Source organism: Calonectris borealis, chromosome 2, assembly GCF_964195595.1.
Source record: "Calonectris borealis chromosome 2, bCalBor7.hap1.2, whole genome shotgun sequence".
Taxonomy (NCBI): Eukaryota; Metazoa; Chordata; class Aves; order Procellariiformes; family Procellariidae; genus Calonectris; species Calonectris borealis.
Genome location: NC_134313.1, coordinates 63,596,327 through 63,668,415, shown reverse-complemented (window position 1 = coordinate 63,668,415; position 72,089 = coordinate 63,596,327). Strand labels below are relative to the sequence as shown.

Sequence of the window (72,089 nt, the reverse complement as noted above, 5' to 3'; positions counted from 1 at the left end):
TTATATCAATATAGATATCGATACGGCTATATAGATGTGTGTGCATACACATATTATAAAATAAAGAGAAGAATTAAATATTTCACCAGTATATTCTGCACCTTGCAGAAACTGAAACTGCAAAACATCTTCATGTAGGAACGCCACACGCTGATAAGACACAGCTTGAGAGAGGGGGTTCAGCTAGGACAAGAACCTGACACGCATAAGCGCTCCTCACAGCAACTGGTTGCATTCATGCTGCTGCTACCAGAGCAAGCTGGTCAGCTGTATGTAACAGAAACTAGGAAGATTTTTTTTAAATTAAATTCTACAAAAGAATGAAAAATGGCAGCTGCAGAATCTTTTCTAGTAACTCAGCTGAGATGCTCTGCCTTTTCCTGTGCATTTTCTGCTAGTGTGCAGAAAATAGAGGGTAAAATTTTCTCACTTGGAGAGATCTTTTTACTATTTTGAGAATTAGAAATTGCCAGGCCATTTTAAAACACTAGTCTGTTTATTCTGGTTTCTTTTAGTTTTCATTTCTTCTTCTTTCGCAGCAGCTAGTCCTAAGGGATTTGGAGGAATATGCACATCCTTCTAAAGGATAATTATGCTGCCGTGAGGTGACTATGTGAATGTTTTATATCCCGCAGTATAGACAGTCTTATTCTATGTACATTTTTAGCTTAGTTTTCACAACGAGGATGTTAGGTTTGCTATTTACTGCTACAAACTATGGAGATTTTTGACCCAGTGGTAGTTTGGAGCACTTAAAGTGCTTGCCGAGAACAAAGGGAGGATCACAGAGGGAGCAAGAATTACAGTCCATAAATGCTGTAAATGTGCTGAGCAAAGTTTACTGATGGTTAGACAGGATTTCCCGCTTGTAAGTAGCACTATGGTTACTGGACGACCTAATAGCCACTAGGAACAAAATAATATTCCTCATCACTACCCACCGCTCTTACGAGCACAAAGTAAACTTGAAATGAAGGTCAAATCATTAATAGTCTTGCCAAGTCAAATTTGTGCAACGGCTGCAAAGCAGCTTGAGCCAAGGCATTTTAGAAATGTCTGAAGATCACTATTGGAGCAAGCAGAATATTCATTTTTCACTCTTCCTTTATAATCCCAAGGATCACAGCAAAAGTCCTCAGAAAGACCTTCATTAGTTGCACTCCTGACAGGCAGGATAAGCTTGGACTTTAAGAGCCTAAAAAATCCTGCACAGAAGAATCAAAGTTCTTTATTTTAATCTTTTCTGACATTTTACCTAATAAATGATTGTTAAAAAAATGGATTTTTTAAGGTCAGTCACTGTTGCTTCTTATCTTTCTTCTAAAGCTTCCAATAATATACTAGCATTTTTTTATTTATCCCACTTACTCAAGCATGCTACCAAATTTATCCATTCAAGAGATAGCTGGGGTTTTTTCTATATGTTTTAAGAAACATATATTGTGGACCAATGCTGATACTTAACTATAAAACCTGTATACAGAAAGCCGTGCAGTAGAAGGATGGAGTGAAAGAGGGGTGTAGTGTCCAAATGGTTAAGACATTGGGTTTTTAAGGTGACAGCTGAAAAATACACACACAGAAAACTGTAGTTTACTGTTATCAAAAGGGTGAAGGACTGACTCAGCCATGGAAGAATTTGAGATCTTGCATCAGGGAGCCTCGTGTCTTTGTAACCACAAGATCAGACCACTGTGCCGCTCCTTTGAACAGAAAAGAGACAAAATAGTGAAGCAACCCTTTCAACCACCAGCACAACATCTTTGCCTAGAAAAGGAAAACATATCAACCCACTGAGTAAAATTTCTCTGAACAAAAATGAAAAAATATTTTAAAAGAAAAAAAGACAATCATAGACTCTTTCATTAATTTGGGGTGGAAGGGTCCTCCTGAGGTTTCCTGGTCCTTCTCTCAGCTGAAACAGGGCCAAACTTAGAGTTAAACTGAGATGCTCAGGGTCTTGGTAATAAACTGCCTTGCTTGATTGTAACAAATTGCAGTAGGTGCAAACAAGATTGTTGTGAAAGATCATATGCTCCTGTGCAATGTAACTGAATGAATCTCTCGCACTGAAAGCATTTTTGATTGAGATCAATTTGGCAGTACATTGGCTACATAGCAGAACTATAGAAAATAGGCAACAGGATTTCTATAATTCGTATTGCTGTAGCACCTGTTGATCTTTTTCATGGAACATCCCAAGCACAGACATAACATAAAAACTTAATTCTTGACCCACAAGAGCCTAGTATCTGCATATAAGACAAGACAGCAGATCGATATGGACAGATTAGGGAACAACAGTGAGACAGTACTGGCCGGCATGACAGGCAAGAATCACAGCACACTGGGAGCTTGATCTGTTGTCAATTTTTTTGTAGGCATCAGTGCATCTTAAGCTTGTTACAAGAGATTTGAGGGAGAACAATGTTTTGCACAGGTTTACAAAGTGTCCCTCTCACAGGCATCCCAGCAAGATTTTTCTTTCAAGGACTCCAGAAATATTTGAAGAATATAATCTCTTTTTCTCTCAACATAATTCCCAATTATTAAAAAAAAAAAAAAAAAAAAGACCAGTAGTGATGTAGTACTTATTCCAGAATCTGACTTCTTTACCTAAGAGTATACTCAGAGCCTCTTACATTTTCTCTACTGTCCAAAACACCTTATGAAAACTACCTCTTTGATAGATCTTTCTTATTTCAATGCATATTTGCCCAAACTGTCACAAAAAGGGCCTCCCTCTATCGGCTGGTCTGTACTCAGGACTTGTTCAGGAGGGGAGTAGGTAAGTGTTGATGGGGTAGTCACAGATTCAGAAGTTTTGACACTGTTTGTCTTTTTATAATTCATAAGTCAGGTGTGAACACCTCAGTTTGATGAAAATCAAATTGGCACTAACTGCAAAGGAGAAAAATTAAAACAGTTCTTAATTTTGCTCTAGCAATGACTGGTAGTCATAGCTTTGAGATTTTAGGAGTTTTCAATAGGAGTTATGCTCAGTAACACTGCAGCTTTTGAAAGGACCACTCTAGGAGACCTGTGGTTAATGATCCATGTTTGACCCATCTTGCGTCTTGATTTTTAGAGTGCTGAGACAGTGAAATCAGAAGGATCTGTCCTTCTGAAAGGAGTGTGCTCTTCTGAAAATTAAACTTCCTGGCTAAGAGTCCTATAAGAACAAGGAATTTGTTGCGGAACCTACGTTGCCACAGCTAAGGGACTCTCTCAGCATTCCCGGTTGCTGTATGTTGCCTGGCTCCAATGTAGCGTAAAAGCTACATATACAAATCAGATGATAAATGTAGCAAGCTACAGCAGAGGCCATATCTAGAAAAACAAGGGGATAAGATCCCAGAGTAATGAGTGATTTTCTCAAGCAGTAAATCCAAATATAACCAATAGCATGTTCTTAGGGGGAAAAAAACAAAAACAAAAACAAACAAAAAAAAAACCAAAAAAACCTTCACAAGACACAGGAAGTAAAATTTCAGCTCTATTCATAAACAACAAAACCTCTCCCGAGGTACTGTGTTCAGTTAAAGGACAATACTACAGTAAAAATATAAACCAATTGAAAGGAGTCTAACAGCAATGTCTAGAAAGCATTTTTTATAAGAAAAAAAAAAGAATAAATTGAAATTGTTTAAGTTTGTAGAAGGAAATACAAAACAAGTTTATGACAACAGTCTTCAATTCTTAATAAAGTAACTGCAAAGAAAGGGGATGAACTACTCTCCGTATCAGGGAAGGACAGAACAAGTACATGTACAATTCTGTTGCAAGTAAAGAAAGAAAAGAATGTCATAGCTTTTTAAAGTTAAGAATAATAATACTTGGAAAGCATTTTGCGATGGCAAACTGAATTTTTTGTCACTGAAGTTCCAAGAACAGTTTAGACATATCAGAAATGAGTTAGCTGTAGTTTGCTAAGAGTAGTCAGATGGATTAGAAGCTTTTTAAGGTCACCTCAAGCCTTAGAATCCTGTGATTTTGATCGTTATTTTGAGTTAGTTTCAGGCATAAATTTTTGGTTACCAGAAGTTACTTTCCTACATCTGACCTAACTTCCAATTAAAATTGATCTTTGAGTAGTCCAAAGATATATTCCACTGTCAATCATACAACTCAGCACGACCACAATTTTACCTTTAAGAAACATGATATCATGCTGAATTCTACATTTAGTTCCTGTCCTACTTTCAAAGTTGGTACAATGCTTGTTCTTTACAGTTTTCTATTTCTGCCGGTTAAGGTTACATTGATTTAAATTCAAAATTTGAGGTTGGAGCTCTTTCACTACAGAACTAAAACCCATTGGTTTACCAGCTTGATTTCCTATGTTTCCAGTTAGAGAATTCTCAATTTGTATTTTCCTGCAGTAACAGCATTATTTTAAAATATTCAATGAGGATTTTAACAAACTGCAATCATTACTTGCTAAAAGGCACTTTGTACATGACTCTGTGCATCTCATTACTAGAGGAGCTCTTCTGTAGAAAGAAATACTACTACTGATACAAACATTGCTCTTGATCACTTTTCTACGTTCTGCGAAAAATGGGTTTAGAATGTCTTATGGAGTTGAGAACATGAAGAAACTGAGAGTTTGCTTAGACTAAAAGTGACTGTATAGTTCCCTTGCAATATCAGGGAATCACGTGGCTGCTCCATAAAGCCCTATTTACCACAAGCCACAACCTCCCTGGTACCTTCTGTCAAGAGTGAGGGCCTTTGAAACTACATCACATCACACGAAGAGAGAAGAGTGTTGAGTCTTTAAAGTTCCCTGGAGTAGCAAGTTACAACTAGAAGTTGCAAGTTCTACAGTTTTTGTCACTAAGTCAATTAGGGTTCCATTTAAGGTCGGTGAAACTCATCTTTCTGGCTGAAAGATACAGTCTCTGGATCATTCTTTACACAGGGGAACCGCAGCTGAAATCTCATCTCTACTAGAAAGAGTTAAAACTACATTAGAGGGAAATGCAGAGGTGTCCATGTTATGAAGCACTCTGAAATAAAACGTTCTCAGTTCCTGCTGTTGACCTTCTTTCACTGTATTCACACAAATGGGTTTTTTAACTTTGCAGGAAATTAGACCCTTGAGAGGTCCACTTAATTAGAAGGCATAAAAGTGACTGAATTATGCTATCATTTCTTTGTTAGGAGAAAGCTTTAGTTAATTGAGAAACGGGGAAGAAATGTAATAACAAGTTTGACACTAATGTATAGAGCTAGAACTAGTTTAAAATCAGATATTTTTAATAAGCCACCTGGTTCAGTTGCAATAAAAGGGTAACCAATTACTGTTAATGTAGAACTGGCATAATTTTAAATAATTTATAAAGCAAACAAACTTGATATGCTAATATGGTAAACATTTTAGAATTAATTTGAGAAATTCTTCGGATATTAATATGTAAGTAAAATAAGAGACAAAGGTAGGTATTGGTGCTTCTTTAGAACTTTTTTCCCAGGGACAAGCTTTAAACCTTTCTCTGCCATTTGCCAGCCGTGTAAGCAAGGATTTTAATGCTCTGTATTCTTACAGCTTTGTATTGTATCTGAGATTATGCTGAAGTAAACCAATGCCTAGGATATGAAGGCAGCAAAATGAAATTCTTAGATTTGTATGGAATATTTTGCATGAAATAAGTAAAAGGGTCATTTCAGCAAGATAAAGTAATTGTAAATCCAATTCAAAACAATCTAAACCAAACCAATGTTTGTGCTTTGTTTTGCTTTATTTCCTGTTTGGCAGCCAGATGGAGAAATGTGTTATTTGCATAGGCCAATCTGGTGACAGTAACTCTCTGCAGCCACATAGAAACAAAATCCAAATTAAAATTCCAGTTCTCTTCTAGCATGTCCACAATTCTTCTTTGCACCATAGTGCGTGAAGTAGCCCAGCTAAGGAGTACAGCATGGGAATATGAAGGTATTCGTGACAAGGAGTAATGCAGATCTTTTTTTCTTTTACACAGCTTCCTGTGAATGATCAGCTAAAGTCTAGCTGCTGCTTGGCTATGGCAGATTGAAACACCAGATAATGCCTAGATGTGAGATGTACTCCTTCACCATACCACTAGCTGAATTTCTAACAACTTCAATTTTCCTAAATTCAGATGATTTGGAAAAAGAATCCAGAAACAACTTTTTTTTTCCACTTCAGGCTCACATTTTATCTCTTCTGCCCTATCTTTGATAGGTTTTTTATTTTTCTTCTGTCTGAGTATCTGATGTTTAATTCTGATATAAACAGCATTTAGTAGGAAAGAGCTATTTTCAATTTAGTTTTTTTTTAATCATCTACACTGTTCCTACTTTTTTTTTAATCTACACTGCTAGACAAAATTTAGAGTCTTGTAGATAATTTATATTCAAAAGAGAAATTGGTGTTCGATATTGAATGCAACAGCATTTGGATTTCCCCACCCCCCTGCACCTCAGAAAATTACAATAGCCTGCCTCCTTAAACACAGCAGACATCAGTCTAGAAGAGATTGTTTTCTTGCTCACAGCTATGAGCTTCTTTTAGCCACCATCAATCAAAAGTAATCAAGAGTGATAACTGACATATTTTGGGATGGCCTTCTGTCTTAGTGTTTTCATGTGCTGCTTTTCCCAACTTGGCCCACTCTTTCCTAGCAACACCTGTCAAAGCCACATTGTCAAGAGTTCTCTATTCCTGAGCAACTTGATATTTCGCTTTCGTTTTCGGGAAGGTGAGAAGGAAGTATTTGATGGACTATTACAGCTATATTAAATGAAGACCAGCACTTAAACACCCAAGCTCTGCACCATTAAGATGTAAACTAGCTGTGGGAAACTGACTCTTTGCAATAACAGTTCCCATATTTATTGCACAGTTTGGGTGCATCGGCCCAGCACATCTGATCCCATCTCCCAAAAGAAAGAGATCCTTACCACCTATGGAGGGCTCCAAGCAGCACCTGAAATAGGAGGAACAGTTCAACCGCTTACGCTGGTGCGCTGATTGCCCATACCACCCTGGGTATCCAGGGAAGGGTGCCACCCAGCCATTGCACCACCACCCCTACATGGAGCAAGTGGACTGCACTGATTGCCCAGTGAATTCTCCTGGGAAGCAAAGTATGCCCAGCACTGGTAGAATAAGCTATTAATTTTTTCAAGGAAGAAGAACTATGAACCAAACCCCTGGCCAAAACACAGCCACAAAGCACCACCTTACAGTGGACTCATATAGTGACCAAAAGTACACCCTCTTCACTGATGGTTCCTGCAGACTCCAAAGGAGGCAGAGGCTGTGGAAAGCAGCGTTGCAGAGTCCCCTTGCTGCATAGCTAAATTTAGTGGAAGAGAAGTGCCCAGTCAGTCTGCAGAAGCCAGAGCTATGCAGATAGTGTTAGAAGGGAATGAAGAGGAAAAGTGGCCTACAGGGCATAGCTATGCCTATTCCTGAATGGTAACCACAAGGCTATGTAGTAATGAATAAAACAATGGAAAATAGCGTTAAGATAATCACATCAGGGCAGCTGAGGTATGACACCAGGTAGCTCATCAGATACAATGAAGACCCATGCAAGTTCATCATGTGAATGCACCCATCCCAAACAACAGAGCCACAGAACAGCAGAACACAGGGCCGGTCAGTCCGCCAAGGGGAACAGTGCAGTCCTGGCTGCTCTCTCTCTAACTAGAGACTTAGACTGGGAGCAGAGAACTTGGTTTAGTTCATCTATGTATGATTTGTAGTGCCAACATGTGCTGACCACCAGCAAATTGCCGGAAAATGACTGTGGGAAGAATTTGCATTGTGGTGGAAATATAATGATACATGTATAACATGTATAACAAGCTATGGGCAAGCACTAAATGGCTAGCAGTGACTTCTGCTGAAGCCCAAATGTTGACCCTAGTATGCTGTACTTGACCCTAGCACCTCCAGCACTGAAAATGGTACGGGTGTTACAGGTAAATGGCAAATGTAAGGAACTTATCTGTATGAACAGCGACAGGACTGTGTATAGATGAAGGGGCCGCTGGCCTGCCTGGGCCTGGCTGGCAGCAGTGCTAGGATGTGAACCCCAGTTAGCCCCGCTGTAGAGGGGAGCAGCCCCATTACCAGAACTGCAAAGCACCTCACGTGCAATCAGCCACCACCGTGCCCCAAGCCATGGGTGTTGGGTACTGCCTGCGGATCCAGTAACCGATGGGGTCGGCGTCACTCATGGTACATGGCGCAGAGATCCCAGCGGTATGTGGGGAGACATCCCAGTGTTATATGAGGGGAGAGTCTATTTGGGTATGGGGGGAGGATCCTGAGAGGGAACCAGAGAGATACCCAGGGCCCTCTCCTGGACTCTGCATCGCGCAGCTGGGACTGCTGCACTGACCTGCCTGACTCTTCTTCTGGACTGCACCATCTCTCCCAAAACTCAGGAAAGTCATGTAATTCATAAAATTGCATTTATCTGTGATTAAGGCATTTTGGTATCCAAAGCCATTTAACCTCCATACTGTCATTTGTTCTTAAACATCAACAGGCATGTAAATAAACAGTCGTTGGGGAAAGCCAGTATGGATTTTATCAGGGAAACTCTGACTTGTTGGCCTTCTGAAGTTATTTGAGCATATCAATAGGCATGTGGATAAAAAAAAAATCCAGCAGACATACTTCATACGGATTTTTTAAAAGCCTTTTATTATTAAAGAAAACAGTTGCCACAGGACTGGAGCGAAAAAAAAATTCTTTCACAGCTTAAACAATATGAATCAAAACACAAGGATTAATGAACACTTTTAGGATCCAGAGGAGTCAGCAGTCATGTCCCCCAGGGACTGATGCTGGTTACAGCTTCATTCAGCTTCTTTATCAATGATCTGAAGAAACTACTGTACTGTGAAAACAGCAAGCCTGCAGCCCACTCCACTCTTCCAGGTGGTCAAAAGCCATGTCATTGGCCAGGACTGCCAAAAAGTCTTGACAAACATGCTAAGTGGGTAAAAAGGTGGCTGAACTCACAAAAATTAAGTTATAATTAAGAAGGATTTTAGAGTCATCACTTGCAGTTCTCTGAGATCATTGTGCAGCAGTAGCCCAAAAAAGCCAATAAAATGTTGGACATCGAGAGAAAGGTGTTGAGAGCAGGATAGAAGCCATCACTTTTTGCCATTTTAAGAAACTTTGGCAGGCCCACATTGGGACTGCTATGCCCAGTTCTGGTCTCTGCATCTGAGGAAGGAGATAGAACTAGTGAAGGTGCAGAGAAGGGCAACTAGATGATGAAGGGGCTAGAGAGATGCCTTATGAGGAGAGATGAGAAAGGTTGGAACTCTTCAGTATGGGGCTGAAGAGACCTTACAGAATCATGAAGGCCATGGAAAAGCTGAGCACAGAACTGTTGTTCACCAAACCCTGCAATTAGAGAACTAGGTAGCACTTGTTGAAACACTAGTAGGAAGCTGATTGAAAACAAAAAAAATACTTCTTCATCAGTGGGTATTAAACTCATGGAAGACAGGAGATAGAGGAAGAAGATAGTATCATCACACACAAAACCAGGTAGACATGGAGCACAAGGCTATACTAAAAAGAGAGGTCAGGGATGTACCTTCTAACATTCCTTATACAATGATCAGGGGTGCTGGGACAGTAAAGGGGGAATGAATGCTAAAAGTGAAAAAGAAACTGAGTCTCCCTTGTGCTGTGCAAAGTAAAAGAAATATGAAATATGGCCAATCTTTTAGGGTCTTAAAGGTAGATTGCACAATATTAATCAACCAACAGATAAGACACTTGTCAAAAGTTGTAATACAAATTCCTCCTTCCCATCCCATTCCTTTTCTTCATCAACTGTCTAGTGGCATCTGTCTCCATTTTGACACTGGTTATATGTACCCTGAAACCTTGACTGCTTTAGGACTGGTAGTTTTTAGTCTACTACTAATAAAAAGGGAAATAAAAAACTCTTTAAAAGATATTCAAATAAATGACAACAGCAGACAATAAGGTTGTCAATCCATTTTAACTCAGAAGAGTCAAATAGATGTCAGTAGAATGGGTTGGCATTTGCCCAACTCCAAATTGTCAGGAGGTGTTTAAGTGTGCCGCACCATACTGAAAGAAAAAATCTGAAGATTTCATCCCCAGAGGAGATGTCAGCAAAGGGGAAAGAAACGGGAGCTGTTCAGAGTCCCAAACACAGAGTCAGAAACACAGCCTTTGCAAATTCAGTCTCTTCTACACTAGTGTAGGAATTCCTATATACTCAAGCTCCATTTCAACTCATCAGCTTAGTAATGTTTAAAATAGTTCCCTTAGAGTAGAGGAGTAAAGCACATGGAATGAGGTGAGAAATGCAGACCCTAGGGTACACCCTTGCTGACATTGGACTGCTGTTTCGAGCTTTACCATATGGCAGGCACAGAGACTTCACAGGACATCCGAATGCGTAGTCCTTCCCGTGCAGGCCTCTAGTTCTCTGTGGGAAGTCTACAAAACAGTCACATACGTGAAAATCGGATGTGTCAGTGAACACACAAGGCCCACAGCTACTCTGGTACCCATTAAAGCTGGTACACATAGCCACAGGTCTTCTGGTGGAGATGAGAAGAGAGACGGTTGGTTGCATAGACCCTGCCAAACTGTAACATGGCATACACAGTAGCAATAGAAACCAACTACTGTAAATTCATTTTCTTTTCCCCCAGTTAATAGAATAATTTTCTTTTTTTTTGACATCTTCCTTTGGTCAGATGAAAGAAACAGAGATTCATACTAACTATTTTTGATTTTGGACTTTCTAAGTTATGTTGCAGGTTTAAGCATGTACTGTCTGTTTTCAACACACGAATCCATTTTGATTAAAAATTATCTAAGTTCAGCAAAGAAACCTGAATATCAGTAAAAAACAGTGGAATTCAGCCTCCTGAGTCAAGTCTTTTTTTAAGTGCTTTTATGTGTTAATAAATTAAGGTTAAATTATCAATTGTTTTAGACATCACTGTCTAAAATGTTTAATTATGCTAAAATTTAAATGAAGGAAAATGTAAATGCACAGCAGCACAATCTCAACATACCTTTGAAAAAGTTTGTTTGACACAGATTTTCAATTTAACTCATTTTTGTATTTAACTTTCTGCTGCAACGTCATGAAAACAAATAATAGTAAGGGGTTCATGTCTGAGAACCAAGAAAGAGGCTGTTTTGAAATTCCTATCTTTATATTTTAATTTTCATACCAACATTCATTAAGCAAACCACATACATGATTCAAGAAATGGGTGTTTTGTCCATTTCCTCATTTTTTTCATGTCTAAAATAATTTTGAAAATTTAACAGGCAAGACCTGTAAATATTTTTTTTTCCCACAGACTGTATCTTTTTTAAGGCATCACCAGTTTCTTGATCTTCTAATCCATGTAAACAAGTCTATCAAATGACTTCTTCTGTACAAGTCTGATAAGAAAATAAATATCACCGCTAGGGGATGCTGATAGTAAACCAACAGAACTTTTTTACCTTCCTCTTACTATTTTCTGTGTTAAAACTTCAGTTTCAGATTAGAACTTTATCCCAAAAGACAACAGGCCATAGGTATTTGGTCAAATTTGGTCCGTGAAGTCCTGAAGAAGAACTATTAAAATATTCTATACATTTACATTTAGGAGAACAAAGATGAGAAACAGAAGTTATATATGCTGGTATAATGCAGTGCATTTAGCACTGTTTCTCATAAATTCAGATTTACATTTATGTAAGTATCTGAAAAAAAAGGTCTTCTATTAGTTCTAGCATCTTGGTGAGTGGGATGTACAGAGGAGGAAGAAAAATGCAGAAATGGTTTCGGGAAAAAATGAAAAAGTGAGCTTTATTTCTCCTGGCAATTTTAGTTTTGGAAGATCTTTAATACTAAAATTCGGTCAAAACATAAATAATTGGTGTAACTGAAAGAGATAAAGTTAAGATATTGTCTTACTGTTAACACGAAAACTCATCCACAAGAATCAAGATGTAAAATTAATATAAAAAAACTAAATAATTTCTGTTTAATCACCAGTGTGGTTTTATAGCTTGTACATTTGTGTTGACTTCAGGAAAGGACAAATATTTCAAAAGGCTATTCCTTGGTGAAAGAGACTGAGAGCTTTTTTCTGGTTTTATCATTAAGATATTGTTCTTGGTGTTCAAAAATAAAATCACCTATATCCCATTTATTTTAAAGTATTCGAGTCATTTATCTTTGCTGCTACAATGCTGTTTTCACTTGGAGTTTATAGTCTTTGGAACCAGGTCCTAAGAATTGCTGAGTTGATGCTGGAACTAGCAAGTCCTCACGATTTGGCCAATTTACATTTTTCCATGGCCTCTTGAAAAAAGGAGAGAAAATAACTTCAAACTTCTAACTGTAGATTAATGCTTTCACCTAGCAAACATGAAAACTGGCCATTGAAATTGAATGAGCATCGTATGGTACAGTGAAAGCAGATCTCACAGCTGACCTGCACATTAACTCTCCTGCCTAGTACTGGTGTGCGGAAGGCAGCAACGGTGTGGTGAGACACAGACAAAAATAAGATTATTAACAAGACAAAAGCACTTCAAAATTATGCAAGACACAGCAGCTAGCCAAAGTTCAGATTATATACAAGCCCTTCCAGAAACAGGTAAAGACAGCACTGTCGTGGTTTAGGATTTACAGCTTTGTACCACACTGGGTATGTCATCTACCCTGTTTCACTTGGTACAACACCTGCTGAAATGGGAGTAATACCTTCTTGGGGAAAGGAGAGGGAGGTGGGTAGGATTTATTAATAACTGGCATGAGGGCTATATAAATATATGTGATCTGAATTATTTGGGTGTGTGGAAACAGACTAGTTTGGCCGCTCTGGCCATTTTTATTATGATTTGATAGCAGTGGATGGAAATGACTAAGAAATATGTTTAAAATATTAAAGTCATTTCTCTTCCCTGCTGCAATACAGTTTGGATGCGACGTTTATAGTCTATAGGTCAGATCCTGAGGGATACAATCGTACACTTTCAAGTATCTCATATCTGGCCACTTTACTGTGTGTAGAAAGAGTTCCGTAAGTCCTGTGAAGCTAAAGTCCCTGTTGGGAGTTCCTTGGCAGTTGCTTTTAAGGATGCAAGGCATGCAAGTTAGATTGGGCTAGTCTTTCTCTTGTATGTTTATAACTTCCCATAGAAAGAGAACTTAAGGCTCTAGACCTGTATCTAAATATTGCACATTTCTAAAGCTACCATTCCATATTGATGTTTGTATCATATTCTTATATATGTGTCATATTCACATAGATTTGCATCAGACTGGTTCTCTTGACTAAAATCAATTGAATTGATTGAATTAACAGCCCAGAGACATCAGCAGTGATTGAGAAGTTGCTATTCACAACTTAGTCATCATTTCAGGCTGCTCAAAACAAAGCTACAAAATTTTGATGTCATATAGCAGGATGGGAAATAGTAATGAATCTGATATTCTTATATGCAGAAGGATACAGAATGTACATATACACATACTCATACTCTTATTTATATGTGTGCATTGAAACTAAACATATAGCCTGTAACTAAGATGATGTTTTGATGGGCAACAACACCTGAATTTCTCATATATTGATAACAGAACAGTATAATGATACCTTATGTAGCTTTTCACAGCTGATGTGTGTGGAAACAAAGGTCTCTCACTTTCCTTCCTCTCCTCTTCCAACCTGTCCTTTCCAGTCTGCCCCCATTAGGGACGTATTACAAGGGCTACAAACTGTCTCCATTATCACTTTAGGTTTGGGGACCTCTTACTCCGGCACAGTCCCTTCCATTTCCCAGTCCCATACTGGGATTTGCAGGCTCCCAATAGCCCCGCGTGTGCTGTAGTTCTGCTCCACCCTGCTCCAGGGTTTTCTTGGGCAGGCGTAGGAGTGCGTTGGCCAAAGAGGAGGCAAAGGGGGATACAGCCCCATAACTCCCTCCTCCACACTGCTGCTCCAGCAGCAATCGGGGATGAGAAAGAGGGAAGAAGGGGATGCTGGACAGAAGCAAAAGCATACAGAGTTTTGCAACGCAAAATCAGAGTAGCACTGATAATGTCAACATTAATAATGCTGGCATCTCTTCAGTATAATCTGCACTGGGAACAGTGAAACTACATACTGAGCATCAACAGAATAATGTTTTATATATCCACACATGAGGAAATCCAGAAATTTAAATCACCCTTTTTTTCTCATTCCAATACATTTCCATGTATAAAATTTATGCTGTGTACACTTCTGTACCACTATTGAGAAGGTATAGGGGACAACTGCAAGATGAAAAAAGAAAACATACTCTCCATGTGTAATAGGCCTGACCATAACCATCATTTCTTTTGCTTCAGCCCATAAATAAATGGAATTCCAAACAGATCCCTTTAGCATAATTCTGTTTGTCAATACATACATACGCCTCCTAAGGAAGGACGTATTTCACCATCTCTTTAGGCTGTTTCCCTTAGCCTATCAGTGTTTCCCACTTACATCTCAGTTCAGTCTCAGATAGGCAAGTCTCAATTTAGTCAATATTCTGTTAGTTCTTTGATTTTTTTTTTTTAATTTGTAGGGTGAAATAGAAGCATAAGCGATATTGTTTGTGTAATTCAACCAAAAGCAAAATAAAACAGAATATTCTTATTCTAGATACATAACCATTTATTGTACAGTTGTATTAAATTAAATAGTAAATAACATCATTTAGTTTCCAGGATGCATATCTATGGGAATTTTTCCAATTCTTTCTTCTAGGGCTGGATATATCCATGACAGTGATACGGGAGTAACACAGCAACAAGAATAATTCTCCTTACCTGGTGAGTAACATGTACAGTTCAGGCCATGCTAAGCAAAAAAATCACATTGACTTCAGCCTGTTTCCGTCTCCAAAGCAGGGTCAATGCAATTTTCAGGAGAAAGACTTATTAATTTCCTTCTTCTTTGTAAACTAAAATATGTCCAGAAATGAGCTCCTTGATTTCCACCAATAAACTACCACAGGTATAGCCAGATCACTGAAAATACTTCCAAACCACAGTTTGATCCAGCCAACCTGAATTATTCATAACTGCCTTAGAGGGACATGTCAGAAAGACATCTTGAGAAAAGCAAGTCAGAAAACCTGAAAGAGAAAAATTTATTAAAAAAAACAAAAAAGAAATGCCAACCAACCAACCAAACCCAAAAACCCAAAACCAGCCCAAGAGAGAATCTTGACTGGGGCCTCAGTTGTGAACAATGTGGTATAGGTGGCCACGTTTAGGTTCATACACATAGGCTAGTTCCCCAGTCATGCCTGCACACCACAGACTCCTCCAGATTCTGAAATTGAATTCCTTCTTATGAAAACAAGGAGTCAAGACGCCTGCATAGCCCCAGTCTCAGAAGGGCTTTTAGATCCTTCTGATTAGGACCAGGTTTTGTAGTTAGTCTTAATGAGTGGGGAGCATAATCCTTGACTGTGCCAGAACAAGAAAATTAAGATGTATCGTGAGAAGTTTTCACTTGAAATTATTAATGTGAGCCTAATTAAAAAATTAAGGATCATTTTAGGGATAGAGCTTTAAAATGAAGGGTGAAAAAGAATTAAAGATGGAAAGGTCACATGTGTGAAACCTAAAGATCCTGACAGAAATGAAGGAAAAATGAAACAGTGGGAAAACTTGTACCAGTAATCGCTGCCAGACCTTGCAACATGGAATTTCACAACAAAATCACTACATCTTACCTAGAAGGTAGTCTCTTTCACTTGAACTACTCTTCATACATGATGGTCTTGTAAGAAGAACTCTTTGATTTTTGAATCAAAGAACTCTTACCTTGACTGTCTGACAGCTTCAGGATACTACACCTAAATTATACCTATTCCAATGCAACTTTCATCCTTCTCCAACTTGCTAAATTTACCCCAAATTCAGGTATCTTATTAAACCATCACATCTGGAGATTTAAGTGAATAAAAACCACTTGCAGTATGTGAATAGTTTTATTCCTTGTGGCTCTACCTTGCCAGAGGCAGCAAGGCACAGTTATGTAAAGAGAGTTCTCAAGTGTGAAATAATGTCCTCAGCCAGGACATTAGTCCTGGACCCAGTTCAGGCTGCATCTAAGCAGCAGTCTCCCAGAGTTATAGTACCATGGCTAAACTGGTGAAAACAGACTAGATATTCATCCACGCAGAAACTTTTTGAAACTGAAAATGAAGAAAAAAATGCAACTGCAAATAAAAAAGGCATAAATTGCTTTCTGATGAAATGCTTTTGAAGTTAATGGAGAATTTTTTCCCAGAAGCCAAGGACTGGAAAGATTGTCCTAAATCTTTTTTTTTTTTCTTGGTCCTTGTTCTTGCTAGCTTTTTACAGAGACGACAAGAAAATATAGAGGTATTTCCAATAATGAATTTAACTTCCTTTTGTTAATACAGTTTCTATAAACAGTTAATATCCTTGAACATATTCATTTAATTAAATGTATTTATTATTTTAATTTACTCAACAGAAGCTGGCAAGAATTATTTCATTTAATCTCTAGGCTGCACACCCACACAAACTTTGCTACAAGAATTTTAGATTTAATGTTTGAAATCTGAGATCTTTTTAATTGCAGAGGGTCATGAATATTGTTTCTCCCCTTTAACTCATCAAAGAAGTGTCGAGGGAAGCAGCTGGGACTGGGAATCTCTCAGGAAAAGAAAAGTAGTACTAGAGAATTATAGTAAATTTACATCTCTGTGTGGTTTGGGGGTAATAAAGACCTTCCTAGGAAGCTGAATCCACTTTAAGTTTTCATGCATACATAGTTGCATCCGGAATTTGATTTTTGAAATTGATTTTTTCATGTCGCAGTCATGAAAAATTTTGACTTCTACTGTTTAAAGACTCTGGCACAGGGACTGTTTCGCTATTCTGATCATTTCTTGCACAGATACTGTAAAGTCTGTCATTCACTGAAACATGAATTTTCTTTGTGTTCCTGAATATCATCTTTAGTCACTTAAAAAGTGAACCAATCAACACTGTTCCACTTTGCAGTTTGCGTATATATTTTGAGATTTTTTTAACATTGTTTATTAGCACTTTCTACAATGCGAGTGTTTATGATCATTAATTAATTAGTTTGACTCTGCCCATGCCATGGCATTTTAACAGCCTGTTTTGCAAAGCTGTGATGTTGCATTATTGCCTGATATTTCTAGCCGTTGTAGAAAACTTGCATGAATCTTCAGATAATTTTTAAATACACGTGATAAAATCCTTCATTTATTTGTAATTTAGAGGACTGATTTGCAGCTGACAATAAGAAAGGGCAGGTACCTGCAAATGCCTAATAAATATCCTTATGGCTCCCAGGGGAAGATCCTTTATCAACGAACCTTCAGAAGGAATATTCAAAGGGCACTGACAGTGACCTAGGATGGACCTCACCAGGCTGCACTCTGGTTAGTGCATGAGCAGAGCTGCTCCTGGGAGGCTGTGGAGTAACCTTGACAGAGAAGTAAAAATAGAAGCATCAATTTTTCTTCTCCCATGGGGACTCATAATGGCCTATCAGATCAAAGTGCCTCAACAGAGTCCATAGGACTGCTGCTTCTCATGTGAGGAACGAAGGTAATGAAGGGGTTACCACATCATATTTTTCCCAATTGCTATAAATGTGGCTGGCTAAGGATTCAGGAAATATTTGCTATAGTTCTATGCCAGCACCTGATTGTGAAAGTCTGATTAGATTGAATTACTGAATGTATTGTCTGGTTTGCATAATAGAACAAAGAAAGGACACACCCTTCTCCTAATCCTATACACGGTTCTGGTACAGTGCTGCAATTCCACACTGAACAGATTTTTAGTTTTTCTACTTTCATTTTCTACCCTTACTGGGTGTAAATATAGATTGTACTTAAAAAGTGTGTCACCACATTTTAAGCATGACTCTTGCTTTAGTGCTGTCTTCTTCTAGCCAATCCTAGGGTTATCTACCCCCAAGCTAGCATGTTTTTACACATCAATGCACAATTTTCCACTACATGGTATTTGTTAACTTGTATTAACAGACAGTGTAGAACGTCATTCTCCCAGCCTAGACAAGCCCACAGCAATAGTCCAAGAACACCTAACTAAACCTCAGCCTGGATTTATTTTACTGTGACAATATTAAATGTAGCTCAATAAGGGATTTGAACTTTACCAAGTATGGGGAAGTCAGAAATAAACAGTGAAACATTCAAAAGACTTTACTTCCCCACTGGTTGCTTTGAGTCTTTCATTCTCTCTTGTGTGAGCACAGTTGGAACATGTTTTCACAGATGGGTTTTCTATTTGGATTCAGATACCTGTGAATATACTGCACCAGTTATTACAGACACATCTCTCGTGCCCTGGGGAGTTGGGCTACGGATTAAAAATACTGCTCTTTGGGACATAAACCTATCGGCTATTTCATGAATATACTGAGCCTGTTAGTCCATCTTGTTGCAGTTGCTGCTGCAAAGTGCAATACTACCTCAGAGCTGCTACTTTTGTCATTTTCATTTGTTTAATGTTTCTTGCTTCCTGTCTCATAAAGACAGAGCTGTGTCTGCTCTGATAACACAGATCAAACAGTTTTGAAACAATGAAGAAACCTAACTGTGTAATGATTTATTTTCAATATATGTGATTCATAATCAGAACATTAGGAAGTGGCAGGTACAAGTGTTAAACTGTAAGATTTGAAGTGTGCTCTGCTTTATGTATGTTGAATGCAAATGACAAATGAAACTGGGAAGCTCCAGCATCCTGGAGTAAGTACCACAGAGCTAGTCATTTATAGAAGACAGCAGCAAAAAGCATGAGTAGGTGGAGACAGGAAGAAAATCCACTCATGTGAACAGATGAATGATGTGCTTTGAGGCACTGAGGTCATTTTATCAGTTCAACAGGACAGAATCAAACCAGCTTGAAAAACCTTGCAGGAAAGTTGTCATAACTGTAAAAATAGGAGCTCCTATAATGAAGACTGATATAGTCCAAAGGGAGGAAAGCAAATGGGATTGGTGTCATCTGCCATCAGTCAGCTGTACAATAGAATCAATAATTTGTTTTTTCAATTTCCTTTTTTTATGGACTGCGATTTAAAACGACCGCAGAGGGGGTGGCACCCTTAGAGATAATATAGATGTACTCTATGGTCATAATTGCTCAGTTACCATATAACACTATTTTTTTAAAGTCCAAACCAATAACTTTCAGGATAAGCAGCTTCTAACATCTTGTTGCAAAGCTTATAAGGCTACAGTAGTATTCATGAGATCAGATTAAACAAACCTGGGAGGAATCACAGAATCATTCAGGTTGGAAGGGACCTCTGAAAGTCATCTAGTTCAACTCCCTGCTCAAAATAGGTCCACTTAAAGCAGTTTGCTCATGCTCTTGTCTGGCTGAGTTTTCAATCTCTCGAAAAATGGAGATTCCACAGACGCTTTGGGCAACTTGTTCCAGTGTTTGACCACCCTCATGATTAAAAATAAATAAATAAATTTCTTAAATCTAGAACAAATTTCTCACATACCAACTTGTGCCTCTCATCGGATAACCATGCATCTCCAAGAGGAGTCTCACTCCATCTTCTCTACAGCCTCCCACTAGGTTGCTTTGGACAGCAATAAGAGCTCCCTCTCAGCATTTTCTTCTCAAAGCTTTCAGCTCAAAGCTGGATTTGTTCAAACCCAGTCCTCTCAGCTTTTCCTCAAATATCTTGCACTCCAGCCCCTTGAGCTTCTCACTGGTGAGCCCAAAATGGGACGCAGTACCACAGAATTGATTTCACAAGTGCCGGACAGAGGGAAAGAGCCTCATCCTTTGATTTGCTGGCTACAGTCGTGCTAATACAGCCTAGGATGCAGCTGGCCTTCCTCAGAGCGAAGACACACTGCTGGCTGATGGTCAATTTGTTGTTCACCACAATTCCAAGGACCTTTTCTCCAAAACTGTATTTCAGCCAGCCAGCCCCAAACTATATTGGTGCACGGGGTTATTCCATCTCACACGCAGGACTCTGCACCTGACTGTGTTTGACTTCATGCAGTACCTGGAAGCCCATTTCTCCAGCCTACCAAGAACCTTCTTAACAGCAGCCCTGCCCAATATCATCTGCTGAGAGTACAGCAAATGTCCCATCTCTGTCTCATCATTCAGTTCATTAAGACCGTATTACACAGAATCAACCTTAGAACTGACCCCCAAAGGACATGGCTAGTAAGCAGCTGCCAGATGGAGTTTGTCCCATCGATCCCTCTGAGACCAGAATGGCATGCCTAAATGAAAAAATGGACAATTATGGCTCTTTAACTGCCTGTGACTTGTGAGAGCATATGATCGCATTGATGGTTTGTAACACTGACAGCAGCAGGCTGTCCCAGGGCAGGAGCTGCTGGGCAGTTCAAGTCCCCAGCTGTGGGCGGGAATGAATCAGCCAAGAATGACAACACCCACACTAGTCATTCATATGAAGCCACGCAATTAATTCAACAAAACTAGTCACAGTTGAAGCGATGAAGCTTTTTGCGAGTCATTTTCATCTCCCAGCTGAGACCCACTTCTGAGATATATCGTATAATGCAACCCTGGTAGCAGAAAGGGTGGTTGCCTCAGACCAAAAGAGCGTGCTAGGAGCACTGTCATTTCAGCGAGCTCTGGTGCGGCACCACGGACCGCAGGAAAAGGGATACATCAGTAACTGAGATACAGTGCCGTGAATACCCACATCCTAGGGGTACACACACTGAAAGCAGCCACAGTTTATACAAAATGGCCTTACAAGACCCTGGACAGAGGCCACCTAAGGAGGAGCCAGATGGTGCCTCGGTGTAACCGTTCCTATTCATGCTAGAGTCTTGCACTTTACTTCAGAGACGCGTTTGTGCACTGTAGCACACTCACTCTGTCTTAACGTAACAAAACACTGGATGGGCTGTGGGACCAAATCATTCATCGTATAAAGGAGGGAGGATTGTTTTGTTACAGCAGACCCACAAAACAGGAAATCTGGGTTCTGTTCCTAGTTTTACAGCAGACTTCCTATGTAACATTAACCAAGCCTCTTTCGAGCCATATACTCTGTTAAACCTATCTAAAAACGCTATCATGACTTTACTGAGAATTTCAGAAAGTGAATTAGTAATAGAAAATAGGATTACTTCTTTCACTGCATGTTCCACATTTATTAAATGCTATTTATTCTTGTTAATGAACACTTACAAGTCTAACAGTATTTGCAAGGGTTTTGAGATATTTGGCGGAAAATGCAAAGTATTACCATTGTTTCTTAGTCAAGTACTGTGTCACTTCTTTCATAGTGTATTTAGATCCAGGCATTGACAAATCTCCAAACCAACTTCCTCCACACCCCAGCTCTTCCCCTGATGGTGCAGGGTTTACAGTGCTCCCATCAGCTAGGCGGATCCTCTCACCAATAGTACGAGTGAAGCCACCCAAAGTTTCACTTTGAAAAAGGAAATGCATTTTCCTGAACCTGTGCCAGATTCCACTCCACCCCTAACTCTCTGCACTGCTTAGTTATACACAGTTTAATGGCACGAAAGCTGCAGAATTAGTGATCCGTTACTACTCTGTCACTGCATTTTCAGTGACAACGACTCACTTTATTGCATTATAAAAGGAAGTATGACTGAGAAAGGGTGCAGTAGTGAACTGTGTACATAAATGAGCCCATGAATCCTAGGAGATACTAGAAATTTCTGTTGCACCTGAAAAACAGAGAACCAATAGCAGAAATGAGATATACTGTGCTCTAAATATCAAGTATTTCAAATCATGTGTGAAAGAACCACAGAAAACATATTGTAAATATATATGTATATTAAAAGAGAGATAGTTATCTATGACAACAGTTTTGTAGGCTCTACAACACTAGATTAGTACATACAGCAAATAAGATGAAGAGCACTATATCCAAGGTAGTCTCTGTAAATGGCATACAACAATGAAGTACTTATAAAAGATCCATGATAACGTATAGTAAATATGAGAGACATAGCTACATCAGTTATAATTCCTCTATATTAGTAGCCTTCAGAACAAAACTTGCAAGAATAAATCTGGAGGAGTCATCCACAGAAATGGGAAGAATAGGTGGTAAAGGAAGTTAGCACCATTTCTGAATTGTGTTCTTGATAACCTAACATCTTAGCCAGAAGCTTTCTAAAAATATCAGTTACTTGTACAACGAGAGTAACCGTCAGTAATGAATATTATTGACGACTACAATTCATTTCATTTCACATCAACCCGAAGTGCCTATTCATCCCCATTATTTCAGGATGATAGAAAAAAGAATACTTCCCTAAACATTTCATTGAATGTGTTATTCACCCTATTTACAAAGTAGTATCAAACTACATTTCAAAATGAGATGGTGAAAAATTTCATTTGGAGAAGAGTGACATAAAATATTTTTATATTCTGAATTCCTCCCCCTCTGCCTCAGTGTTTTTCAGATAAAACTACATGCCAGATTCAGAATTCCTGAAAATACAACCAGAACTCTTGTACCATCTGGTTTTTGCCCCTCTGCTGAGATATCATCCTTTATGCAAATTTATGTCAGCAAAGATGGTGTTAAGACAAATGCTGAAAAATATAAAAGCTAATTTTTCAGAGACACTAAGCCTTAAAAAAATTAGTAATAAGCTAAACTTATTAGTAAAATTTAAGTTAAAAGAGGTAGGTTGGTTTTGAGCTCTCCATATAAATATAAAAATCCTATTATGGCAATATCCATCAAGTGCACTGTTGTGAAATTCCACTGACTCAATGTTAGGCATATCGCATTATGAGCTGCATATTTCCTCATATAAGTAAGTTTTCTAAAGAATAATTGCAGGGGAAGAAAATGACAGAGTGATAGAATGACATTTTTAGTAAAATAACCTTTAACTAAGTTCACACCAAAAGGTTAGCTGTGTTTGTATCTTAGATATATTTTACATTACAAAAATAAATTCCAGGTTTTCCTACCAATTGCTCATGATTTCAGGGAACTTGCTATTGACTGAAAACTATTATCTCTAGGGCTTATCACCAGATGCATAAGCATCTCTTGTCTTAAGGCTACGTTTTCAGCAGGAACTGTGTGTAACATGCTTCACAGAAGTAATTAATAAGTGATTAATTTTGTAATTCAAGACTTAAGCTCAATAATCCTTAATACAATAGTATCTAAAAGAAGGCACTTGAAAATGAATTCTTTGCTTAGAGGGCACCTGAATTTATAGCATTCTTCAGCATCAGTTTTTGTTGAAGAAAGACTAGGAGGTTTCATTTGAATTTTGCTGAGCACTTAGTTGTTCATTTTCATGCACAGAAGTTTTGCTCCTAACTTTAAGTCTCTAAAAGTGTCCTACAGCACAGGAGTGGAGTTTTCAAGTGGTTTAACTTTCTTTAAACTCCTGGACAAGACCCCGCTTTCAGTTATGCGGGCATGGATACAACGAAACTTCATTGATTCTCTCTTTCATTCAGAAGATACCAGGCTACTACTACCTATTTGGGTTTCCTCAGATGTGTCCTCTTCTTCTGTCCATGTGGAATTTCAGGCATCTGGACATTCTTCCAGGATTTTTTTTGGCATCCAGGAATGCCATCATATCACATGTTTGAAAAATCATAGAATGTCCTTAGATCCACCCTGCTACAGTGAAAATCTGCCCACGTTTATATCTTTGGAAGTAGACATTCTCAGTGGTTCAGGTTACAGTTAACACAAATCAGCTCAGGACTGAAAGTGGTAAAATTTTATGTACATGGCAGTGGGGTGCATGAGCTTTGCACAGACCTTGTATTTTCTAAACTTCATTTACGTAGGTTTGTATTATCTGTGCTTTTCTCTTGGGCACCAAAATCCTCCATTACCCAGAAAACTGAGAGTTAATTACAATTGGTTCTCAAAGGAGATTTGGTTTTCAAGCTCACAGGCACAGCAGTGGCAGAGCACTGCCTTCATCTCCCAGAGCCTTCATCTCCTCTGATCCTCGCATCCCAGGGATCCTAACTAAGCACCAATTTACCTAGACTTTTTCATCCCAAAACGACTTATAAATTTGATCTCAATGCTGCAAATTCTTGCACATTTAGATCATTTCACATCTCTTAATATGTTTAAGGAAATTCACAGCTGTGGTACCACATGTCCCTAGTAGCACAGAGAAGGCCCGAGTGATCCCAAGATCCAGCTACCGCAGGTATGGAGGCGACTCTGAAAGTAACTGAAAGCAGTAAGTTACTTTGCAGAGTACTGAATACCACAGCAGTTACTAATACAAAGATATAGCATGCGGTTTGCTATAACTGCAAGACTTCTGCCACATAAAACATTTGCTCTTCTTCTCATGTCACCAATAACAGGAGACGTATATGGCAGCACTTACCACTTCTGGATGAGTGGACAGGTAAGCAGAGGGAAAGAGAAGAAAGAGGAGACATATCTCCCAAAAAATGTAGCTATGGAGGCAATGCCTGAAAGAGCTAGAACGAGAACGCTCTTCTTCCTCAGAATTTATCTTCTTTGCTTAGAAAAAAAATAGTAGCAGCAAACAAAACTAAAATAACTCACAGCCAAGTTCTTTCCTTCTAGTTTTGCAGTTTTCCTCTTATCCTTCTGTATTCCTTACGAATAAGAGTTATTTAAAAACCCCAAGAAACACTAATCACAGTCTTTTATAGATGCAGTTATGAATTATAATGAATAATTATGAAGCACTCTAGATTTGAAGGTTTTATGCATACAATCACAGCAGAATACCAACAAGGTCGTTATTAAGGTCCTATTTCATCTGATGTTTTCATTAAGGACTTCAGAGCAAGACAGCAACCCATACACATTTAGGGTTAACAAAAGGCCCACTTGGGAAAAGTGATCCAAACAGTAAAAATGACATTTCTTCCAAAGAAGGAGTGATAATCTATTCTGCTGAGCAAATATAAAAGTTACCAAAACCTTCTGTGCCCCTTTCCTGATTTGAACCTCACCAAGTCATACCCCTCCTTAAAAGGCTGTCCCAAAGGCTGCCTGTGCAATCCTTGCAATTCTTAAAACAGCTGCCATTATTAGGTATGGCAAGTACATAACTTTCTCCGGTATTTTCTTTTCTTTGCATGGGACATACCCACTCTTGGAAACACTGTCAGTCTTCAACAAACATTAGGTATTTCAGCAAAGCTAGTCTTTTCTGAAAAGTAAAAATTGAAAAATTAGTTTCAGCAAAACTAAATTGTTAAACCCAGAAATACCTCACTGTAAAAGGACTCTACACCTTCTAAATATATTATTTTAATTTCAATAATCGTTTTAAGTACCAGAGATACTAGAGTTTAGTCATTGGATAGTGGCATAATATATGAGAGATGAGTATCCACATCCCCGTGGTTAAAATGATCAAAAATGAAAAATCTCTCTACAAAACAGTGACAGATCAAATCAGTATCCTAGATATCAGGAGAGAAAAAACACTTACATGTAGTCTTAAAGGCATTCAGTAGATTTTAGATGTGTTTGACTGACATGTGAGTGAAGACTTGAGAACCCCCCAAATTGTGACAAAACTGTATTTTCACTTGTTGGTCCTTTATCTGAGATGTAACACAAAGCTTATTATTTTTATGGATGCATCACATAAGACATGACTAGAAAACTAAAATTCAGGCATTCCTTTACAATCAGGGCAAAACTGCTCTTACTTGCCTGCTTAGGTAAATGAGTATATACAATTTACTTGAGTTTCACCACCAGCCACCAGTAAATGCCCTAGCCACTAGCAAGTAAGTACTGCAATGTTACTTTCATTGTGGATCTAGCTCAGTCTGCTATAGACAGTCTTTATTCATGTCTAAATTATAATCCACTTCGTAATCTTCTTCACTTTAGTGCTACCTTTTCAAATTTCTTATTTTTGTATACTTCATTAAGCTATAATAATATTCTTTTCTTATAAAGAATAGGGTCAACTTACCTTCTTTCTGCTTGTTTCTTCCAGATTTTTAGTATTTGCATAGTCACATTAGGAACACACGGCACATTTTCCCCTAAACTTTATAGGGACAATTTAAGAATAAACAGAAGTTTATGCTGCACCTTTGCCAAATCTTTTCCGTATGATGCCAATAAATAGTCAGAATATCAGTCCCATACTTTGTTCTGCCAGCATCCAGAGAAGTTAATAGTATTAAGGGAAGAAGGCTAAAGGAGGCAGGGCTTAATCTTCTCGTTGATATAAAGGAAGTTTTATTCTGATTTTTCATTGTACTTAATTTAGCAAGTGAGATATTGTCTTGTTCAGCCACTTAATGCCAGGAACGGTCCCAATAAGCCTTCACAAAGCTTTAGGTGTGTCCCCTAAGTCTGGTTATTCTACTTCTGTGCACAGTGTATGAAGAACTTACACATTTCATTAATAATTTAACACATGACTCTTAGCTGTCCCTTCAGCTGACTTCCTGCCTGGTGATACTCCTCTTCCTTCCACAGCCCATGCTGGTGCAGTACCTCAAATTCTTTTTAAGATATGTTTGTGAACTTTCAAAAAAAAAAAAAAATTTCTTCTTCCCCAGAGAGCACTGGTTGTGTTATTGGTGTGTCAGCAGGTACTCGCTTGCTTCCCTTGATCACCAGGGCAGGAGCAGTAGCCACAGGCGGACTAGCTCCCAAAATCAATGAACAGTCAAGCTGATGGTTGGGTCTGGTTTGGCTGGTTTCAAGCTGAGAGCGAAAAACTGAGTTGAGATTTAAATCAGAATTAGTAATAAAAAATGTAGAAGATCAAAGGGGGATGGGAATAGACTCAAATATCTGGGGATTGTTATAATAGCTTTCATTCTAGGATGTATTGAAAAGTATCAGGTCAGCTGATAACAAGAAAATATATTCTAATCTTATTATTGTTGCTGAATATTGAAGTGGGAATAAACTAGGTAAGCCTGTCTCAACCTTCCCATTTTATGTTATCTTAATATGTCAAAGACAGAAGAATTAAAGGCTTGTCCTTGAATAAATTACCTCTTCTACACATACAGAAATGCTGTATAGGTTACTGTCTCTCTCATTTTCTCTTCCAACCATCCTTCACCACAATCACAAATCTATGGCTAATTGTCAAATGGCATTCTCCATGAGTAATTAAATTTAACTATCAGGGAAGCTAACATTCCCAGAAATAATGTTTGATGGGGTGTTTCCCTCTATCTCACATTCAAATAGCCTGTTATAAATTGATGATACCACAGCTGACTTTTCCTTCAAATGCCAAAGACTTTCCTATGTAATAGCATGTGAATTCTAAGTAGAAAGACATTATCCTTTATGAACTGTTTCACTGCAACACCACAAATCACTCTTCTAAATGATTTCTCCATGTTACATGAGCAAAATGCTGAACCTATCAATCCCTCTTGCTTTATGAGTCTCGGGACAGCACAAAGGCGTGAAAGCTGAAAGAATTTATATTAATCCTTCTGAAAACTCAAGACTCAGCTAATGTAAAGAAGCAAGTATGCCTGACATTGCTCATTTGAAAGCCACAAAGTGAATAAGTCAAACGGGGAAGGTACTGCTGTCACATTATCACAAGGAAACATAACAAATGGCAATCTACTGAGTGTATATCAGCAAAATCTGATAATGCTAGTAAATACATCTATCTTCCTTAACATATTTAAATGGATACTCTTGTTTTGCTCTTTCTACTAACTGGTAATCATACACTGCTCTCAGGCTCTACAGTATTTGCAAAAGATTATTAAATCAAGATTTTTTAAATGTGAAAATTATAGCAGTATTACTAAAATTTAAGTTATTATCCCATAAATACCTTACTATAGCAAAATGATGATGATACAAATATTTGTTCACCTGACAATAACCTTTTATAGTGACTAGTCTCCAGGCTTCGGGCCAAAAGATGTTTTCAGAGGTGAAGGAAGGAGATGGATACCCCACAACAGCACCTTTGCCTCACTGGAGAATCCTGTCTGAACCTCTTGTTGGGGTTTCAGGGATACCCCTGGGATATTAGCTACACCAAAAACAAGTGTCAGTAAACTGACAGGAAACCAGACTTCTCAGCCAGCAACTGTTAATGGTTAGCATACTTTTTAAATTTATTTTAAGTATGTCCCTACCTTCCTCCACAGAGCACCCAAGGTTGGGTGAAATGTTTTGCTTTTAAAAGATATTATCTTTAACGTCCTAGGGGTGGAATCAGCATTTGGCTGACTGCCAACCAGCTTCATAGAGGACTCCCATTGGCATGCACATCAGTGCTAGATGAATATGACATTTTCACACTTCTAACTTCTTTTAAGATTGAAAGAATCATGATCCTGGCACCACTTGCCTCAAAGAAATAGAAGACAGAGCTGACATCTAGTTTGATTGTGTTTCGTTAAGTTTAATAAAATAAATAAATAGATAAATAAATAAAGTAATGCCGTGCTGTTGAACAGAGATTTCTCTTGGTACACCAGTAAGGCTAAACAGAGCACTCCACAGCCACATAAATGACTGACATCCTTGGGAGGGCAGCAGCTTTGTATGAATAGTTTAATTCCAAATTGTAAGAGTGATTCCATGTATCTACTGATCAATAGTGGTCTGATAATCTGTTAAAGTATCTGTCCATATGATACTGCCTCCTTTGCCTCCGGAGTTATTCCAGCGGCTAAATTACATCATAAAAATAAATAGACTGTATTGTGAAATTTGCAAAAATACTCAGTGCTATTCTAATACCTCCGAAGGCAACATGCTTTTGATTTCAATGCAAGCAGAAGGTGAATTCTCTCCATATTGCTTTCCAAGAACTCACAAAACTTATGACGTGGTGAAGTAATCAATTAAACTACAAAATAATCTGCTTGTCAGACAATTTCTAAACCAAAGTCTCAATTACCGTCTGCACCATGGCAAATTTTGAAACCTCTAGTAAGGGACAAGATTGTCTCAGACTTTTTTGGTTTTAGGCTACATCTTAGTTTTTCTTTTCAACAACCAGGAAAAGCTAAAATGATAGATATAAATTTCATATCTTAAAATACACAAATAAGTGTGTTGTTCACTTATTTGTGTTGCTTTTTTTTTCCCCCAAATAAGTGTGTTGCTTTTTTTTTCACCTCCAGATCACCATTAAAATAATCATCAAGCTACTTAGAGAAATGAGAGTTGACAGAACCTAAGAGACAAGTAAGCCTAGCAATATGAAGAAAAGGGTAACTGATATTTAAAGCTCTTACTAAATCCAAGTTCCCTAAAACAAGTCAATATCTACCAGCCTGGGAATGTTATTTAAAAAACACCCCTCACAATACAGACACAAGTAGTTTCTTATACCCTCTGACAAGTTAGCCCTTCTGTTTGGTTGGCAAAACCATTTGGCTTGATTCATTTCCTAGAAATGTCTCAGCCATGGCTGAACAAATTTCTCCCTTGAGTAGAATACACAGATGAGCTACTGTCAACACCCACAGAAGCATAATTGCCCTCAAAATCTTGACTAACAACAGCCTTTGAACTCTGCAGAGCCTCATCAATGTTTGACAGCTTATACTGGCTTGCTAAAGCAATGTTGTAGTTTTTAGTAAATTTTTAGTTTGTAGTTTTTAGTAAGTTTGTCCTTATGTGAATTGCTCCTGATTTTCTAGCCAGAAAGGTCAAGTGGAACTGTTTGTCTATATTTATGGTTCAAATTAACTTTACTCGTATTTATATAACGCAAAAGAATAAGAGTATGCTGTCGTCACAGATCATGAAATCATTAATACTTTTTTTTTTCTTAAAGTTGGAATATGAAACGCAGGCCCAGAAGATATTATTGGCTAATTTAATTTACAAGGAAAACCAGAAAAAGTTCCACTCATTTACAGAGTTCTGGGAATCATATATTAAGCAATCTGCATTTCATATCATTTAGCCAAAACTTTAACTTTGGTGGTAAGCTACCCAGCTTCCATCTCTAAACGCAGCTGCCAGTAGAAGGTATATCAGACTCCAGTTTCTTGCCCTGAGTCTACGTAACACAAAAGCGATCCCTTGGAGCTTAGAACGAAACAAAAATTAAACAAGTCCCTTCATTTAATTCCAAGTAACTCTTCATTAACATGCACAATGCAGAAATCCCTGCATGCACTCTATTTTGCTGCTCCATATTGCGCTTTCAAGGTATTTATTCATATACATACGTTATTACAGAAATTTCCAAGCAAAGTAAAGTAAAGTAAAGTAAAAGATTTGTCTACATGTTACCATGTCACTTGTGATGGCATAAGAATAATTAACAAGTGCATTCACAGGGTCTTAAATGCTCCTTTGAACTGTCTAAACTTCTTCGGTGTCCTCTCTCACTCAGCCATAAGTGTGTGCACAACCATGCATACACAGAAATGGACAGACACATTACATGTTCAGATAAATAACTCCTTGGGATTATTCCTTTGAGTAGGTTAACTACCTGAGCAGATTATGTGATCTGTTTGGAATCTGCATGCAGTCTATTGCTTGCTTCATCTCCATCCTCTCAAATTACTCACCTCAAAGCATAGTGCTTTGTATAAAATTTATTTTCCTTTCCCATCTGTTTTATCCAGTGATCTGTTCTTGTCCAGTTGTTCTGCCAAGTTTACTGAGGCTCAGAGAAATTAAACAACTGGTGCAAGGTCACATAAGTCTCAGCTCAGCCAAAATTAGCACGAAGAATTAAAAACAGATACATAAGTGCATACAAAACAGGGAGAAAAAGGTGAAAGCTCATCACTTCGAGGATTGCTGGGGTTTTTTTGGCTACAGGTAAGTTTAGGTAAATTTTGCTCCTGTCAAGAAGAGGCTTTCTTCCCTACTTCCTCCTAGTAGACCCTTGATTGTGCCATACAGCTATCCTTTTGCATAGAAAGAGCAAGGTTCATCACAGTTTTTCTCCTCTTGTACCAACCCTGAGGGACAGAGCATAGAAATGGGCAATGCTGTATCTGATTTTTAAAAAGGGAGAGGCATAAGTAGCTGCTGGTAGCTACATTGAACCCTCTACTAGACAACAAAGAGCCACTGTTTGTGATTTTCTTTCTTGGAAGCTGAGAAAAACAGGATGCTAGTCCTTTAAAGTGAAGAAAATTAGCTCCTTTTTCTGTCCTGATTTTTAAACTTTCATGCTTTATCCCTGGAAATAACTGCATTTAAGTGAATTGTGTAACCTATAATAAGAAGACAAAGGATTTTATGAGGTAATAAAATATTGTCTATATTATTATTACTGTTTGCCTAAGAAAAGAAGTAGATTTGAAAAAATGCAAGTAGGATCAGTGAGTGAGGCTTTACTAAGAAAAGCTTCAGGATGGCTAAAAAGGTGTTAACATATAGTTCCAAAATAAATCATACATTATTATTAAGAATATATGAGGATATAATAATATACTATCTTACTACTAAGGATAGATGAGATTTTAATAATATATAACCTCTATATATTATATAAAGGTTTTTAATTCTTGTCATCCTCCCAGATGCATGCCAACTGCATCATTATTATTTAAAGTGTGTATGTTTTTAAGTCTAAGATTTGAAACTTGTAAAAGGTCTGCAGAGGAGAAAAACTTCGAGTTCATCCTTTTTCTTCTGTATTTCCCCAGCCCCCCAAAATAATTTGTTTTTAAAATGAAACACTATCACCTCCTATCCAAAGAATAAGCATCTGTTTCCAACAGATCCCTAGCAAAAGGCAGGAAATTCAGTTGATTGCCACATTTTCAAAATATCCACCCTCTCAAATTAGAATTTGAGATTTTTTTTTTAAAATCTTTCTTTTACTACCTAAAAGATACTTAATTTTTCTTCCTGTAATACTATCAACAGGCTCAGTTCTAAATATGGAGCATTTTCAATTTCAACCTTAAAAGGCAACAGGTAATGCATAAGCATTTATGGTTTTACATGCGTGAGGCCCCAAATTTTCTTATACCTCCCAGTGTTGCAGATCCTTCTAATATCCTTTTAGAGTTAGGAAATCACTCATTATGCACTTACTTCTTTTAATTACTTCCCACCATTTAAAAAAAATCTTTGGTCAAAATCCTTGGTGGTTTTCAGTTTCTCTCCTACAGAAAAAACTTACAGTATTTGACATGCCCTTCAGCTTTAGTACTTTTGGACTAAAATACATCTTCCCTTTGTTCGTTATCAAAATCTATTTATATATTTCCATTGGGAAATGTCTGAGACTCATACAGCAATAAGAAGAAGCACTAATCCATTCATTAGCTGAGTATTTGATCTTTTCCAAGACTATCCAGGACAGAAAAATTAGACTTCACTATTTTTTTCGTACAGCAATATAATCTTTAAAAGTAAGAACCGAAAAAAAAAAAAGCTGTTTTCTGATAGGTCTTTGAAAACATCATCTCTGAAGATCTCCAGAAGCAAGTTACAAAATGCCTCAAAGAGAAGAAATAGATATACAGGTGTCAACTTATGATGCTTAGACATTATTTACATGGGTGGCAAGATCATCAAACAAAGTCAGGCACACACAAGGAAAAAAAAAAAGGCAAAACCCCTGTAATGTAGTGTTGATAGTTATTCTTTATCCAAGATGTTTCGAGCCCCTCTAGTGGTATTTCTTCTCTTTTTTACATGCATACAAAAACAGAAGGAAGAATGATTTTTTTCTCATTTACCCCAACTTTTTCTTCATTTCCCCCTAGCTATTTTATCATCTCTACAACTTAAAACAAACAAACCGACCTACAATATAACAATTAAAATATGACATGAAATAAATAAGTCAGTATGCTTCCAATCGATCATAAGGATAAGCAGGTCAGATTTTCTTCTGATATAAACCGATACACAGAGATTTCAATCATTTTCTGTGCAGCTAAATATGCTCATGGAAGCACTGCTTTGGCAAGCACAGGAGAAAGAACATAATTTCAGATTTGCTTTTGTTCTTCTTATGTGCTGAAATATTTATACTACATAGATTTTATGTTGGTTCAAATACAAATCTCTCTCTCAGATAGGATGTTTTTCAAAGCTTTCAGTGCTAGAATGAATCTGAAGCAGATCTTGAATTAATTTTAACACTGGTTTTGCATTAAAAAAAGTACAGAAGAACTTAATGAAAAATCTGTAGATGCTCCAGCTGGGAGCAATCCTTTGCCTTGCTAATGCCAAATTATTTACTGTTCTGTTTAATGTTTCCTTAAAAAACACTTTCCACAATGATCAAGAATGTACTCATCCTTAAAATTACTACTGACCCCAAAATATAGAAACAAGAACTGTCAGACAGGATTTCAAGATTTACAATTTCTCAGCCGACGTAAAAATGTAAGCACAGATATAGTCAGACCAAAGACCCTCACAGCTCAATATCGTGGCTGTCCAGTTAGAACCCAATTCTGGAAAAGGCGATCAGAATAGGAAGAGCATAAACGATCTGCCCGTCAGATGCCCTCCTCACCATCCTGCGCTGTCTTTGCATGTAGCAGAACTACAAGTATTTCTAACGCATGAACTTACCATGTTCTTGCCCACGTACATTCTTAGCACCTAAAACATCCTACGAGAAGGAGCTTCACACCTTAAGGTCGGCTGTATGAAGAACCTCCTCTTCCTTCTTTTGAACCTGTCCCTCCTACTTTCACTGTTTTCCCCCTAGATCTTGTTTTGGGAAAGACAATGAATCATTGATCCCAGTTCATGCTCAGCACATCGGCTACCTGAAATAATTTCATTGCCCCTGGCCAGCAACCTGCATGCTACTTCAACAGTGGGCTGGTTACGGAGACCCTGAGTAGTTGCAGGTCAGGGCAAGGCAGGCAGAACGTGATTAGCAGCATCGGCTATAAATGGAAGCTCATTTCTCTGCCATATTATTCTTATTCTTGTGATGACAACTCTTGAGAACTCCTGTCTTAAATCATGAAAAGCCTCAGGCACAAATACACGTATGTGGAAGATTTCTACAGAGGCTTCTAGAAACAAATACTTTATCTACTCTAACTTTAGGATAACTTCCTTCAAGTTGTCAAGCAACAATCGTTACCGCATTGCTGAAACCAGACAAAGATGTAACCCCGAGGCCTTGCACGGAGCCCCTTCGCAGGGCTGTGTGGCTCCTGACGCAGCTGATGGCACGAGCCACACCAGCCAACGGAACCCTGTCCCTCTTGCTATCTCCTCCCTCTCTCCGTTGTGAAGGGATAGGGGATATCTCTAAGTCACATTGCAAGTTTTAATACGAATATCCCATACGGCAAGCACGTCAGCGATGCTGCAAGGGCAGCTGGGGAAAATGGCACTAAAACAAGTGATTAAACTTTCGGGAGATAACGAGTTGTAAATGATCAGGCTGGGTAAAGCGTGCAGGGGGAGAAGTGTCAGAACTAAGAGTTACGGTGCTGAAGAGAACTGCCACCACTACACACTCATATATTCCAAGGTAGGTATGCATGTGAAGAAGTGTCAATACCATAAGGCATAATTATTGTTTTTTTTAAAGAAAATAATGATTTTTAAAACATAAGAGTTTTACTCATGTTAAAACTTGAGTTAAAGTTGAAGAGTTTTACTCTTCAAGTAGATTTCCTTACATTTAAAAACTATTTTTTGTAACAGAAAACAAAAATACATAACAATATAATCTCTTTTCTTCAAGTTTTTCTTCTAGGAACTCAGACCTATTATTTTTGTAACTATTTTGTTCCCTTGCATTGCATTGTACATCACATATTCTATACTACAAAATATTGACAGTTTTTGAAGCACAATATTGTTCCAATGAGTGAACACACTACCTAAAATTTTAAAAAAGCAAATCTCTAGCAAACAAACATCAATTTCCAAACTGAGCCTGTGCAAAATGTAACTTTCACATTTCTGAAGTAGCAGAGCTGACAGTGTTGGGAAAAAACTCATCCCCCCGCTCCCACAAAAAAACCTCTTAGACCCCACCACAAGTTTAATTCTGATATAATTAAACTTACATAAAGTAACCAAATAATTTGGGTATTAACTAGGAGCCATAACTTATATAAAAATCAGTCTTTTTTGAGTAAGATTGTCATTGGTTCTTGGAGGGATAACTAATTAACTGAAAAGTTACTTGAAACTCAAATTCATTAAAAATTATATTTATATTTTCATAATATGTCACTTCTAGATGACAGCATCATTTGTTTGTGTATTAAACAACGATGTTCTAGAATAATTTTTTATCTTGAGCACTAATTTATTAGTACATAATATATGCCATTGACTCTAACTAGATTAGTCATACTTGAATAAATCGTAAGTGCTGATTATTTTGTTGCAGTTCTTTCATAAAACTTTTACATTCACAGTTTTGCATGGCGTTCATGCATAAAAGGAAGGATTTTGGATTTTGGTGTAGCTAGAGACAGGAATTTTCTTAAGACAGGCTTTTTTTGTCATTGAACTCTGACATTAGCCATGATCTTAGGAAGTTTCCACTGATGTCTCAGCATTTCAGTAGGACAACGCCAGTGAAAGTAATATTTAGTTCTTGTATTGCATTACAGTTGGAAAGCCTTTTTATTATATTAAAATAAAGCAATGTATTAAATTCATATATTATTGGATATTTAGAGAAAGAAAGTAGTCTTTAATGATTATGACAGCAATTGCTGTTTCTGAAACAGAATTCTTTCAGTCTAACATTCTGCTTCTTGACTATCCATAGGAAACTGTTCTAGGATTCCATTTAAAATTAATTACACTTGAAAACTTATTGAGGTCAATGTTCATTTGAAGATGTGACAGTGCCAAATTTTTTTTTTTTTTTTACATGTAAGGAAACGCTTTCCAAAATTAACAGGTTAATGAAAAATAGAATTTAAATTCTGTTACCACTGTTAATTGGAGAAAAAGTAACCATCTAATTATGACAGACTATGACTTTCATTCTAAGTATTCAATTATCTTCATAAGAAACTTGGATATACAGTAAATTAAGTACCAAAAAATGATGTGAGGTTATCTTCACTTTCAGCATTATATTAACCCACACGAGTGGTTAATTATCTCCCAACTAAAATGATTCTTTGATGAACGCTTCCTAACATCTAACTGGTGTGAAGATGTTAATGATGTCAATATTAAATTTCACATAACAGCTTATAATCAGACCAAAAAATTTCCCACTGAAAATAGAGCGACAGTAACAATTTCTGTCCTTCTATCATTTCTTTGGTTTGGATTCATCCATTGAAACTGAAAAGATATGTGAAGAGAAAGAAAACATAAGGGGAAGTTAGAAAACTTGAAATTGGTCATTGATTGTCACAGATGAGTGACAAAAAGGAGCAAGTCCCCCATGGACCTGCATTTCAATATCTTCCACCTTCAATACAGCCTAGAAAGACAGGAGTTTCTCAGAACATTGCCAACCAGCAGCATACTATTATTAGCGGCAAGATCTGAAAAAGAAGTCAAAAGCTAAAAAGGAACTCATGTATGAGAGGTCGTATTGCCCATGGACTCTCAACACTGGCAGAAAACACACCAGAAGTGGCCTTGTCGTGCCGCCTACCCTGTGCACCAACCCCTCTTTCAATCTCAGGAATGACAGGAGTTACATTCTTCTGTCTGGAATTTGGGAATTTCCCTAACACCTTCTGCATTCAGCAGAGCTAAATGAAAGTTTTCATCGTGACAAGGTACACCACCTCAACAGGAATGGTTTTCATTGTGCTGGTGACCCCAGCCTTTGGTGTTCCCACGCAGAAGTTAAAAAAAAAATCTATGAAAAGATAATGGGATGAATTTCACAGACATTTGATTTTGCCAATCTAAACATTTTCCAAACTTCACTCTACACTCACGAGAACTACAGAGTATCTTAGAATTTGTTGCACAATAAAGTCTTGAAGCTGAGACTTTTAGAGGTTTCAGCATCATAAGACTGACTGAAAACACTACTCAAAAAACAGTTCAGGTAACTTTTCCATTAGCTCGAAATGGGACTGTTTAAACCAGAAACGGTTTTACTTCAGACAAGATCAGGTTTGAGGAAGGTTAGAACATTCATGAGTTTGTTTATTTTCTTCTCGGAGTGATACAGGGCAGACAACCAGGAAAGAGAGGTTCTGAAAGAAAATATGAAGTACGCTTTTCAGTGGAAACCCAAGTTTGTAGCAGTGGACACAGAAAACCTTTTGACAATCCAAACAAACTCCAACCAGAAACTGAACAAGACAGCTGCTGTCTCCTGATGGAAGCAGAGGGCTGGGGCTGAGCTGGCAAGTTGAACGTGGGCTGTGGGAAAGCAACACCGCCAAAAAGCTCTCCAGTCCAGATACCCCCTTGGCTGATGTGATGTGGTCAAACACAGAAGCATCCCGTGACAGTCTGAGAAATTCAAGAGGCATTTTTCCTTTCTTGGTTGAAAGGTGTGTAACTGAAAAGACAACATGTCCTTATGAAATAGATATGATGTTGATCACATGATGATAGGTGCCCTAGCTGTTTCATGAAGACTTCTGGAAAATACACTTGAATTACTTCCTCCAACTTTTTAAGAAATATTTCCTATTTGAACAGCTGGAACCAACAGGGCTTGCTTTTAAAAAATTGCCCTGCAGCAGGCTCAGATGAGAAGAACGCGATGCCCCATCACAGAAAACTAGAAATGCAGCTGAAGTGTTTTGTGAATGAAAGTTAAGAAAATAAGACGTTTTAAAGAACAGATGAAGACACAACACACATTTAACATCAGACACAGTTGCTCCTAAGTTTTACAAAACTTGCGTTACTTTTGCTACAGCTCCTCTTCGTTTCACGGTATGTTATCTTCCCTCCACAACATGTAATTGCCCAAATGGCACTGGAGCTGCCAGTGTTAGGAGTGGTCCAGACTCCATCATGCATCCTTCCTCCGTGTGCATCCAAACTTACTTGTTCTCACGCATCGGAAGTGAAACATGTCTCATTTATCTTTCCTTCCTCGTTCTATGCAAGGAAACATCCCTTTCTTTTTTAAGCCTGTTTCATGAGGGCTGGTGCCCTGCCTACCCCAACCCTCAGCAGCGCTATCGTCAAAGTTCACACTTACAGAGATTCCGTAGTCTACTGACAGCATGTGGCAAGCTGGCCTGGGAAAGTTGCAGACTCCGGGCTCAGGAGGCAGAACACCTCCTATTTCTGAGTCATTCCTCAAAAACAAACAAATAAGCATTGTCTCCACTCCCTACAATATCCTATTCCTACTTTACATGGTTTTGACAGTAAACAGTAGGTATTACCTTACCAGAAAAGTCAAAGATGTGCATACTAATGTTGCAAGGGATGCTAAAATGCTCGGCTGAACCTTAGCCTTTGAAAGGGAAAAAACCAGAAAAGCAGAGACTGCAAGCAAACTGTATGTACTGGAGGGAAGTGATCAAAAGTTGCTTCCTAAATATTAAGGATATCTATTAGATCTTACAGGTTTGTAATCTTTGAGGTCTTCTCTTAATTGCAGAGGATGACTTTAAGTTCATCAAGGACAAGTGTAAGGTCTTGCACCTGGGAAAACATAATCCAGGAGTGCAGTACATGCTGGGATCTACCCGGCTGGGGACCAGCTCTGTGGAAAGGGACCTGGGGGTCCCGGTGGACAACAAGCTCAATATGAGTGAACGGTGTGCTGCTGCAGCAAAGCAAGCCAACAGGATGCTGGGTTGCATCAACAAGGGCATCACCAGCAGAGATAAAGAAGTGTTTTTGTCCCCGCTATGCAAAAAAGATGTGGACAGGCAGGAGAGGGTCCAGAGAAGGGCCACGAAGGTGATCAAAGGACTGGGAAGCCTGCCGTATGAGGAAAGGCTGAGAGAACTGGGTTTGTTCAGCCTCGAGAAAAGAAGGCTTATGGGAGACCTTACCACCATGTTCCAGTATCTAAAGGGTGGCTACAAAGAAGATGGAGACTGCCTTTTTACAAGGAGTCACGCGGAAAAGACGAGGGGTAGTGGGTACAAGTTACTCCCGGGGAGATTCTGATTGGACACAAGAGGAAAATTTTTCACAACGAGAACAATCAGCCATTGGCATAATCTCCCCAGGAAAGTGGTGGATTCCCCAACGTTGGACACTTTTAAGAATCAGCTGGACAGGGTGCTGGGCCATCTTGTCTAGACTGTGCTTTTGCCAAGAAAAGTTGGACCAGATGATCCTTGGGGTCCCTTCCAACCTGGTGTTCTATGATTCTGTGACTTAATTCACCTCCCCACCCCCAAGCCCTGCCTTTCTGTCTCGGTACAAGGGTTACGTTACCAGACGTACAGCAAGTTCTCTGTATCTGACAGTGTCTTAGCGTTTCTCTTCCACTCCCATAGCTATGAAGCTGACTGAATGCAAGGTAGAAATAATTAGGGTGACAGGCATCTTGACTATAAACATTTCAGCCCTGCCTGGATCATGCTAGGCAGCTGTAAATTTAACTTTTACTCACCTTTCACCACTTACCAACAAAACATTGGAGGGTAAGTTTATTTCTCGACAAATTTTCTGGAATGAATAGAACGAACGTAGAGAAGAGCATCATGCAGACTTAACAACAAAACCCCAGCAAGATCCCCTGCAAACCACGCACCGTACTCAGCGTGCAAGACTAGCCCCAGCAGTAAGAAGTAGAAGGCTGTTTTCTCTTAAATGGCAAAAAACTATGAATTGTTTCTGGTTACTGTTTTAGGAATTTAGTCAGAACACACAGAAATGTACGTATCAGCTGTGGACAATATGAACAGTAATTACTTGCAACCAAGGTTGGGGGTTTTGTTTGTTTGTTTTAAAAAAAACCAAAACCAAACAGTTATAACCAAGCCCTAAGGAGCAGGTGGTATTTCCTTGAATTTGCGTAGTGAGTCTGTAAGTCACACCTACATGAAAACGCGAACAATTGCACGTATCTTTTGTAAAATAGAAATTGTTTATCCTCGATCTTCTGGTTTATTTGTGTGATTTCCCAGGGTTTAAAATGCCACTCCCTTTTTAAAGTTAATCTATGACAGCATCAAGTGAATCTATGAAGATCCGGCACTGTATATAATTTTTTACTTTGGAACTAAATAAGAACTACTTGCTTGCTTGGAAGCCAAGAGATGTTATATTACCTTTGAAATGGAGACTTTTGTTATGAAAGACCTTTTAAAAATCATATTCTAGTTATGTTCTGGCAATTTTTCTTCTTGCTTTGAAAAGTAGGAATTAATATCGGTATATAGAAATGTTTTGAAAAGTCAACTAGCAGGGATAAAAAAAAAAGAACAGTTTAAATTATAACTATTAAAATGTAAATGTTTAAGTCAGATGCCCAAATTTTATGATGTCTTTCAATTTTTTTGTTTTAGAACGTCATTAAGATATAGAACACTTCACAAATCTTTTTGTGAATGAAATTTTTATTTACACACTGTATCCAGAAGCAGATACATAAATCCTTATACAATTATTTTTCAAAAATGTGCAAGAAATTACTATAATTTTGTTTACAAACCAAAACACATTAAAATCAATGGACTTTGGATAATTCACTCTGTGGTGTGCTTAGTACAAATAGTGCACACCAGGTCTGAAACAGAGAAAAGTGTAAACTACAGCAATCTGGATTGCAAGTATTAACTTCATGGCACTCCATCATCACTATAAAAATTCTTTAACCCAACATGTATTGATACAAAATTCTTTAAGAATTTTTCATTACCTGTGTAGAATTTAGAACACTCTCCAGATACAACAATGCCGTATTTCCCTTATTATGAACTACCATCTAGCCCATTTTTTATTTATAAAGAATGCTTGCAATTTTTATTCTTTGCAGTCGTAAAAAGATTTTAAGAAATGAAATTGGCAATCATCAATTTATCCATAGCTTAGCTCAGAATTTGGAAGTTCAGTAACAGAGAAATACTTCTCATCAGAATCATAGCCCATATATTGCTGGTATGGTGTTTCAAATTTATAATTCCAGTATTCACATAGATGAAATGCAACAAAACAAAAACTGCACAGATTTCACTTAGCCCAGTAATCAATATTCACAGAAAGAAATTGGCTTTAACAAAATGTAAAGTCAGCTCATCTGAGAACAAAGAGTTTAATTAATAATTGCATTTCTGATCCTTCTGACAGAAAAACATTTTGATAAAAAGATGGCATTCACTATGTCAACAGCAGGATAAGTGCTATATCCTTCAAATAGATCAAAGAATACAAATCACTTTCAGTTGTTTATAACACTGGCTTACAAAAAAAAACAACACAGAGGAAATTGTGCAAATTTATTTTTCCATTTCCAAATACAATGTGTTGTTTTACTCCAATTGGTAAAACAGACAACGTTATCAATAACGTCAATTATTTCAGATGCTCAAAAAAGGAGTTTTATTTCAAAGTCTCATTTTCAAAAACATTTTTCCACAATTCAATTGCATGAAAAGCATGCCTTTTGAACCCTTAAACTGTTGTGCTGAATAAATAGCCATATTTCTACTCTATAAGGATCATAGTCAGTTAGCTTCTATTCCTAGTGTATCTACTTCCAAAGGTCCCCAAACTATCCTCAATCATTTTCCTTTTATATGTCAAGGACACTTTGTTCCTCTAATTTTCATGAAGCAGAAGTCAACACAATTTTCGTGGTTACTCCAAGTACTTCTAAATTGTCTCATAATTAAATGTTACTGTGTTTCTTTTATATTAATCTTTATTATAAGAAATTGTAAGTATCTTTAATGTTTTCAAAGTCATTTTTCTGGGTTCCTTCTGCTGGCTGGCCAGTAACCTCAGCATGAAAAAATACTGTGAGGTTCTGATTAATAAAACCTGTAAAAATAAGTATTTGTGTCTACTTATTACTGATTTAAAGTATTTTGAGCTTAGTAGAAATATCACCATCATTTTTTACTTAGAATCAAAGTGCTATATGGTTCTCACATCCTAGGCCTCAACCACTTTACAGTGTTCCTTCTGTGGAAGCTTTATGGAGGTGGGGGGAGGAACGACAAAGTTAACTTGACCTGATTTAAGTTTGCAGATGAAGAACACAGCAAGGAAGGCAATTCAAAAACTGGATAGCTGAACCAAAGTTTAAAAAAAAAAAAAAGCATCAACACATATGAATGAACAAACTGAAATTTATAAAGGCAAGGGCAAGAAATTTAGCATGTGTGTTCTTGCACGTTTTTCAATTCAGCAATAAGACCAGGATATTATAGCTTCAACTATTTAAGTTTCAATGCAATGACTGCTAAATTAATGCATGTGGCGTAGTATAAACATATGTTTAATGCATTCAATAGTGGTATTAAATGGCAAAGAAAATATTTAGTATACTATAATCTTTCAAAGATTCTGTAGAATGTATAGGCCCTCTAGCTTGTATGGGGAAAGAATTTTTAAAGTGAAGAAAATGCCAGAGGTTTTCTTCCAAAAGTATGCGTCTGAAATCCATAAAAATGATTTTCTTTTTCCTCCCCACAGACGGAATCAGAACACTGTACCATACAATAGGTTATTGTGCCTTTTTGAATAAAGTTAGTGATCCTGATTCGGGGGAGGGGGGGAAAGTCAGTAGAGGAAAAAAAGAAAACAGAATTCACACTTGCATACATATATCTCAATGGCAGAGCCACCAAAGTACGCACATAGACTGCTCTAGATTTTTTTTTAAGTTTAAAACTTTCTCAGACTAAAGAAGAAATCCCTACTCTCCCTCCCTTAAAAGCAAAGGCAGCCTTTATCTACCTTTGATTTTCTTTTTTTATTTTAGTTAAACATTATGGTCAAAAAATAAATTAAAAAAATATAAATTTAGTCTATCAATTCAGGCAACCCAAGATGTAGTGCTATTGCACCACCTTGCAGCAATACTGTATTCATTACTAAAGACTCATTTCAGGGGACAAAAGGCTAGATTAAACAAGGAGAAGAAAATGACCTAAACAAGAAAGCTGTATCAAAGTTGAACAGCCTTTTCTAAGCTGATGTTTCTGACTAGCAACTCCTACTAGAGATGGGGAAAATGACATTCTAAAATACAAAACAGGGGGGCAGAGGCAGGCAAAGCAAGCCTCCCTCCCAAGCCACCCGTGACCTCTTTAACAAGTAACTCATAAAAGTGATAGAACCATGGGGGGAAAAAAACCTGAAACAAAACAGGAAGATGCCATGGATTAACCTTGCATGACAGAAATACTACAGTGTAGAACCTGTACTTCCCACTGAAAGTCTTTTTTTCCCTACAGAAGGTTAGAATAACTGTAAGCTTTTCAAATGCCAGAATCTTTGACAGATATCATAAACATTTACTTAATTGATTCGATATTTCATATGTCAAAACATATTTCATGACAGTAAACTGAAACATTTTCTGCAGTCAAGGTATACCCAAACCTCTTTCCCCCATAATTTCAAAGGCTATGAGAACAGAGCTTTAGAGATGCATTTTAAGTATCCTCCATCCAAGATGTTATCAGTCCTGTTCCTTCCTCCCCAAAGGATATCCAAAAAAAGGGGAAAATGATCCAAAGGACATTAGTGTATTACTGCATTTCTGAAGTGAAAAAAATGCAGAAAATTATAAAACTTCAAGTAGTTTGAGCATATATTGTAGAAATCATCCTATCACAAGTTTTACTCCATCCCTAAAATGGCTTATCAATTTATGTTCCCATAGTAACAATTCCTAGGGTCTTCCTACAAATCCATGAAATTCCCCACCACCACCCCCCAAGTGGAGGTAGGAGGGAAGAGGACAGAAAGAGGGGACCCAGTGGGTGTTAATTTATTTAACTGATGGCATGATTTTAAAAAGTAATATTTGACAAGGCCCCAATACCACAATTTCCTTATAGGTACTACACATCAACTTTCACAGACTTCTTTTTTTTAAAGGCCATTTTTAGAAGGACAAAATACTGAGACAATAAGAAAGCTGAACCAACCTTCTCAAACACGAAATAGTGTACAGACAATACAAGGCTTAGGAGAAAGGTGTTTTTTTTCCAAAGATATGCTGCATAACCATGTTCTTATCACACAGCTCTGTTTATAAGTTCTACATTAGGGCATATCTCTATAGAAATTTATAATTAAGATACTAGGAAATTGTTTTTAACATAGATGTAAATTCTGTGATTTAGAATACCAATATTTTTTTTATCCACAATCATTTTTTTTTCAAACAGGCTATTTCAAAGGAAAAAAAAAATTCCATTCAACAAGTTTCATTTGACTTTTACTTATGGTTGAATACACATGAAATGTGCTTTCAATGCATAAAAATCACAGTGGATAGCAGCAAAGGACTTGGGGGAAATTAAGGAAAATTTGATCATTCACATTGTGATTAATCTGCACATTGATGAAAGATAGCTATTTCACACTTCTAAAAATAAACTTGAGATCATTCTTTCAGAAAAAAAAAAAGGCCCCCCAAAATACACAAAACCCCCCAAAACAAACATAAATCCAAATGCATTACTTTTCTTTTACACACAAAAATGAAGTATTTTTATGGCAGCAAAAGATTTTGATAATAATGAAAGTCTGTAAACTGTAATTCAATCTCTTTTTTTGTTGTTGTTCCCAAAGTGCAAGATGCAAGATTCCCATAAGCTTTCAGTAGTGCTTTTCCTGTAAATAATCCTTCATTTTGTTTGGCAAAGGCAGTTTCTGAATCAGGTCTATTCTGGTGTACTGACGTATTACAAAACGACACAGGTATTGTAAAGAACGCACCTGCATAAACCGAGATACTGGATTTGTCAGTCTCACTGGGTAAGTTGCAGATCCAGGCAGTCGGGATCTCGAATAGCAGAAAGCTCCATTTTCAGAGTCCCTGATTGAATGTTCAATTAAGTCAACTATAGATGTATGCCCCTCCACATCTGGTTGTTCATAAAAGCTAAACCTACCATTTGAGTGTTCAATTCTAGTGTGAAGAGTTTTTCCATGGGAACGAAAACTCAAACTTAAAAGATAACGATCATCAGAACTATCTCGAACGAGAAACGAGCCATCAGGCACATTAGCTAATTTTCCCTCTGCCTCCCAACGTGTAATGGGGCCCCAGTACCATCCTTGTTTTGCAAGTTTTTTCAGTTCTTCTGTGAGACTTGTCACAACCATAGGGCCACTGTTCTGTACAGAATCATAAACTCTTCCAACTCCAGGGGCAGTGTTAGGATCAAAATTCAAATGGCAGCGCATACTTTCAGCCACGTGGGCATCTGTGCCATTCAATCCATTGAAGTTCCTTTGGATTTGATTATTCTGCATTGGAGGTAGCAAAGGTGAGAGTGGAGGGACATCGCTGTGATTAACTCTTGGGCTTTGCAACATGACTCCTGTGGTACCAATCAACAAACCATTCACCGTCTGGTCCACAAAGATATCCGGTGCAACGACTACATCCTGATCCACTTGGCTCTCTTCTTCATGGAAAGCATTTCCCCCCACTTGAGAAGAAACAGTTGAAACTTCCATGGGTGAGGAACTATCCAGACAGTAACTACGTGATCCTTCCAAAGGATACATTCCCTCATCTAAAGGCACAGTATACTGAATGTAGTCCTGAGGCATTAATCCAATAACTACAGGCACATGTTCATCAATATGAAGATGCAAGTCCCCGTTCTGAGACTCTGTATTTTTTAATGCATTGTTTTGTTCCTGGAACACGTTGTCTGACTGCAAGTCATGGAAGTCCTTTCGAACGCCATTCAGTGCTGGGCTTGGATTAGAGGAATGGACCAAGGCCTTGACTTTCACTTCCATTTTGATGCAAGTCTCTTCTGAATTTGTAGGTCGAAGGGGCCACGGAGTTGGACTGTAATGGTGATTACGGAGGGAAGTGGATCTCAGAGGTCTTTGAGCTCGCACATCTTTGAAGGTTATTGGAGCAGATGAAGAAGAAAAGGTGTCATCATCTGCAGAGCTTACAGATGGTGTGCTGCCTTTGCCTTTCTGTTTTTGTTTTGCTGAAAGCCTCCTTTTTAACGTACCCATTAAGCTTTCACTTTTTGATCTATTTTTGCCTCCTTTTTCATCTTCACTATTGACTTCACAGCTAGCCAAATCTTTACCATAGCAGCTGCCAAACAAGGAGTCATCTTTTCCAAATTCACTTAACGATGGCTGCTGAACCACTACAAAGTCGCTTTCATCTTTACTTTTATTTAAGTTAAAGGACTTGCGAATTGTTTTGAGACTAATTTTCTTCATTATGACAAGTTACCACGTCTGGCTGATCAGCAGTGCTTGTGGTGATATAGCCCTAACACATGCAGAGCAGCTTCTGCTTCATTTATGTGATTTATCCAGCCTCATTTAACTTCAAGAGCCATTTCCTGGAAACAAATAAAAACCAATTAATTTCACAAAAGAAATATTTTTAAAATTATCCATAAGGGTCTCCCCCTCTCCAAACAAAACAGAAATTGCAGTTCTTAAGTAATGGGCATTAAATAAAAGTAAATACAGAGATCTGATCTAGAAACCAATCAGGATCAAAAAATGAATCTCCTACATCTGCCTTGGAGATTTCCACAACTTTTTTCTGCTTTTAGCATGCTATTTTTTAAATATACACACACATTACATCACACTCATAGGCATATATATTTAATGCACATATATAAAATTTTCAAGCACAGAAACATCCCTCTCTTTCAGAAGGCTCCTAAAAAAATCCCAACAAAAATAACTATAGAAGATAAAACTATAGAAGATATTCTATCCAACAGGATTCCTACGTATCACTTAAACTGTGACCTAACTGTGACCTAAAAACATGGTCTTACAAGGTCATACTTTCTTTACAAGGAAAGTTGAGCAACATTCAAATAGTTACATAATTACAGGAAAACTAACTCCAGTCAAAAAATAGAGAGAAATTAACAGCAAAGTAACATCTGTCCAGAGCAAAGCATAGAAGTCCTCTCCTGAACGTCTATGAAAGAAAACTGATTTCCAAACTGTGTTTTAGGTATAGAGGAGGTCACATCACAGGCTGTCCTTGCCTAGTACTATTAGAGCTTTTCTTCCTCCAGTACTTCTGCCAAGACTAAGTGGACACATCTGCTCAAGTCCCAGTCAACTCCTCCCACCTGGTGTCTTCCAGAATCATGTACCCATCCCCTCCATAAATCTGACTTTTCAGCTTGTTTTTTTTTTTTTTCTTGGGGTTTGTTTTTTTGAGTTTGTTTTTTGGGTTTTGGGGGGTTTGTTTGTTTGTTTTTAATTTTTAATGTCAGTTAGACCTTCCAAAGCAAGCAGCTCTGCAGAGAGGGGAAGAACAAGAAGGGAAAGAGAACAGAGGGAAGTTGCTGCTGCCACAGAAGTAGGTACTACAATTAGTACTAGCCATTTTTCTACGTACCTCCAAATATGTGTTATGTTAGCAGCACAAACTGCAGCAGCAAGCCTGGCTCCAGGCTAAGCATGGCAAGCTGGAGGAGTTTAGGAATCTTTCAAGAAATTCTTGAAAGTTTGGGGGACTGAGGAGAAAGTAAAACAGCCCTTATGTACGCCCTTCCCACTTTTTTCCCATGGTATCACAATACAAGTAACTGAGAAAAATAGTACCATGAACTGAAATAAGTTTTATCAACTAAACAATATGATTTTCTTAAATAATCATTAAAAATTGCATAAAAGCATGTAAGGAGAATGATTACTATAATCAAACAGCAGTCCATTGACTATTAACTCTTGTCCAGCCCAACTTTTGTGGTCCTCAAGTACACAAAGGCTGAAGAATCTTATCCAAAGCAAACTAAAAGACAATGCAAGGCATCTAAGGATTCTGAACTTCAAATATCTTGAAAATTTTTAAGTAAAGCCGTGCTGCTGGGGGGTTGAACACTGTTCTCAAACAGCAGAAGCACTAAAGCTTGATTTACTCGGATTTGTACCCTAGTCCTATCTTCAAATTCCCTGCATTATCTGCATCACCGTACCTCGAAGACCTGTTCTGTCTTTGCCAAAACCTCCAACATTTCCCAAGTCCATCTTTAGAGTATCTTCTGCTCTTTTTCTTAACTACCAAACTAAACAGTACTTTCCTTTCCTTTCTCTTAATGGGGAGAAGCTAAAAGGTTTCTCTTCTGCCTGTAAACTGATTTACTTGCCATCAGCAACGAACAAACATGCCCAAAAACCTTGTTTCCTAAACAAACAAACAAAAGATGAAGAACCAGCTCTTGTTATAAACGAATATTAAAACCTTAAAAAACAGGACCAGTATTTTATTAGAATTTCACTGCTTACTTTCCACTTTTAACATGACTCCTGCGGTACCTGGAGTCCTGACACCTTAAAAACCACATTCCACTTACACAATCTGAAGATGATACCGAGATATGCATATGTATTTTCAAAAGTTAGGACACTACTTTTATTTTCCTTATGACACATACGTGCAGAACCGTAAAATTTCATGTTTTAAAATACTGATATTTAATATGAGCTCCATATGTTTGGAATAATTGGGAAGTATGGAAGTACTGAAAACCAAACATGAGGAGAATACATTTAGTGGGTTTTATATGCCTGAAATCTGGTGTATCAGAATAACTGACAAAGTACAGTAATTAAGAAAAAGCTAAATACAGATAAAGGGAGAGTTACATGTAAATTAAAAGTAGACTCAAAATGCCTTGTTGACCCTTCTATTCCTAAACCATTTGGATTTTCCCATCTTACCAATTTACACTCCTCTTTTTATCGTATGTAACTAAATGAACCTACAAAATGAGTGAAAAATATAACTTCAGGATTCTATGTTGCTCCTAAACTGACAAAGTCAGAGTATTTGTTCATTTGATGAATTTAACTGTGCCTTTGTGCATGTAGTACCAGAAGCCTGAGAACCCTCACATTAGCCCCGCTTGTGAAACCCACAGTGCTCTCTCCCCAAATGCTTCTGACGGACATCTACAAGCTGATACTATTTGAACTTTACCAGATACATTTCCCCACCCTTGTAGGAAGTACATCATACTGTTTGCAATTCCTAACCCTAGAAAACCAAGCATGAAAATAAAATCTGCCTTCTAAGCTAGGGAGAGAAATAAAAGAACATTATCACATTGCTGATTGGGGAGAGTACATGTATAGAGCCCCAAACTGTCTGGTTCACCATTTTTTTTTTATTGGTGTGTTTCAAAAGAATTAATTACCTAAAATTTGACTCAAGGAACTATGTTTCTTCAGCTTCTCCATAACTAAAAGACTAAGCAAGTCACTCGAAAGAACAGGTTTTTATCACATGCTAGTCTTTCTGTATCAAAATGTGGGTTTTTTTAACAAATGAAAATCCACAACCTAAAAATAATCTCAACAGATAAATCTCTATGGCAGCATATAGAGGAATCAAAATTTTGTACTTTCAGAGTGACTACTGAGCCCACTTGAGCAAAAACTGTTTTACATCTGTCAGCCTACCTTAGTAGCCAATATCTTTATCAAGCAAAATGCATGATTGTCCAAATGCACAACTCATTACTTCTATCATTGTAACATTTCATATAAAGAAATAATAAAGGTTTGAAGGTCAAACATAAACCACATAAACAACATGCATATATCCAGAAATCCAGCTCATTCACCCAAGAAAAGATGATAAAATCTAGTGAATGACAGTCTGGGTCAAAGCTCTGATGTAAACTGAACACACCCACAGATGAGAGCAAGCCTCTAAACAAGTCTTCCATGTGAGAATCGCTCTACTTTATAACATCTCTTGCACATATTTTATCCAAGAAATGAGAAAGCAAATACACTCTGAAGTCAAATACCCTAATTGATCCAGATACTCTCCTTTCTTTGCACATACTTAAAAAGTACCAGTAATTCGGCACTGCATATTAATGTGTTTAAAAGTGCTGTATAAACAACCCTCAATATAAGATACACTCATACACTTGCAAGTGTAGAATTTTCCACTGTCTACATCTAGAAGAGCTGAAACAGAAGAGCCCAGCATGCACCCCTTCCTGGAATCCATTAAAATGAGCTACTCAACCTCAGCACCGCAACAGCTTCGCTAGTATTCTGTACGAATTATGGCACCACTTAAGTCTCCCACTGATGTGCTCTTCCAGTGCCATCTGCTGTACAGCGCATTTAGACAGCCCAACTAGTGACACCTCTAGAAATTCTCTGGCAGGTACTTGCGACTATAAACAGACTCTGAACTATGCCAATGTACCTCCCAAAGCCTGGTGGCTACGTACGCAGAAATACCTGGAACAGGCAGATTGAAAATGGATTAATCAGACCCAGAAAGAGAATGAGATGTTAACACACGGAATAAAGAGTCAGAATGAAATTCTGACTTACGAACTTTCATCACAAATTCTGCATCTTGGAATCTTTAAGATTATGCAGGTTGACAAAACACAGGCCTGCTGACAAAAATTACCTGGACTACCAGATTACTACCCAGCAAACACCATGGTCCCCTTTGTGTTTATAAAAAACAATTAAAACTAAATTTGCACACCTCATTTTGAAGTGAAGAACAACACGTAGCAATCACATACAAATGTGAAATTATTAGTTTAAGAGGTTTAAAGCTAGAAGTTTACTCTCCAGACTCTCAGAAATCTGAAGAGCAGGTCACGCAATCATATATTAATTGTTATTATGGTGGCCAGCACCAATTTATGAAAAACTATGAAAGCTTAAAAAAAAAAGTTTGTGCAAATCTAGTATGAATATTCAACACTTCAGAGTAGTTTCAATTTGATGCTGCAAAATGGTTTCAATGGACTGTAATCATATAGCTATCTCAATGCAGTGTTTGCAAAAGTACACCAACAAAAAGTTTGATTATTTGTATTTATATGGCCTTTATTCGTTTCTTATCTTTTTCACACTTTTAGGTTAGGTGCACTCATTTCCAGAGACAAGTACTATAAACAATGTTGACAGAATACACTACTAGAGAAATAAAATAGCATTAACTTTTAAGAGTTAGGACAGAAACCATCATACTGGAAACACAGAGCAAAATACAACTCATGGTTGAACAAAGAATTGGGTTTTAAAATTTTTTAATAAAAATACCATCACAAAAATGGCTTGGAACTTATTAATCAATGCTGCTTCAGATAACATAGGCTTTCCTAAAATAAATGTTAATCTGCTCATTTATTGCCACAAGTGAAACAGTAAAGCATTAAACTTTTGTTTTTTTGAACCCACAGATGCATTTTTCCTGAGAAGTCTGGCTATCCATTAGAAATATATAATCCTTATTCTTATACTGAATCGTAGTAAGACTTAAATCATTTACAAATTCAAGTCAAGCAGATCTTGCTTCAGAACGTTTGGCACAACCGTGCATGGAGCTAAACTGTCTACAATAGACAGTTGAGGAACAATCATGAAAAATATGTATCTGGAGATTTAGAAGTTCCCACGTGACGAAAAGAAAAAGCTTTTTCACCACGAAGACAGTTGGGCAGTAGAAGACGTTCCCCAGAGACGTTGTGTAGTCTCCATCCTTGTAGGCTTCTAAGATCCAACCACACAGGGCCTGAAGAAACTTTGTCTGATCTCAGGGCTGAGAGAAGGTTGGACTTGAAAAATCCTGAGGTCCTTTTCAAACTCAATTATTCTACAGTTCTATGACTTTAAAAATTGCAAGCTGTCTTAAATTTAGTTAAACGTAATATTTTAGATTTATTTTTAATAAAAATTCATGTTTGAAAATATCTAGGAACTTAATTTCCAACTTCAATGCAGTACCACAGATTTGTTAACTATTTCTACCGTTGAGCAGAAGAACATTCAGCTTATGAAGAAAATGTAAAAGCTAGAATTAACTGCAAATGTTCTACTACAGAGAGTTTTTCTTCCATGGAATCATAGCACATATACTTCAAATTTATTGTATTTTTAACATAATTACTTATATTAAGAAAATAACTAAAAATACCTTGAAACTGAAAAAAGTTTCTGCGTTCCTGGGGCATGACAAGCACCAGGTTTTCATTACAGTCAGATAATGAAGCCTAGTCTAATTATCTGTAGAAGTATGAGGTGTTGTTCCCCTGCTGCCCCTGAACTCTTGCTGAAATATATTCATGCATTACTTGGAAGGTTGTTTCAACAGCATCTTAAGATAACAGAGATTTAAAGTGCTATATTTTGGAAATTCCTAAATATCTAAATTTATTCCAGAATTCCTAAATCTATTGATGTAAATTACTAAGAAGTTGTTCTCCATACCTGTTCCCATTAATTTTACTTTAATAATGAAGTCTGTATCACTAGAAGTTATTTCTTCAAAACAGGAACAGCAAATATTGACTCAAGATATTTCCATCTATGTACTTGTAGTTTCAGTCTATATGAGCACAGAAACTACACATAAAATACTCATTAAGTAAAGAGAGATTAAATACCTATTTCAAACACTATCAGTTTCTGATAGAACATATACACTACAAGGCAGCTTTCTCACTATACATGCCATTAGAATACTGAAGATGGTGAGGTTTTTCCCTTCCCTGAACTTCAAGTAAATTCCTACATTGTATTGCTCTGTAATATGAATAGTCTTTAAATGAAGTAATCTAAATTCCATTGCATACTCTTGTATCTTGAAAACAACAAAAAAGGTAGATGGGTTTAGTAGTGGCTTGCTTGGTAATGGATGAACGTTGTTTTAATATAAGATTGCGAATTTTATAAAAGCCCATCCTCTCCTGCGTACCTGCTTTTCTAGTGAGTGTGGAGAAGCTCAGATGCACACGTTCATATAAAATTGGAACAAGGTTAAAAAGAAAAGAAAAGTTCATCTGACAGTACTTCGTACTCTTCAAGAGTACTTAAAGCCTCCTATTTTTAAGCTAACTAATCAAAGACCTGAACACCAACTAGATGTTATTCACCACGAATTTAGACTTCCACCCTCTAAGATCTGAACAGCTGAGGAAAGTACTGTCTAGAGACCAATATAATTTAGTAGGTATTACACAGATTACAATTTAAAACAAACAAAAAACCCCAACAGTAAGTCTGGTGTTTTTTTTCCCTCCTTTTACAAAGCTTAAAGGGAAAACAGTCTATGGGCACTAACGTTCTAACACGATACAGAGTAATCCTAATCACTATTAGCAACCTTTAGCAGAGCATAAGCAAGGTATGCCTTTGGTAATAAGCAGAAAAGTAGGGTAAAATAATAATGAAAACTTGACACAAAGGGATTTTTCTTCACCACCATTAGTGGAATTAACTGTATGCAAAACTAGGAACAGAACCACTGAAGAAGTCCGAAGACCTTGACTGCTCGCCTCTGGCCTGCTGTTGAAAAAGGATGTCCCTTAACATCTGGATTTCCCTGACTTTTTTTTTCTTTTTTTTCCCTCCTTCTTCTTTCTCCTTTAAACACCACTTAATCCATGGCTGCTTGCAGTAAGTCCTGTTCTTCTTTCCCATATTTGGTTGCAGGACAGAATATTTCTATCTGATTGGTAGTTTTCCTCTGGGGAGTAACTGAAGAGTGTTAAATGGCATCTTTGCATTACAGTTCATCTGTGTACATAGAGTCTTGTAACTACAATAATCTCATCACTACAATAGCCAAAACCAGTTACTAACGCTAACAGTCCTCACCCAAGATTACATCTCCCTTACACAAGGATGGCAGATCGGGATGCATGTCTGCTCCCGAGCTACCACAGACACACTAGCCTGGTATATTAAACTCAAATCAGCTCCAGTTGATATCAGCATACAGCACCATCAGACCAGTATTGCTGCTGGAGTAGGAAACCCTGGGGGAGCTGGGTGGCTGACAGCCAGCACAGTGACTGCTTCAGCCACTCCTGCTACATCTCTCACCGACTGGGAATCAACACCTGAACAGGGAACAAAGCAGAAGGTACTTTTTATACATTTATTAAAATACTGGCACAAGTACCACCTTTCACCACTTTCTTTTAAGCAGACATCCGATAACAAAGTATACTGCAAACAAAATTTTTCAAGCCTGCTGAAAAACTCCAGGGAAAAAGAAAGCCACAACTTGGCTCTAAGACCCTGATGAACTGTGAGGGGAAAATGAGCAAACAAAAATAACCCAGCAGATCAATGTATGTCAAGTCACTGAAAAAGAAAAAAGTGAAACATTTTTGCTGAGTCAAATGAGAGAAGTCAAAGAAACCTGATGTGTGTAGTCCATGTGCATTTGTTTCATTGCAGGAAATCACATCCATTGAGTGCAAATAAACCTTTGTTTTTCTTTTTCACATAGCTGTGCAGAAGCAGACAAAGAATGAGAATAATGCTCAGTCAGGCTCAGTTTTCATTTCTTGCTATTCTACAAGACTGCAGCAGCCAGCCTTGCAACAGGCTCTCTGTCAGCAAAAATTAAGTTTAGCTTCATAAGCAAAGGTTAGTTTTCCTGGGAGATGATGTATGAGAATTCCCTTCCGAATAAGGGTCCGTCCCACTTCTCCATCCTGACAGAAGGTGGATACACCAAAACCTTTCTCCTCAGTTGTAAGGTATGGTGGTACCCTCAGCACAATAATAAGGAGGACTTTATGTTTATCTAAGATATTTATGCAATCCTGTTCGACCTTAATACAGTTAAGTTAGGGGTCTGAGAAAAGCTGCAAGACTGCAATGCTCTACAAACCAACTTCTCATTTAGCAGTAAGGATCAACATCATGCTCCGTAAAAAGGAATACTTTTTAAAACAATTTTGCTGTAAGATTTTTGTAGTTACCTGTAGAAGCCAGTATACAATTTACAATAATAAACTGCCTTTGGCAAGGAACAGATTCTGTGCCTACTTTTTTGAGAACAACAAAAGTGTCTGAAATGAATATAGGGAAAACAAAAAGAAGAATGGGAAAGACATTCAGTAAAAACAAAAAATTTGCATTTCTGTGCTTCTTTTTATGGAGAAGTATGCACAAATGCCTAAATCCTGGAACACATGTTGAAAAGAATATAACCTATCTAATTATACGGATGCAGGCACCAAAACCCAATTCTAAACGCAGCTTGTTTCTGAATCCCGATGCATTTCAAAAGGTAATTTTAGAAAAGCTGTCCATCCATTTAAAGCATACGCCAGAAAGACAGAAATAATAAACCAGACCATTCTCTCAAAGCGATTTTTGTGGTCAGCAATAATCTGACCGTTCTTTTAATATTAGTGACTAAACAACATAATTGTGAGAAATAGTTTTCCAGCCCTTCCCAAAAAAGGAAAGAAAACACTTAGCAGACATGCAACAGCTGAATATTACCACTTCATATTGACTTGTATTGATGTTGGTTTCGCTTTCGAAGTTTATGTTGGGCTACTTCAGGCTAGTGTTTCTACAGCAAGCAGAGAAACGCTGTCACTGTGTGCAAAACATTAACAACGCCAGCTGAAAAGGGCCTGCTGCCGACAGATATTTTGATGAGGAGACATAAAACAGGTACCATGAATGATCTTTCCTACAGCGCTATCAGAACAGCCGTTCAGCTTCTCAGGCCAAACCTCTGCCACCGATCAACCCCCCAGTACGCAGGGCATGTACCAAACAGGCAATTCAAGAAATACACCACTCAGTTAACACGTGTACGTGCTTGTCTGCATCCAGGAAAATAATGCTAGAAAAGAAAGGAAGACACTGTGAGGGGAAAGAGGAAAACACAGGAAAAGTAACAGAAAGAGAAGCCTCGTACCGTATTTCTGCTGAAGATTATAAAGGTTTTCACAGGATCACCATAGACTTCACTACAAACATTTGGTATAAACATTTGGTTTTTTTAATGTTGCTATTCTCCCTAAATTACAAGCTGTTAATTTGTTATAATCATCGTGTTTGCTTCTGCCTGTCCAATTCACCTGATGTGAAAATGAAAAGAGAGGAAGTAGCATTTACACACGGTAGCACCAAGCAAGTATGACTGTCTCCTGGTTTCGGCTGGGATAGAATTGATTTTCCTCCTAGCAGCTGGTATAGTGTTGTGTTTTGGATTTAGTATGAGAATAATGTGATAACACACCAATGTTTTAGTTGTTGCTGAGCAGTGCGTATACTAAGTCAAAGGCTTTTCAGCTTCCCATGCTCTGTCAGCGAGGAGGTGCACAAGAAGTTGGGAGGGGGCACAGCTAGGACAGCTGACCCAAATTGGCCAAAGGGATATTCCATACCATATGACATCACGCTCAGTGTATGAACTGGGGGGAGTTGGTGGGGGGGCTGCTCAGGGACTGGCTGGGCATCGGTCAGTGAGTGGCAAGCAGCTGCATCACCTGTTTTTCCTGGGCTTTGTTTCTCTCTCTTTTTGTTGTTTTCCTTTTCATTACGATTTTTTTATTATTATTATTATTATTATTTTATTTCAATCATTAAACTGTTCTTATCTCAACCCACAAGTTTTCTTACTTTTGCCCTTCTGATTCTCTCCCCCATTCCATCGGTGGGGGGTGAGCGAGCGGCTGTGCAGTGCTTGGTTGCCGACCGGGGTTAAACCACGACAGACTCTTAATGATAATTACGCTTTCCTTCAGGTACAACATGGGATACTCTCTTCTTGAGGAGCAGAAATGAAAAACCTAAGCAATACATCAGGAGAGCTATAAAGTCACATTCACAGCAAAAAAAAAAATTGGAAAAAAAAAAAACCCACAACAAAGTTAAACCTAACTTTTATTTTAAATACCTCACTAGCCACACTATCTAGCCAACAGGTGGCTTCATAGCACGTATTTGTAAAACTGGTATCTTGACCAGCAAGTTGTAAACTGCTCACCTTCCCACTTCCATTTATGCTTATCTGACAGACAACCAGAAACATACATGATTGGCCTTTGTTCCTACAAATAATATTCACCTGGCATCAAAGGTATGCAAAAATAGGAAAAAAAAATTCTGCACAAATTATTTCAGGTAGTACAATTACTTTTAAAATATCCAGAAAGAAAAAAACCCACATCTTTGTAAAAATACCCCGAAAACTTATTAAGAACATGCTTTTCTTCAAGCAATAATCCAAATTTAGTTATCTAATCTATTCCACTAATAGCAAAAGAAATACTGTTAAACTCTAAAAGAGAAATTTATTCCACACAGATTTGTCTAACACATGCACAAGCTGAAACAAAAGCAGCTGAAACAAAATAAATAGAGACTGGTTTGAAAATTCACTATCCAGAAAAAGCGGATTCTGCTTTTCCTCCGTATCAAGCACAGTCATGTTCTACAATTGGAGGACCCGTGCTTGAAGTAAGATTCATTTTCCTATTTTTCAGCTTCTCTAGAAAGCCTGAACAAATGGCAATACACTGCAAGTCTTATGCTGCTCTTGTACCTACCATTCTGCCTTGGATCTCACAACTGATGATGGCTGCACCTGTGGCTTCAAATTAACCTCAGCTGGGTTAATTTCTGACTGGGGCTGAATTCCATTTAAATTCATATGACTAGGTAGGATCTCTGAGTTCTTTGCAACTATCACCCCCACCACTTCTACCACGCTATTTTCAATAACAACAAAAGCTTTCTTTCATTAGAAGATAACACTCTATCCTCTCAGTTTAAGCTAAGATGCAGCAATCCTTTATAATGCAGTTAACCCTCTACATAAATGTAAGGATTAAGTGGACCCATTTATGGTCTGAGGGGAAAGGGAGCACAGTGCCTCGATTAGAGAAATAAACGCGGAAAGATCTCTCCCACAGCATCTCTACAGCGTTCGCACATGGAGAGGAATCTTCAAGCATGCCGAGGAGGAAGAAGCAGTTAATAAGGACACTCCTCAGAACCACAGAGAGGAAGGGACTGGTCTCTGGTTTGGGACTTTCTTCACTAAATTATTAGAGAAAGAAATACAATGTATTTGCTACATGGACGCCACAAAGATCCCACCATTCTCCTCCAGATCATACAAAAAGGTTTAATGTCAATATTGCATAATACTTGCCTCATATCAAGGCATTCAGTTGCCCTACAACTCAAAGATTTAGTAAGTTTCAAACCCGCAGAGACTCTACTTCCACGGCTTTGCTTTTTTATGCACATTAAATCAGTTGGTACCTTTAATTTCTAATAGTGGAAAATTCTGACGGAATGCAAACACCGACAACTGATATTATCCTTATTCCCCAGGTGTGCAATCTGAAAGAAATCTCATTTTTGTGAAATGCACATAGATTTCGTTAATTTATTTTTTTTATTAATGACAGTGACATTTTTCCAAAGTAATAACCAATTGTTTTACTACAAATGCACACCATAAACAGAAACATAATATATGTATAATATGAAAGTATACGCACCCATTCAGTATAACACATCTCCAAAATCAAGGAGGAAAGTGGCATGAAACAACTCTATTCCTCAAAGATAACGTTTCACAAAACTGTTTCATTGCAACAGAAAAAATGTTTACCTCCAATCTTCAAGATAACGCCTATGCTCATTAGAAGCAAAAGTGGTTTGTTACTGTGATTCGTTTTTAATTTCTGATTAGCAGTTAAAAAGAGAAAGGCTTAGGCAATACTATTTATATCACTGTGGTAAGAAATCACTAGCAAAAAATATCAAAAATCAAAAACATTTTCTATGTATCACATTAATTCAAAATTTGAGAGTCCTTATTCCTGAAGTGATCAGTAAAATATAATCACTAAAATAATCATAGACAACTTCTATCGGCGAGTAAAATCCTTTGTCTTCCCTCTTGAACAACAGCATACTGAGAAAAATAATTTTATACTCTTTATCTGAATAATTAATATAGGAAACATAGTAGATAATTTAATTAAGTTTCAAAGTTCAAGAACTCAAAATTTGAGAAAAACCAGAAGAGTTGCCTGAGCAATTCTCTTCTCTTTCTTGCCCTACATACGGGACAAAAATGTTTACATTAATTCTACTCTCCACCACCCTTTAAAAATGTATGGTCCCATCATTTACTTACAGTATACTAATTAAACTCCAAACTCCAGAGCTCACAGACAGAATTACTGGCTTCATTAAGGAAATTTTTGCTGTCTCTGTATCTGACAGTTAAATGTTAATGCACTGGCATTCAATGCCATATTCAACACTTCATGAGCCAGAACACAGAGCTCAACTTCCACTTTTTTAGATGGATTCATAAGCTGAATAATATGCACCATCAGGCCAAATTACAGTCATTTAATTCTGAAACCTGAATTCTGAATTGTCATAATGTGGATGGGGGGTGGGGAGGTTGACTTGTTGGGATTTTGAGTAAATACCTACTTAAGCCTGAAATCTCTCCCATCTCTCCACGTAAGTATAAGACGGCAACAGAACCAAACGAGTGCGACTCCAGAGTTTAAGCTTTATATGACAAATTCTGAGTCTGCTGAACTGGTGTCTCCAGTGAGGCACGGAGTATTCTCACAACCTCTACCACATTCTGCTTGCAACACAACAGATCTGAGGCTGATGGCCTGCTTTCCAAAAATACAATTCAAAGCAAAGTACATTTTGACAAACTGCAAAGGTCAGAACTACAACCAGTCTTACCTAAAATAGAGATAAAACATCTGATTTTTGTCCAAGTTCAGATTTTTTTTTTCAGTACCTAAGCATAAGGAACTCCTCCAAAAATCAACAGGATTCTTACAAGCATCAACAGAGCATACCAGGAGAGTCAGGTTCCTTGACTCCACAGACATGGGGACCTTATACTCAAAATGTTGTTCATCAGAATCCTTCTCCCCTTCACATACACAGAGCTGCTTAATCTAGGAAGTACCAAAATTTCAGAAGGATTTTTTTTTTTTTAATTAAAAACTCCTCAGTAGCCCTTAGCCTTATTTTTACATAAAAAAGCAGAAATACTTAGCGCTAGCAGAACTGTATCAATGCCTACCTCATAGCTACACCTTCACCTACCTCCTTAGGCATATTCTAAAACTGTCCATCGTTACCTCACAGAATCATGCTGAATAAAATACTGTGGCAACCACTTCTTTTTCTGGACATCATGAGAAGTGGATGAACAATCATAGTATATAATCTGCATAACATAAAGAGCTTGCACTGAGAGACATCAAACTACAAATTCCAGCAACTTGGATAGTAGTCCTAGCCATCATGGAAGGTAAATTCTCACTTATTCTCGATTAAGACACCCTACAGTGCAGAAACAGCTTCAGATGCAGGATGAATTGGGCCAGAAAGTTAGGCCCAGGTTTTCCCACTCCAAGGCAGTTACTTACTCCACTGGGATGAGAAAACATACCATCTCTAGCCCTTTCTTTTTCAGCTCTGTTAATCTTCTGTAGAACAGCTTTAAAAGAAGGAATAGAAAACTTTTCGCACTACAGAGCAGCCAAAAGGCTGGTGTTCAGGGTAGTCCCCATACAGAAAGGATAGAAGTGGAGAATTAACTTGGCTTCTGAATCTTGCATTCTGAATTCTCAATTCTAACAGTTACCAAGCCGTTACATCCTGTATTTTACATCACTGGGAAATGTACTGCTTGCAGTCTATGAAACCTGTACGTGCAAATGACAAAGGAATTTTTAGCTATATACTTTTAATTTCATATTTCACTGCAGATAAATTTTGTCCATCACGTGGATGCTAGGCCCAATGTCCTCATTACATTGTCCCCCATAAGTAACAGTGACAACAATATACTTCACTCACACACACACTTGGGAATCCATTTTAAAGGAAAATGAGCATTTAATACATCAAGCGTAGGGAACCCACTCTTACATAGTTATATTTGTATATCATTTCTGTTCTGGAACACCTATGCTATGTAACAAGATGCAATTCAACTGAGATTAATATTGCTTTGGTCTAGGCTCTCATAGTACTTCATGGAAGGGAACACTTAACCCAAAGCAAAAAGTTTGCATAAATAATGTTATTGGGAAAATGTTATTAACAACTTCTTTCCAAGTCAATATACTTCTCTCTGTCACTGTTAGTAGAAAGGCTTTATCCATACATAACAGTTACCAAATAGATTTGTAACTCCATCTTCATCATGCCTTTAAGCACCTGTAGTTTAAGCCTCAAAGAACAACCTTGCCCAGAAAAATAAACGTGTTCCACACTGCTCAAGTACCTTACACAATCTTGTTGGATATATGCAAATCATAACATTAGCAGTAAGTATTCTAAAAGGAGGTTTTTAAACCAAAGTCCAATTTTTTTTTTGCTGAAATAAAAATTAAAACTTCAAGTGACTTAGTACCTTGTAGTGATGAAGAAAGCATACCATTTCCCATTGCTACTACATAAAACAATTTCATTTTTAAAGAGACAAAGCAATAAACACTGAAAGAGTCTCTCAAACAGCTGCAGTCAAAAGGTAGTACAACTCAGAAGCAACTTAATCCGCAAAGTTAAAAAAAATCATCTTAATCCAATTTTCTGAAAAACTAATAGTACATGGAAAGTGATTCATTAGGCTGGATTTATTTGGTATATTCTGAAGTGAGAAAAAAAAAATCACTTCTGAAGGATACAAGACAGAATTTAAATGGCCTTTCAACAATTACTCTGAAAATAAATCCAAGTATTCCTTTTGTTTGAAAACTCTATTCCCTCACTATTTGTACTTAAATAAGTGCTTATCATAAAACTTCCAGCTTTGATAATATTTGATAAGTACACAAGCTCCCTATTGCCTTCATCTTCATTTTGTAAGTAGTCCAATCATTATTTTAAGCTCCTCTAAACACAATCGAATTTGGAGGGGCTGGGGCCCCGGGGGAGGCGCGGGGAAGTCTCACTCTTCCAAAACTCTAAGCACTGAAAGCAAGATTATTTTAACAGAGTTAAACTCACGTGTTCACCTTCATGAACCGATACCTAAATAAAACAATAATACAATATTTAAAGCTTCACTACTGATTTTGAAATCAGTTTCAGACTCTTCAGAATTAGAAAATGTGTTTCATACAAGACGGCAATAGAAGGTCATGTACTACCAGGCTTCTTAGGAGCACAGCATGCAAAACCAAGATTGAACAAGGCTCATAATTCTGTTCTCTTTTCCACCATTATGACTCCAAATTATTTTTATTGCAACCCTTATTTCAATATATTCTATTTCCAGCACCTCCAGCATTTTATTTCCTCCCTTGGACTCTACATAATTCATAAGCTAGCCTGTCAACTGCTAAACAAAGTTAAGACAGTTTTGAAGCTTTCTAAGGAGATAACTCCTTAAGAATGAGACATGTGAAAACTATCCTTCTAAACTGTTGTGATTCTTTTAAGTGAATATTCCGCATTTAAAGAGTTGGTACCTGTATCAAACTACATACAGGATGATTAGGTTAGGATCACTATCAACCTCAAATCCAACCAATTTTATATGTGGAATGTCAAACAGTATCGGCTACTGAAGATCAGTCTTTCATGGTCAGTAAAACAGATCCAATCGGTGAAACAGAAAGCAGGGTTTATTTTACAGGCAAGCCAGAAGGGCGGGGGGGGGGGGGGGGGCGGGGGGAAGGAAAGAAAGAGGACTTCCTTCTTTCTGTTTAAAGATTGGAGGAACTTCAGTCAGGTGGGTGCCCAAGAGGAAAGCTTCCTCCTCACAGAGTACCTCTCCTAACTAAGTGGCCGCCCCTGGAACGTGGTCCAGCAGCAGAACCTGGCTCAGTTGAGCAGAAGTCGCACCGGGCGCGTGCCCGCTGGCCCCCACATGGACGGCCTGGCTGCTCCTCCAAGGTCTTGGGATCCACTGCAGAAAGTAATCCAAGCTCTGCATTTGGGAAAGTAAGAATGTAAAACACAGCTTATTTAAAATATTTCCCTTCCCATTTTCACTGGCAGGAGGCCCAATAAGAACAAAGAGTAAACTAATTATCTTCTTTACGGTTTAGAGCCTATCCATGTATGGGAAACAGGAGACATGGCTGTGCTCAAAGTACTGTCAAATACACAGGGCAAAAACACCTGTACAGAGAGTATTCTCTCCGTCTAATCTCACACAATTACTTTAACATTTTGTTTCCCTTAAAACAGAAGGTGAAACATTAAGTAGGTTTTCTAAATTGACAGTCCTTTTAAGTCCAAGGGGTGCTTTTAAGAAGGCACGTACATTAGGACTGCACAACTAGCGCACTGACCAGAATGGGAAAAGAACTTTGACTGCATGGACAAAGCTGCTTAGCCATCTTCTTGATGAAGTCCTGATTTGTCAGAATAAAACCTTTTTACAGGACTATACCAGTTCTGACAAAGCTTACTCTACATGCAAATTTTCTAATTTGGGGTCAAAACTAGAGAGACTCTCAATTATTCATGACTAAGATCAGGAAGTTTTTTTTTTCCTCCTACGCCTACGCTCTAATCACCTGCAGACAGAAACATCTCACTACCCCAACCAGTGAATCTGATGGAGAATATTTTAGTTATAGTTTTTAGGCAAACACTGTTTTGTCCTGATGCACACTAGAAGACTTTTGGGTTTGGGTTTTTTTTTTCTTTTTAGTGGTGGTGTTTTGTTTTTTTTTAATGTTCCACAGAAGCAGAAAATTATTTTCCACACAGAGCTAAACAATCTGATTTTGCTAATATTCAGTCCCAACCCAGCAAAGATTAATTAACTGTGAGCAGACATTTAAATCAATGGGACTGCTCATTGTACATCATGTTTAGCTTGCACATGGAGAATTGGGGCCTTACACTGAGCAACTTCACATTGGTGTATAAATTCTCCAATGCAGGATCAAAGATAAAATTTTCACTGTCTATATGAAGTAATATGCTCTATGAGATTTACACAAACTCAAAGCCCTTAAGATAGCTATTTCCAGAGCAAGGTCAAATTTCTGCAGAGCCAGGAGTATAGAAGCCCGGCTGCAAAAGCTAGCTAAGCCTGAAAGTTCAAGCATGAAAGAAGAAAAAAAAAAAGTCATTCACATGCACCGAGACTGTTTTTTCTCCTGTTCTCTCTGACATACATTTAAACTTACACACACTATAAATAAAACTAAAAAAATGTATTAGCCAAATTTAAAAAAAAAAAAAAAGATAGATACATACTTTTCAAAGCCAATATACAGAATTTCTGTTCCCATTTTCCATGTCAAATAACATTTAAAACACTCCAGATTCCAAAAAGCACTTCTTTTTGTAATATACAAGACATCTGAGTCAGTACTGATGTAACAACTTCCCTTTACCGTCTTCTTTCGACCATCACTGGACTAGACTGCAAATAAGACTACTGCATTGGTCAGTATAGACTCTCTTTTATCCCTTCAGTAAGGGACTGCGGAATATTTATATTTACACGTAAGTATTTTCCCAAGTAACTAGATTTTTTGCACAAAATCATGCCAAAGGCCTATGGCTAATCCTTTATTACTTCTCAACATTACCTACTACTAACCAACAGCTCTCTTCCTTTCAAAAGCCAAGAAGAGGAAAAAAGTCAATGTTTCAGAGAGCACAGGATCAGCACTGGTTTTGCCTCTGTTTTTCACTGAAGAGAGAACAGGGAGGAGAAGGAAAAAAAAAAAAGCCACGAGGCACCTACTTTACACAGACCCAGACTTAAGATCCTACACATAACCTAGCGACTCGTACCTCTGAATGCACAAACCAACTATTCTGCAGTCAGTCTCCTCAGGCTGACCAAAATTCCAGCCTGGAAAACTTCCCCAGCGCAGGTTTCACCCAAACCAGTATGCCTGCACAAACAGCTTCTGTCCAGTGAATCCGGCGAGAATTCCTCGCTCGCCCAGTTCCCACCAGCTCCTGAACGAAGAGAGTCGACCTGAAAAGTTGCCCACCCTGTTTCTGGAGTACAGCTTCCGCAGATCTCATCCTAGAAGGCACACCTTCTGTAATCAAAAATCTTTGCCCTGATGCCACATGTCTTAATTTCTCTATTTCAATTATTAAACCTCCTAATCTGATATCTGATTACCAACCAAAAGGGATTCCAAGGGTATTAAAAGCCATTACTGATGCCAAAAACACACATTACAGCTTGTAACTGCCCAGTCTTGTAGCACTTACTGAGGCAAAGTCGGGGGAGATAAGATTCCCTAAATCAGAAGGAACAAAAAAGAAAGCAAGCTTGACCACTGTATCAGACACATCTTGGGATCAAACAAACATGCTTTGGAAACGTTTGGAGTAGTCTACTAATTTGGTCTCAACTTATTTGAGGAATGCAGACTGCTTTAGAGAAGGAAAAACAATCACCTACTCAAGACTCCTACAAACTGCTGTTTTAGCACATTTACCAGAGAATGTCAAGATTAATTAAGCATAAAACTACTCAAAAAAAACAGAGGTCACACGTCGTAAAACCAAGCCTGACTGGAACCTCGTTTCCAACAATTTTGTCATCAAAAGTAGCACTCTATGTACTGTTTTAAGTAATAAGGAATATCCTTGAGGAACAATACCAAAGGTATTAAGTCTGCAATCTCAAATCCTAAAATTAGTCAATTTATCTGCTAGCTGCATTCACCATATTAAGTCGAGACCACCAAAACTCTACACAAGTCCCCTTACAGATCAGTATCATATACCATCCAAGTTAAATAATACAAATACAGTTGCTGATTATACACTGCACTGGGAAGCAAGGAAAAATACCAAATATCTGTATGATTTACCTAACAATACACATAGGTTCATTTCCATTGTTTAAATTTTTTAACTAGAGACCACTTAACGAACTCTGAAAAAAACCACTAGCATCTACTATTTATACCTTCACTACCAGAGAAAATGGCTCTCATCCAAAACTGTTTTACAGCAGTTTACAGCAAAATTATTTGGTGTTTATAACAAAAAACCCACATACTTTACAAACCTGAGATTTTTTAAAACTGCCAACTTACTGCACTTGGCAGATTACAAAAGAAAAGAATGTTTCACGGAAGACAGGAAGCCCTTGTGTTCTATGTGCCCTATATATACACAATAGGAAGCAATGTTTGGAGAGCAGCACCTGGACAGAAATGCCTATATACGGCATCCTTAGTTTGGGGTTACCCGCAAGCAAGGAGATTTTTTTTCATATTCCTTCAATGGAGTTTTAAAGCCGTAGGCAGAACAAGGCAGCCAATGTATTTACATCCATGCTAACCAAATAAAGACTTACATTTAACTTGCATAGTTTTCTTCGTGATGTAGCAACCAAGGAACAAATTTTCAGGTAACATGTGGCTTACATCCTTGTCATAAATAAAGCCAACTGAGTTCCTCAGAGTCCAAAGTGTTATGTGAATGCTTAAGGACACAGAAAAGGGCCGATAATTTTCAGAGTATTTTACCTTAATATTTTCCAGAAGAAAATTTCATGACAGATAATAGTTTAATTAGTTTTTTTAAAAATAAAAATATCTAAAGATAGGTCCTTAAATCCACATTACAAACCTTAATGAATAGCAGTCAGATTTGCAAAGCCATACACCTCAAAACTTGCTGAAATTATCTGGAGTTGCAGATGCTTATTGTTTGCATGCCTGTACATGACAAAAGCAGGAGTCAGAAGACTATGAAAACTGGTAGAAGAAAAAATTTGGGGCAACTTTTATTTAAGTGAGCTTAAGAAATCAGAGAGCTAAATTTCTAACACTTTCATCTGAAAGTTTTAATTCTCACAATAAGCAGACTCTGCATCATGTTGCTTTTTCAATTTCAGTTTGTATACGCTCCAGCAAAGCTTGTGTAACCTTCGTCATATATTTGATGTATTAGACAACACTTTACATACAGTCAGCTTTCCATTTTCATCCAGGGCAATAATTCGAGGCCAGCTTGTTTTGGTTTTGGTTTTAACCACCAGGAGAGGCTGAAGTAGGTGACATGGTTTTGTTTCAATAGCTTAAGATCATTAAGCTCCAATGGGAAAACAAGGTACTGCAACAAAAAACCCAAAGCTACGAGTTTTTAAATGTTTGTTTCAAAACTAATGTAACTATTTTTAACACAGGAATTTATCCAACTTACATAGTACAGATTTTTAATTCAGAAATCAATTATTTCTAGAGGAAAAAGCAAAAATAACAATAAAAGAAGGAACCTTATCTGTGTCATGAATCTTTATCCTCTGCTGTATCAGAAGCGTATTTGAGTGGTATGAAGCTGTTTTTTAAGCATGGACAATAAATATTTCATTACAAGCACAATCTTCTTGTTTTCTAAAAAAACCATACTGTTATATGTAACTTGCCATCTGAAATTGTCAAGGAAAACTTTCAGGACAGGTTTTTTTGAAGGATACTTACTTGCCTACTACTACTGCAAATTTATTGGGAGGCACTGGGATAGAGGCTGGAAGAACTTGGGAGCTTTGCATCAAGTATATCTATTGTCTTCTGAAGACTAATATGTATTTCCAGAAAAATAAGCGTACACTAAAATGAAATTAAATTAGATTTTGGCACAAACATAAGGATAAGGAACATTACCAGATACTCTCTGGTAGTAATGTTATTTCTCTTTTAAAAAAAAAAAAATAGAAAGAGGAAACTCAAAGTTCTGTATTTCTTTTCAGTTTAATACTTTACACTACAAAATATACAGTTAAGTTGCATAAGAAAACGCTATTCTGCTTTTCAATCCCAATCCTAGCCAATTTATACTCAATACATATTAGCATTTGCATTCCTAAATCAGATTACATTTACTTTTATACTACTTGTATCTTATTTTCCTCCTTGGAGCATCACAACTGCTTGAGCTACCCGCTCTAATTTCTCACTAACACACATAAAAGCACTATGAACAAAATGCCGAGACAGACACCAGCAGAGAACAACCTCCTTTCCCTCTACTTTATGTTATCACTCACCTCCCTACAACACGTTGTACTACCCAAACACTACCAAAATAGTGCTGCGTAGGCCCAGGAGGGCAGTAAAGCAATAGCAAACAAGGCACTTGAGTAAGGGATTACCCTGGACTGTGGCCTTAGTGTTGCCAGCACTAGTGTAGCAAACATGTAGTGAACTCAAGGCAACGCTACTAGATGAAGTCTTTCAAATGTTTATGTTCAAGTTACTGTATGACTACAGAAGGTTTCATAAGAAAGAGCAGAAAGAATTAGCTTGCTTCCTAAGAAGAACTCTTAAATAAGAGTTCAGTTTCTCACTCCACCACTTCATTGCACTAAGGAGAGTTAGGATGTGTAATCTACGTGCAGAACAATGCAGACCAGTTACCATTTCTTCAAACCGTCCCTCTCCGAGAGTAACTCAAGGTGTTTGACTGACCTACTTCACAGTTTAGGATCAAAGAAGTTAACAGCATAGCATAAATTAATATACATCTTTTTTAGATTTCAGTATCTCAAGTTCTCAGGAAGTTTAGGATTATCCATCATGTCTCCTGAATCCACGCGAACACTTTGATGCTGCACATAAGCAGTGCGATGAAGTGACGCTCACAAAAGCTCTGGAAACAACAAACTGCTTCTTCCTTACTACTCCATAGACTGGCAGCTTCCCAGGAACATAGCAAATGCAGGTATCTCTGTATGTGACCACTCATACTTTTAAGTATTAAGGCTTAATTTCATTGAATTTGAATTAAAAAAAAAACAAAACAACTACTTAAATCTCAAAACTCAGGATACAGGGAATATGTGCCTGATTAACCATACAACAGGTGAACCTGCTTTAAGTAAAAGCTCAGTTCCAAACACAGTGCAATGCCACAACAAGAAGAAATATATAATAGGAAGTGAAGACTCCATTCAAGTACTGCTTAACACTTCATGAAAATAAGCATTTTGAAAAAGCTGAAATTTGCCTTTCATAAGTTACACGTAAAACTGTGAACTACGATCACTGCTGTACTGCAGAAGACTCCAAAAATACCTACATATTCTCCAGTGGTTTAAAGTCTTCCAGCCAAGCTAAGTAATTTATTTCATAACTATACTGGAAGTTTTTGTATTTTTTACAATCCAAGGATGTGTTTATTAACATGAAAAAACAGCGCTATTTTTCCCACCCAGAGCAGAAATGCAGATGCATTATTCCTCAAGCACTTGTACAGACAGCAGCTCTCTAAGACAGAAGGCCTGCAGTGGGCATTTTTTAACTACAGGTGTCTTAAGAGGCTGGACATGGCGTACGCATTCCTGGCAGGTAGGAAAGAGGGGTTGGGACCTAATGGTAAAAGGGCATAAGAATTTAGTAACTGGAAGAGAAGCTTTCCCTGTCCGAAGTGTATTCTGCAACCAACTCTCTTTAACAGAGTAACCTACTCCGCAGAAAAAACTGCAGTCCAAAATAACATGATTTTGAAAACATGGGGAGAAAAGATGAAAGAATAAAGAAGACAGACACAGTCAAAGCACCTCACGTCACAGAAGGATCTTCTGCACCTCGTAAAACCTCAGTGTTTTGGAAAGGCTTTTTTCTTAAGCAAACGGGTGGGCATGGGCCAGGACCAGTTGTTTTCTGAGAGAAACGGCACCCACCATGAGGGAAAGAGAATGTAAAAAGCAGCTTGAAGGACAATGAAAGCCCGTAAAGTTTGGGGGTTTGGTGTTGTTTTTTTGTTAAAGTCAAGTTTTTAAGTGCCACCTGTCACGGAAAGCAGCCTTTCTCCCGCTCGCCCCTTCGGGAGCCCCTGGCGCACCCTCACCTCGCCTCACCACGACGCGACGCCCGGCGCCCCGGGGCTCCCCCGCCCCACAAGCCCCCGCAGCGGCCGCCCAAACCGCCCCCTCCGGACACCCGCCCTGCCGGAGACGGGGACCCCCCCAGCCCAACACTGAGGGCGGAGGGGGGGGGGGGGGGGGAAACAGCCTAATTCAGCCGCCGCCGATAACGGCACCGGTAGGAGCGGGGTGCATTTGGGCAGCGGCCCAGGGGAGGAGGCGGGGAGGCCGGCGGGCCCCACTGCCGCGGCTGGCGGGGGCGAGAGGCCGGCCCCGGTCCCCTCCTGTCACGATGGGGGCTGGGCAGCGCCTCGGCGGCCCGGGGCGGGCGCTGCTCCCCGCCTGCCCGCCCGCCTTGCAGGCCGCGCCGCGGCCCCGGTGCCTCCGCAGGGCCTGGCGCCGCCGCGGGCTCGGGGAGCCGAGCAAACAAAGGGAGAGGAGGCCAGAGCCAGGGCCACGGCTCGGGAGGAGGGCGGCGGGCAAGCCGCGAACCACGCCGTCCCCATCCCCCGGCTCTCCCTCCGCCCCACCAGCCCTCCGCGGCCACCGGGGGAAGGGAGGGGGGAGACGGGCCGCGACGCGCCCGTTGCCGCGGGGACGCTCACCCAGCGGAGGCCGCGGTGTCCCGCTCCCGGCGCGGGCCTCTCCCCGGGCACCTCGGCGGCGCGGCCCGGCCTGTGCCGGCATCCGGGCTTGGCGACGAGCAGCCTCCCGGGGTGGCGGAGCGGGACTCACCGAGGAGGAGGAGCTGGAGCTGGCGCTGCTGTTGCTCTTGCGGGGCCCGGCCCGGCTCCGGCTCCCTCCTTCGCCGTGCCGCCGCCTCCCTGTTCCTGGCGCCGCCGCCGCTTCCTCCGCCTCCTCTGCCCCCACCCCTCCGTCCTCGGAGGGGCGCACGGGGGCGGTGAGCCCGCGATGGCCGCCGCCTGCCGCAGGCACGGCTCCGGCTGCGGCGCCCGCGCACAGCCCGGCGGGGGCAGCAGGGCCCGGGACGCCCCCGCTCCCTCCCTCCGCCTTCCTGGTTGCTCCGGCTGCCCCCGCCGCCCGCCACCAGCCCTGCCGCGGCCGGACCCTTTCCCTTCCCCGGGTCTGGGCGCCTTTTCCCGGGCTCGTCCCTGCTTGGCGGCCGCGGGAAACTCGTGGGGGGCGGCCGGGATTCGCGCCGGGAGGGAGGAATAGGCCAGGGGCGAACAACACCCGACCGCCTCCCCCCAGCCCGCGCCGGTCTTTGGCCGCTCCCCTTGGCTACAGAAGCTCATAAATAAAGTTCACAGGGAGCTGCTCCCCCCCATTTGTTTTGGCGAGGGGCATCGCCTCGCTGGTACCGCACCGCCGGAGCCACCCCCAGCCGCCCCCCGTGCCCAGCAGGGGTGGCGGGCCGGGCCTTCTGCTGCCCCGCCGGGAGGCGCCGGCTGAGCAGGGAGGTGGTCTCCCCTCCCCTCCGCTTCGTCTTCGCTTACACCTCCCTTGACCTGAGCCCGGTGCGCCAGGAAAGGCGTTATTTTTGTGTTTAACTTCGCTTCCCAGATCGCCACGAGAAAAGTGTCACTAAACTTCAGCCACACCAGCTGTGCGACAGCAGCTTCAGCCAAGCAGGCTGCTTGCTTGCCGGTCGCTTTTTTAAAAGTAAAATGCCAAATCAAGAGCAACAAAACAATTCTTAGCTTAGGATGTGTGAGACCGACGGAAGCGACTAGCAGAGGGCGAAGAATTAAAATCTGTGGACAATATGGGTCTTAAAAGTTGTTGAAAGTCGTATTTGCTGACTGATGTGGAGCTAGTAAAATACTACCTTAGTTTCCTGCTTGTGGTATATAACTGATGCAAATCAAGAACCTGATTTGCAAAGATAGGTATAATTTGCTTACCTATGTTATCGCATGAGAGTCAGATTATTTGTATAACTCGTTGTGCAACTACTTAACTGATTTTAAGGTTAAAAAGAAATTTATAAAACTCATAAGGTTGTGAGAATATTCATGTACATCCTGTCTGAATTCTGCTGCTGAGATCAAAGGTATTTGTGGGTTGAGGTCAGTGAATTGTTTGATTGCCAAAATTATTTGAGGTCAGAATGTGTCCTGATTGCATTTACATTTTTGTATCTCAGGCATTTATGGAGAGTTAAAGGCTTTTCTTGAGTCTTATCCAAGAGTCGTATGCTTCTTTATGTGTCTGATCAACTTCAGTTGCTGGCAGGCCAGGACCATTTCAGGAGATGATGACTTTAATAAGAGTTGCAAAAGGAATGATTTTTTTCAAATACAAAGTTCGACTTTTTCAGATACAACATATCTAGAATGATTTATGTTTCTGTTAAGTGTTTTATATTAAAACTGTTTGTTCTACAATTATGATTACATGTTATCAGTGGTATAGCAAACAAAGCTAAGAATAGCTCCAAGTA

At 38.5% G+C, this 72,089-nt stretch overlaps 1 protein-coding gene across 3 annotated transcripts; it reads right to left on the bottom strand.

Moving 5' to 3' along the window:
* Window positions 1–40,464: 40,464 nt before the first annotated feature.
* SOCS6 (suppressor of cytokine signaling 6) lies at window positions 40,465–70,637 on the bottom strand. Of its 3 annotated transcripts, XM_075142176.1 has the most exons (3): window positions 70,291–70,412; window positions 69,380–69,482; window positions 40,465–46,421 (listed from the first exon to the last, which is right to left on the bottom strand). In XM_075142176.1, the coding sequence occupies exon 3, from the start codon at window positions 46,294–46,296 to the stop codon at window positions 44,692–44,694; it is 1,605 nt and encodes a 534-aa protein (XP_074998277.1). In that variant the 5' UTR covers window positions 46,297–46,421; window positions 69,380–69,482; window positions 70,291–70,412; the 3' UTR covers window positions 40,465–44,691. The 3 variants fall into 3 exon arrangements, with proteins under 3 accessions (XP_074998277.1, XP_074998275.1, XP_074998276.1); XM_075142174.1 differs by lacking the exons at window positions 69,380–69,482; window positions 70,291–70,412 and adding an exon at window positions 70,421–70,637; XM_075142175.1 differs by lacking the exon at window positions 69,380–69,482.
* Window positions 70,638–72,089: the final 1,452 nt, after the last annotated feature.

What these genes read in the sequence shown, in the direction of transcription:
- SOCS6 (XM_075142174.1), bottom strand. Translation starts at nt 46,296, where the DNA reads ATGAAGAAAATTAGTCTCAAAACAATTCGCAAGTCCTTTAACTTAAAT.